The sequence below is a fragment of the Vitis vinifera genome, chromosome 12, assembly GCF_030704535.1.
Source record: "Vitis vinifera cultivar Pinot Noir 40024 chromosome 12, ASM3070453v1".
Classification (NCBI taxonomy): Eukaryota; Viridiplantae; Streptophyta; class Magnoliopsida; order Vitales; family Vitaceae; genus Vitis; species Vitis vinifera.
In genome coordinates this window covers 23,223,261-23,294,372 of record NC_081816.1, presented here as the reverse complement: position 1 = coordinate 23,294,372, position 71,112 = coordinate 23,223,261, and the positions used below count along the sequence as shown (strand labels likewise).

The following is a 71,112-nucleotide window of genomic DNA, read 5'->3' as shown; positions in this document are numbered from 1 at the left end:
GCCTTCTCTGCTGTGGAGAAGAGGTTTTGAAGCTGTTTGGAGTTTGGGCTGTTAAGGAGAGAGGAGCGTATGAGAGAGGAGAGGAGTTGAGAGATGGTGCTTTTGAGAGGAGGTTAGCAGAGAGAGAGAGCAAAAAGAGGAGAGGAAAACAGAGAGAGGGGGAAGCAAGGAAGAAGAAAGGTGTTTTGCTGAGTTCTGGTCGATCTTGTTGGGGGAAATCATTTTCAGCGCGTTGCCGTTTGCTGATAAGGTACGCATCCACTTTCACTTCGGTTATCCTCTATTGCATATTCTAATACTCATATGTGCATGATTGATTCGAGTATTCATTGATTTTCTCATTGATTGCCATGTCAGCTTCATTTCATTAGTAGAGACCCGACTTTAGGGACTTAGAGGGGTGCTACGATCTTTACCGTACCTTCCCGATAAGTAACCTGACCCCCGAACCCGATCCGGTTTTTCGCAGATCACCTTTTCCAAAATAAGGAGTCACACTTAGGGTTTTCTTTCTTATTTTGTTTACCCTTTAAAAATAAAAACCAAAATAAGTGGCGACTCCAAGTCATTTTCAAATAATCAATAAAAATCAACAATTTTTCAAATAAATAAAAAAATAGAGCTCGCCATCGAGTGGGAAACGCATTGAGCCGAAATGCGGGGTCCACAAGCACGTTTGACCATCATTAACCCGTGTTGACCATGTGATATATCTGAAAAAATCGATGATTTATCTCCAAAATCGCCAATATATCGTGAGATATCGTTGATTTTTGGATATTTCTCTCGAAATTTCGCCGAATCGATATTTCTCCATGAAATATCGTATCGATACACGATATGTCAACAATATTTTCTTCCTTGGTATGACAGGTATTTATTAACCTTTTGTTTACCATTGGGAGAGGATTCATATGCATTTTAGGAGATAACATCGTCATTCTTAGTTTCAATGAAGTTTTCCATATTTCTTGTTTTGTTTTTTCTTTTCATCCAAATACGGGTTGTGGAGAGGAATCCTCCATCATATTTGGTTGATTTTCCAAAGATGTAGCAAGGAAGATGGACAACCCATGGACAAAATAGCAGAGAAAAATGGTAACTTTTGTTATGGTTCTTGTGTTAAAAATACAAATTAAAAATAATGATGGGTATATCTTCATTTCTTTTGATGTTTTTCTTCAATAAAATTGATACTTTTCTTATGGTTCATGTCTTAAAAGATATGAAAAAATTATGAAATAAATATCATTATTTTTAGTTTTTTCAATATTTTTACAGGTTTTGATCAATTTTTATTCCATTAAAAGTTTCTCTAGAATTTTTGTCCAATATTTTAGTCCTTAATTTGGAATGTCGGAGAATTCAAATATCAATCAATCCTCTTAGGTGGTGTTATTGATGGGTCTAAGGAACACCCAAATGATAATTTGGAAGGTAATGGAATTTCTTGTTGATGACAGGGTCCAAAAAATAAATTTTGGTTCAAATAGAAAAAAAAAATATATATATATATATATATTTCTATTGATGCACTTGATAATTAGACACTTCATAATTAATGAATTAAAATTATTGTCAAAATATACATTTTCTCCCAAAAAAAAAAAAAAAATAGTTCAAAGCATGATATAATTAACAAAAGTGTACTCTATAATCTTGAAAAAGGGCATTGAGTAACCAAATTGAGAAGATACTAAAGCAAATATTGATTATAATCCCATATTCTATATTTATCAAAAATACTTGTTTTGGGAATCAATAAGATTGATTAAGTTTTGAGGTAAAATGACTACTTTGGTTTTATGTAGTTAATAAATGTAAAATACTTTAAATTAATAAAAATCCCCTTTACTTCATATAAGTTGCAAAGCTTTTGATTTTCTCTCTTTGTATAAGTCGGCATGAAAAGATCTCTAGAAGCAATCGAACAAAAAAAAAATGACCTAGTCATTAGAAAATCATAACCTATAGTTAGAATTCATGTTTTAGGAGAAAAAATATTCAATTATCAAGAAAACCTTTTTTATGTAACAAATTGTGAAAGGGCATATTTATGAATCGGTACCATCTATCTTGTGAATAATTTCTAGCTTTTTTCTTTTAATTTAGTCATTGTTTGGATATACTAGATTTTAAAAAATAAATACTACCTCAAATTTCAAGAATTTTGAAATTAATTTTTAAGAACATAACATTAGTTTATATATTTTACATAAGATATATTACGTTTTATATATATACAAGTTGTTATTTCTTTTATTTTTTTTTTTAAAATAGAAAAAAGATAGTGTTGTAGTATGTGGCTTGTATTAAGGGAAAGACAAATATAGAGAAAAATGGACAAATGTCGAAGTGGAACAACGAAATTTGCCATTGAAGTTTGTATTTGTATTGTTAAGGGCGAATGATAGGTTGGGGGGTGTGAGAGGGCAACGTCCTCCCGTGGTACGGTTCAGTGGTCTTTTTGAAATTTCATTATCTGAGAGTTAGTATAAATACCATTTTATGTAACCTTAATTTTACACATAGTGAAAGTCTTCTTCCCTGTTCTCATGAACGTAGGCAATCCACCAAACCACGTTAAATCTATGTGTTTTTTTTGTTTTTCTCTAATTTCTTCACCAAGAATCGTTGCACGAAGATCAATAGATAGTGTATCCGAATGACACCTTAATAGCTTGTCTTTCTATGCTTATTCTTTTATGGTTGACCTTACTAGTTTAATATGAGTTTTATTTGATGATTATTATAAGTAAACTTTTGTTTATATATTAGGTCGACCTTGTAGGAAATAAGTATTAATTTCCAAGGAAATCAACCTCCAACCTTGCTTATTCCTAAATAATATTTTTGTACAATGTAGATGATTATTCTTCTATAAAGAAAGAAATATAAGAATGTATATGTGAATATTTCATCCTAAGTTGATCATTGCATGGTAAACCTATGGAATAACACATTTGCTTTGAAGTATCTGAAATAACTCGAGAAATGTGAAATTGGGATAGACTATATGTAGAGTGCTCATTTTCATGAAAAATTATAAGGTATTCAACCATATATGTACATGGGATGGTTTGAATTTCAAGTTTGGTGATCTCTTATGACAAGAACAAATGAAGTACTTTCAAGACACTTAGTAGAAGTGAAACCATTTTCCTATTCTACAGTTCCATCACATTATAGAAATGCTTAAGGATAACAATGGGGCAGGTTCTGAACAGGATGCCCCCATCCCAACCCCGCCCTATTTATTCAAAATATTTCTCATCTCTACCCCATTGAAAAAAAATTAAATAGGACGGGGTGGGTATGAGAAATTTTTATAGCCACTTTGATTAATTTTTTTTTTTTTTGAAATTTTTTTAAAAGAAATATTTTAAAATTTATAAATTACATTAAAATAAACGTATCTATAAATAATTAAAATATTATAATTTTATAACTTATTTTAAAAGTATTTTATTATATATATTAAAATAGGAAAATAAAAATGAAATTAATTTAATTTTTGAAATTAAATTTTACATACAATTGAGGTGGGACAAGACAATACCTGAACTTGTCTTGGGTTTTTAAAAAAATTCCAATTTCATCATAAACCCATTTACTTAAATTCAAACCCGTCTCATTAGGGGTGGGACAGGGCGGGTACTTGAAAAAACCCATCTCATTGTCATCCCTAGAAATACTCATTTTATAGTATGCACGACCATCTTGGATAAGGACATTTCTCTTAATCCAAACCTAGAACATCCATGGAAAACACTCCACATTTTCACAACAAAAAGAATTAAATATATTTATATACATCGCACCATGGTACATCATAATATTCTTCCCCGTGTAAATCTTAATTAATCTCATTAATAGCATAAAGCAATAAAAAAAAAGGGTTGCTTAGAGTAGTTTTTTCCATCATAAAAGGACAATTATTACAAGCCACATGATTGTTTGAGATTGTTTGAGAGGTCATCCTCATCTTGAGGCTTAATGAATTGTAGGGCAAGACCCCTATCCTTATTCCCTTATGTGATCATAGCCATATAGAGGAGAAAAAGGCATAGCCCTATCCATTGAACAATTATTTTCAACCCATACATATCACATGCAAAACTATCAAGAGGAAGCTTATGAAAATTTATAGTTTTTAGATTTAAAAAAAAATGAATTTAGGTTAATAAGGTATATCTATAGAGCACTTATTCAACCATGGATAGGCTGCACTCATTTGTATTAAGACAAGGAAGATTTTGATAACTTGGATTACTAGGAAGATTGTGTAGACGACCAAATAACAAGCCCATGATTTGAATGAAAAATTGAACAAGATTTCTTACAAAAGTTGAAAGATTCCTTGCAAAAGCTAAAGATTCCTTGCAAAATCTTAATACCTTGTAAAAAGTTTATTCATTATAAAAGTTGAATAAAAATCCTTGAAAAGGTTTACCAAGATTCCCTAGAAAAACTAAACAAGATTCTTGCTAAAGTTTAACGATTTTGTGCAAAAATAAAATTGTAACTTATAAAATTATTCACTAATTATTAGGAGGTTTGAATTCCATTCTGAGTTCTAGTCTAGGCTTCCCTACAAAAGGAATTATTAAAAGACTAAGAAGGTAGAATTTGTATAATCCATTACCAAAAGTGTTCTAAGGCTAAAAAGGTAGAATTTGCATAATCCATTACCAAAAGTGTTTTGTTTGTTCTTTTTTTAGCTTGTAATCCAATTTATAATTTTGGAAGTGGCTTTAGCAATCTTGGACTCATACTCCATTGGATCAATTTGGTGAAATTGTTCAGATAAATCTATATGAAAAGAAGCCTCACTTTGATCCTAAAGGGCAAGGATGAAAATACCATATATGAAAGAAGCTTTACTTTGATTTTAAAGGATAAAGATGAAAATATTAGTTTTGACGAATGTATCGATAACTTAGTTTTATGAATATATTGGAAAATATTAGTGAATATTTTAACACAAAATATCGATACAATAAAAATTTATCAAAATTTATGAAAATATTGGAAACTTCCTAAAAATAATATAAGAAGTAATAATACACATTATATATTATAATATATGAATGATACAATTTGTAACATTTTATAGTAGTTGGTATTTGAAAATTCATTTAATATTAAAATGATAATTGATCGAATTTGAAAATAAATTTAGGAAAAATGCATTTTCATAAATATAAGTTGCTTTTCTTTTACTTTTTCATAAACAACTAAAAATTTTACTATTTTTCTTTCCTTCTATTTTTTTTCTCTATCTTCCCCTCAATCGTTTGAAAACCAAACATAACATTATCATTAGTAAAATTTGGCAATTCTTCCTTAAACAAGAGATCCAAAGAAAGTGTTTGATGACTTCTATATAGCACATGCAATTCAATGAAATTCATAAGTTATTTGAAACAATTTTCTTGTTTTCTTTCACCAAGAAAAATTGAATTGAATTGTAGGAGACAATGAAATATTATTAGTCATTTATAATATGATGCAACATAATTTTAGTGCACCATGCTTTCGCCAAATTTTATCTTCTAAATTTTGTTTGTCCAAGGCATAACTCTCATCTAACCAAATTCATGTTCATTCCAACCATAATATAAGCCTCATGTAAAGTATATGAGTTAGTTTGCTTCAAGAGAATCTTTTTATCAAAACCCGAATCATATCGTTATTTAAACCATAAGGGCAAACCCCATATGCAAAGTATCCAAATTTTATCTTCTAAATTTTGTTTGTCCGAGGCATAACTCTCCTCTATCCAAATTCATGTTCATTCCAACAATAGTATAAGTCTCATGTAAAATATATGAGTTAGTTTGCTTCAAGAGAATCTTTTTACCAAAACCTGAATCATATCGTTATTTAAACCACAAGGAAAAACCCCGTATACAAAGTATAAGGTCTTTCATTTGAAAAAAAAAAAATCTTTTCTATCATTAACCCCGAATTATGTAGATTCAGTAGAATAAATTATATAACATCAATCATTTATACTTTATCTATTCCATCGTGTTGATTAAATAGATAATATGGAAATCCATTCATTACCTTCGCATCAACTTGATTTATGACACTAAATCAAAGTGAAACAACTAATCTAAAAGCAAGATAAAAAAAATGATTTGATAATAGTGATTAGGGCTTAATCTTGTCTACTAATATATATATATATATATATATATATATATATATATATATATATATATATATTATTCTTACAACAATAATTACAAGAAATATTGCATATAAGCACTATACATAATAATTATATAAAAAAAAATAGTAAGACTTCGAAAAGTAAATAAAGACATACTGAGTAAGACAAATAGGTGGGGGGTTTATTTCAACCTCACCTTTTTCCCTTCCAATTTTACAATTTTGTATTATTTTTAAAATATTTTTTTAATAATATAAACATGTGAAACTATGTTAAATATCTAGGTTATGTTTGGCTCCTAAAAAGTTTGAGGAAAAATACAATAGAAAAAAAATAAAGAGAAAAAGTAAATAAAAAAATAAAATAAATTTAAAATCAATAATTTTTTTTATATGCTACTATAAACTTATTTTACTTATTTTAATTTTTGGATATAAAGATGAAATATTTAAAAATACATAAGTTTGTTATTAATTTTAATTATATTTTATTTTTTGGTATTTTTCAAAATATGATCAAATAAGAGAAAATATTTTTCGTAACAATTTTTTTCTTTTCTTAATATTTTTAAAAACCAAACATAACCCTAATATTTCTCTTTTTCTCACACCGACCCAAAAGTCATAACCTTAGTTTTTTTTTCTTTTTTTTATCACTTTCTTTTCATCTACCTTCTTTTTTTCTTCCCTTTGTCGCTTAATTTTTTTCCCTTTCAATCATCTCATTTTTTTCCCCATCGGAAATTCATTAAATATAAAAAATGAAAACAAAAGGAGGGAGAGAGTTGAAAAGAGTAAAAAAAAAAAAATGGAAGAAAATAAAGTGGGAAGGGAAAAGAATTTTCTTGAAAAACAAAAGAGGTATATTAAATTAAGGTTAGGGTTGTTTGGTGTGTTGGTAAAAAAAGAAAATGAGAATATAGATGACAGTGGGGCAAGTTTAGGACGGGTCAACCTCATCCTAACTTATCTCATTTATTTATATCTATTATCATGATAGCTAAAAAAAATATTAAATAAAAAGGGATGGGGTTGGAGCAAATATGAAAAAATTTCATACCAACCTCACCACACTCCTGTGGACCCTATATTTTGCTCAATGTGTTTCCACTTGATAGCGTGACTCGCTTTTTATTTATTTGGTGAAAAATATGATTTTTAGAAAAGACTTGGAGTCGCCACTTTTTTTTTTTTTTAAAGGAAAAAAAAACCCTAAGTGTGACTCTTTATTTGGAAAAAATGGTCTATGGAAAACCATAGTCGGGTTCGGGGGTCAGATTACTTATCAAGAAGGTACGGTAAAAGACCATAACACCTTTCTAAGCCCCTTAAAAACAGGTCTCTACTAAATAAGGTGAGACAAGTATGACAATTAATAAGGAAATCAATTAATACCAATGAAATGATCGAATAATAAAACAAATCGAGCATGAGAACAAGCAAAGTGAGAGTAAGATCGTACCTGAGCGGCAAGTAATAGTATGTTATCATGGAAATAAGGTTAGCTCAAGTATAAAATTATCACATGCATATCAAAGAGCAAGACAAAGATCAAGCAATATTCATTAAGCATAATAATCAACAATTAGAAGAGAAAACTCATATGTGGGGTCCCCACCAAAGCTCATAAATTCAATTGTTTTGAAATTATGAAAATCAAATTCATGCTTATTTAAAAAATCGAGAAAAATGGAAAATTATTTCAAAATCAAAGAAAATTTGTGAAAGTGTTTACCTAAAAGGAAATGTAGCAAGTTTATTTAAAAACAAGATTTTTAGTGACTCTAAACCCTAATGAAGGAAGAGGAAAAAAAGGACTTAAAATTATTTGAAAACTAAAGTGCAATTAAAAATATTTGAAAAAAAAAACTGGAATTTGAAAATTGCTTGAAAATTGGAGTTTTGAAAATTATTTGACAATTGAAGTTATGAAAATTAAATATGGAAATTGAAGTTTTGAAAATTGAAATTTTGAAAATTAAATTTAGAAATTGAAGTTTTGAAAATTGGAGCTTTGAAGATTATTTGAAGATTGAAGTTTTGAACATTAACTTTGAAAATTGAAGTTTTGAAAATTGGAAATTTGAAAATTATTTGAAAATGAAAGTTTTGAAAATTAAATCTAAAAATTGAAATTTTAGAAAATTAAACTTTGATATCAAAAGATGAAGAATTTTTACAAAATAAATAAATAAATAAAAAACATCACGCCATCGAGTGGAAACTCATCGAGCAAAATGCAGGGTCCATAAATATTCAACTCAATTTTACTAGTAAAAAGGATTTTTAATAGGAAAATTTTTTTTGAAATTATTTATAAAAGAAACTTTATTCATTATTTTTATTTACCAAAAAAAAATTTATTCAATTAGAAAAACTTGGACAATTTTATTAAAAAAAATTGGATTTTTATGAAAAACAATTTTCTAAAATTTCATTAAAATCAATTTTCTTAAACTTTTTTTAAAAAACATTTTTTTTTAACTTTCTAATATGAATTTTCCATAACTTTAAATTTATTTGAAAAATGATTTTTGAACCTTTTAAAATAAAATATCAAAAAAAAAATTGGACTATTTTTATTAATAAAAATATTTTCTAAACTATTTTTTATTCAATAAAAAAAATTCTTGATTGTTTTTATTCAAAAATAAGTTCTAGATTGTTTTTATTGAAAGATAACTTTTTGGTCTTTTATTAAAAATATTCTTTGGGCTTTTATTAAAAATAATTCTAGACTTCCATTAAAATTAATTTTTTAAAAACAAACACAAAACAAAACAATTTTCTGAACTTTAGAAATAAGAACTAAAAGTTAAGGCCCAAATGAAAACTCAAACCAAACCAATTCAATCCAACAAAAAACAGGAGAACCCAAATCATCCAATTTGAAAACTAAACTCCATAAACAAATTCCATAGGAATCAACAAAATGAATGAGTAGTGGGATGACTATGGGATGGTGGAATGAAACTAACAATGGTGGTGCAAGCATAGTGGGCGTGAACTGAAAGTGGTAGAGCTACGACAAATGAATGAGGGAACTCCATGGGTGCCCAAGTATAGTGGGTATGAAAATGGTGCACCCAAAAGTGGTCATGTGTGGTCGCGCACGGCCATGCAAAGGTGGAGCCCGAGAGCATAACTAGGACTGCCTTGTTGGTGTAAGGCATTATTTTCTTATGACAGGCAACATAATTTGCATTTGATAAAATGACATAGGATGAACATCATATGAACCAAAACCATGGAAAACTTATAAACAATTTAGATTCCATCAACCCAAAATGCAACCCAGGCAATCAACATTCAAACAACAAACAAAAGCAAGAAAATATCCAGAAAATGAGACAAAACAAAGCATTAATGAAAAGAAATAAGATTCATAGCAACCACACCTAGAAAGGCTTCAAAACACCCTCTCGCCTCAGTCCAACTCTCTCTGTTTCGGTCTTCACCCCTTCTTGCTACTCACGGTTCACCTCCTGCAACTTCTTTTCTCTACCCTTTGCTCCCGTTCTCTTTCCTCTCAAGCTCTCAAAAATTCCCTAAAACCCTGAATCTCAAGAAACTAACCCCCCTATCCTTGCTCTGTTTTTTCATTTTCTCACTTACTCCTAATCAACCTACTAATGCCCAATTCGACCCTCTCTCCTTCATCTAACGCTCAACTCACCATTTTCACCCACTAAAAAAAAATTTAAAAAAAAAACTATTCATTATTATTTTTATTTTTTTGCCTCTCCCAATCTCAATTCACCCTTCTTCCCTACTGGTTTTCTTTTTTTTCTTTTTTCTATCTCCCTTCCCCTTTAACCCCACGTCTCTCTCTGTCAATCCTTTATATATCACCCCTGCTACTAAAAAAACTTCTTCTTGCCCTTTATTTTTTTCTCACGTCCTCCATGTTTCTTTAGCTTCCAATCTAAGCCTCCACCCACTCCCACTGCTCCCGGTTCAGAGAAGACGTCACCACCAACTCCACTGCTTCAACCACCACCGTGGCAAGGTGGTCACATCCTTGCCACACGTCCCATGCATCTTGGCTCCTCCAAAAATCATCTCCCACTCCAAAAACCCGCTGCCAACTCTTCTTGAGGTGGTAAAAAATAGAAAAAAAAAAATTGGTTCATAAATGGGTCTACAACTCCATTTAAATTTTTATTTAAAATTACATATAATTAAGATAGAACGAGACAAAGTCATCCTTAAACTCACCCAAACCAGTCTTAAGTTTTTAAAAACTTCCCAAACACCTGTCTCCAACAGATTTATCTTTATTCCAAATTCTTCTCGTTTGGGGAAGGATAGAACAGGTACCCCAAAAAAAGTTATTATTATCCTTCTAAATGTCACTTGGGTTAATGCAAGATATGTCATTTAAAGGTGATTTTTTTTTTCTTTTCTTTTATCAAATTGAAAATTTTCCATCCATTTCCATACCCAAAAAACCCACTCTTCCAATAAGAAAAGTAGAATTGTTAAAGAATTTAACATAAAAATGTTCATTTTATTTTAATCCTTAAATTCCTTCCTATCTAAAGTGTTACACAATATTTATACTATTTATTTTAAAAGTACATAAATTCTCTTTTACTTTATATCCTCTAATTTTTAAAAAAATCCACTCTACAACATGAAAACTTACAAAAAGTTTGGATATTATTTAATTTTTTAATTTTGAAAAAAAAAAAAAGATTTACTATCATAAATTTGAAACAAAATTTTTATTTAAAAATACTTATCACTTTATAAAACAATATCTTAAAAAACAATTTTAATTAAAAAATAATAGAAAATTACGAACAATTAAGTAACTTTTTATTTATTTATTTATACTACTTTCTTAAAAATCAAATTTGATATTTTTATTTATTTTTTATTTTCTAAGGGAAAAAAAAATACTTCTAAAGAATAATTAACCCCATGGATCAAATTTATTTATTTATAATTTTTTTTAAAGGCATGAATATATATTTATTATTTATTTTTTTATTCTTTTTTATAGATTTGCTAAAGAAACAAACTCTTAGAATGCTTAATAAAGAGCACTTTATGAGATGGATCACTTCCATAATAATCCGATTCCCTTTCTTATTTATGGAAAATTCCGAGAAATTTTTTCTACCCATCTTCAACATCTGTCCCACTCGCATTCTCACTTTTCTGAGTTTTTTCTCTGAAACCAAACAAAAAAAAAAAAACCTGCTACTTTAATCTTTTCTGTTGCAGTAGTTGAGTTCTTGCTTGTCTAAAGCTTTGAGGGCGTTCTTTTTCCATTTTTCTGAAGTGGGTCTCTTGGGATCGCTGTCAATGCCCTTTGTTTGTTGAATTTCAGAGTTTGGAGGTATGTTTTTGCCTTTTTCTAGAAATGGGTCTTTGATAATTTCTTAAATGAAGCAATGTAGAGGTAGTTTTACAGTGTTTTTCTCGTTTTGGTAGGGTTTTTCTTTGTGGGTTTAAGACCTAGGGTTGCGTTTGGTTGTGACGATTAAAGCTTAAAGGATGAGGAGGAGGAGGAGGAGTAAGATAAAGAAAGAAGAGATTGCAGAAGACTACTGCTTTGTCTGCAAAGATGGAGGTCTGCTTATGGTCTGCGACTACAAGTGAGTTCTTTTTAAAAGGAAATTATGATTTTAAGCTCTAGAGGATTAGGGTTAATAATCTGGGCACCCCATGTTTCTGATGGAGGGGACAATTCTCATAGTGTAGAGACAGGTTTGACCCTCTATTTGTTGTTCATTTTTTTGGTTTCAAGGGTAATTTTGTCTTTCTTCTCATGTCCTGAGTCTGGTTATAGGAATGAAGTGCCCACATCAGTAACTTACTGGCTTTGCTTTAGTTGTATCATGTCCTTTTTTTTCCTCTTTACTAGCACTATCTTCTGTTCTTTAGGTGTCATGCATCTTTTTTTTTTTTCCATGTTTACTAATATTAGTTAGTGTTGGAGGAGCAATGCATGTGAAAAGATGATTGCCAATGTAGTGTTTGTTATTAATAGGAGAGGATGTCCACTGAGTGGAAGGTGAAGGGTTTTTGTTTGAGGTGAGATTGATGTAGTTTGAGAGAGGAGAATGGGGTTGGAGAATATGCCATTCATCAGGAGGCAAAGGTCAAGATTTGAAAAGAATCTTGAACAATCTAGATGGTGAGTAAGATCTATGAAGAGCAATCTTTGGTGATCAATGATCAACCTTTTTGTTAAGTGTGCATTCGTAGAGCAAGGTGTTCATTAATGATGTGTTGGATTCGTTAGTCGGTTCATTAGCACCGACATGTGTCCTTTCTACATTGGTGAATTTTTCTTTCCTTCTAATGGTCAAGATGATTTTGACATGGGTTTATTTTATTCCTGTATTGGCAAGCCTTGAATTCCATGACTGGGTTCTGCATTTCAAGTGCCCCAAAAAGGTGCTTATGTTTTTCTCTAGTTTCTGAGCATGCAAACAGTAAAAATGCAGAATTGGTACTATTGTATTTGGTGTTTTTTTTCTTCACTTTATTCATGAAGTTTCTGATTGTATATTATTACATTGTTTTTGGTTGGATGCTTCCTTTAAATGCTTGAAATCTTCATTTTTTTTATTGCCCGGAATGGAATTTTTGGTCATATTTGATGATACATGAGTGCATAACAAATGTTTGCATGTTCAAATTTACAATATTTTATAAATTTATACCTGCAACTTAGGTTGTGCCTCATTTTTCTTTGGTGCTCCTTGGGTGTTGTCCCTTGCAGTTTAGGCACTAGGAGTCTTCTGCGCCTTGCGCCTTTCATATTTCATTGCAATCCTATTTAGGGAAAATAACACTAACTTGCCTTGAGGTTTGTTGTTAGAATTATAGTGATCTCCCCTCACATTTGAAAAAAGATGCTATTCTCACTCAAGGTTTGATAAAACTAAAGCAGTGATAAACTCAACAGACATGTAATGTGGTCCAGTTCCTTTTTTACAGTTGTAATTCTCGGAGGAGTTCTTCACCAATGAGGGGTTTTTCTTTGATTATGTAGGAGTTTAGCTTTAGGTATTCCTACAGTGGATGAGGCTTTTTAATTGGTCTTGTGGCTGAGATATGCATCTGTTATTTCCTTAGATTACTTTTTCCATTCGGTTGATAGGGAGGAACGTTTCCAAATGTGTCCTAGTGCATTTTTCTTAGACCACTTTCTGATCATTTCTTTTTACTGTGGTGGGGCTAGGATTTGGAGATGGAGATGTTCTTTCAGGTTGGAGAACACAAGGCTTCGAGTGCATACAGTGCATGAGTTTGGAGTTGTTAAAAATTGGTAGTTTAGCTATCAGTTTATGGGTCTCTCCAGTTTTGTCCTTTGCTAGAAAGTTGAAGGCTCTGAAAGACAATCTGAAACATGGACTAGAGAGGTATTTGACACTGTTCCCTTTCATAAAGTTTGTGTCTTGGAGTGAATTAGCTTTTAGGATTGTAAGGGTAGGTATGAGCTTCATTTGGATGATAACCACTTAGCAGTGTGGGAAGAGAGGTCTCAGTGATGGAAGTCAAGAGGTGTTCTGTGCATGCTATTCATTAACATGCACATTTGTCCCAACCACTAAAGCATATCAAACTACATGTTCAATATCCACTTCTGCCCAATGCTGAAACCTGTGTTACACAAGTAGCCCTGTACTCTGTTCACAGTCCATGCCTATGCCTGATCAAGGGACGTTGGTGACTTTTTGTTGCAATTCCATCCCAGGGAGAAAAAAAGAAGGAATGGGAGGGGGTTTGTTGTGATACTGTTGCTTTTGATGAAAGTTTCATCTAGATTTTACTATGCATTGAAGAATAACTCCCAATGAAGGGAATGGGTCTACGGTGCCTTGCTAAATATATCTGCTTTTGAGTTAGTTGCCAGACCCCTCATTTTTTCATATTTTTGTTCTTGAGTTTGTTCAAAACAATGATTTGTTTATGCACCAAATGTATGGTTTACTCTGTTTATTCATCATATTTACTGCTTCAGGGATTGTTTAAAAGCATATCATCCTCAGTGTGTGGGAAAAGAGGACTCATTTTTGGAGAGTGACGAAAGCTGGAGTTGCAGTAAGTCACTCACTTTTGTCTAAACATGATTTCTTCTGCATAAAGTTTTATTGTCTCTAATAGCATCCTTACTTTCAGAGGAAAACATGGTTGTAGATTTGGTACATGTATGCATAAAGGTAGCTGATCCATCATTTGATATGTTACACCTATGAGATCTATTCCAAATATGGATTTTTTAATGATCCTACCATGAAGAATCATAATACATAAAAGTTTAGTTAAGAGAGCAGAAAAGGTAACCAAACATCATTACACCTCAGTTTGCAGTTGACAGAAAAGCATGTTAAACGTGTTTAGAGCACCATGCTTACATTAAATTTTGCTGTTTTAGATATGAGAGCTGGGACTCTTACCCAGCTTACCATTTGTTGAAGCACATGTTGTATCTAGATGCCTTGAATGTGTTATTCATTGATCTTGCTTGCACACTTTGGCGAATAAGTACTTGTTGTACTTGCAAAATGTTTATATTCAGGTTGGCATTCTTGCTTCAATTGTCAAAAAGCCTCAAAATTTCAGTGCTATGTTTGTCCAAAAGCTGTGTGTGGATCCTGCCTCAGTGTTTCTGAGTTTGCACAAGTAAGAGGGAAGAAAGGATTCTGTAGTCACTGTTTAAAGCTCGCATTACTTATTGAAGATGAGATGGATGTTGACTCTGATGGGGTATGAATCATTTCTTGCGGTCCTGTCAAGAATCTTGAAACTCCTTTGACTACATGTTTTTCTTTATTTTGGGGTTTTCTTTCCCAAATATCATTATTCCAGCTTGGAATTATGAAAATTTTGGTTCTGCAATTGCTGTTTATTTTGTACTTGTTGGTTTGCAGGGCAAGGTAGATTTTAAAGACCGAGAGACATATGAATTCCTATTTATGGAGTATTATGAGATAATAAAGGATAAGGAAGGTATAACTGCAGAAAATGTCCATTCTGCAGATGCCCTATTAAAGAAAGGTAAGAATTATGGAAGCAGCTCTGATTCGGATGAGCTTTATAAAGGTCATGAAGAAGATCAGCTAGAACTATCTGATTGTGATGATATGGATGATTCCGAGGGACACAAGCGGGTGGTTAGAAGGAAGAGCTCAGTGAAAGGTAAGGCCACACCATTGAAGAGAGAGTTTATTGGGTGGGGATCAAAAGTTCTTATCGAGTTCCTTGCATCCATCGGTCAAGACACAACCCAAAAATTATCACAGTATGATGTGACATCCATCATTAGTAGGTATGTTAATGACAACAATCTTCTTCATCCGCAAAAGAAGAGGAAGGTTCTTTGTGATGAAAGGTTGCGACCTGTTTTGGGGAGGAAATCAGTCAATAAAAATAAAATATATGACATTGTGGAAGGGCATTTGGCTGAGAACCTGGAGGAGTCAGAGGATGATGAAGCTAGATACAGTTCAGAAGACAAGGATGAGACTGTCTTGATGGCCTGTAAAAGGCAAAGAAAATCTAACTTAGAGACACCTCAGATAAAGGAACTTACTCCACTGATACCTCAGAGCCGTTTTGCAGCTATAGTTCCTAAAAATATTAAACTTATCTACTTGAAGAGGAGTTTAATGCTGGAGTTATTGAAGCAACCAGACACTTTTGAAAGCAAAGTGAAGGGTAGCTTTGTGAAAGTGAAGGCAGACTCATATTGGTATTCTCAAAATCAGACTCATCAGCTCTTCCAAGTAACAGGTAATTGTCTGGATGGATGCTTCATGTTAAATAGTAATATCAAGTTGTATCTTTGCTTTGGTTGAGGTATAATTCTGAATTATTCAAAAATAAAAAAATAAAAATCTGAATTCCACTGACCATTTTATTTGATAACATAAAGAATTAATTTCCCTACTGAAGTTATATAATGGAAAACAATGGGGCAGCTCCAGGTTCCCTAAAAATTCAAACCATGGGTTTATCAACTTTTTGGGGGTTGAGTATTTGATTTTTTTATTCAAATGGAAAAAATGCACCTTCACAGCTGCATTCTAATTATTGGATGAATATGAAGGTGGGACCCTGAGCTGATCCAAGCCCATCGGTTTTCTGATGATAGTTAGATGTGTTGTAGGCTTAGACACATAGTATGCTTTCTATATCAGGAAAGATTTGATTGGCCTCGTCATGGGTCCGACTGGGAGCGGAGAGTTTAACGTTCTTCTTGGAAGGGTTGAATCTCTGTATCAAGGGTGAGAAAGAAACCAGGTGGGGAAGGGAATGGAAGGAGCAGGGGCGAGTGTACTCCATGATTCGAGGGACAAACAGAGCGGGGGGGGTTTATACGGCTGGGGGTCTCCGATGTAGAGGGGGAGAGGTTCTGCATCTTCGTCCCAAGAGGCCGTAGGGATAAGAGGGGGTGGACGATCATGGCGGAGAAGCTCAAACAGGTGTTAGGGTTTTTTGGTAAAAATCCTGAAAAATACAAGGGAAAGGCTGTGGAGAAAGTTGCTATGGGAGGATCGTATGCAACAATGGTGAGAAAATCATCGACGGATATTTTAAATGCTGTTGCAGTAAAGGTGAAAAAAGAGGAGTCAGAAGTTTTAAAAAAGAAATTGAAACATTGTGTTGTGGCGAGCTGGAGAGATGGACCAGGGGGGGAAGATGATATTGAGAAGTGGGGGAAATTCTGGGCAAAGTCTTGGGACCTCAAAGGTAACCTAGGGCTGGCTAAGTTGAACAAGAGGAAAGCGCTGTTGGAATTTGAGGATTTGGAAGAGGCCAGACGAGTCGTTTCCTCTGGGAGCTGCGCGTGGGAAGGAACCCAGGTAAGGTTGGAACACTGGAGCCCTAGGAGCGGATGTTGGGCAGAGGGGGAAGAGAGAAGGGACGTCTGGGTAAGGATTGTTGGGCTCCCAATTTCGTTTTGGAGCCCAGAAATTCTGAGGAGAGTGGGGGATGCATGTGGTGGTTTTATCACCGCCGATGAAAATACGAGATCGATGAGAGATCTACAATGGGCCAGAATCCTAGTGAAATGGGGAGGGGAAGCTAGACCGAACGTGTTGGAAATCGAAGGGGAGGAAGAAAGCTACGTTGTGACCCTATGGTGGGAATGTTGGCCGATGTTGAGGAGGAAGTGCAGGGACGAAGCTGATCGTCATAGCAGGGAGGTTAGGGGTGAGGAGGATTCACGCACGGGGCAGCAAGTGATGAAGGGTTGGGGGAGCGGGAGGCTCGAGATGCTGCACCCGTCAGACGATGGGACGGTGTTGCAGGGGGTCGGGTCGGGTCGGGTCGAGAACAGTCCAGACTTAAGCCCGACAACCTGTAATTGGGTCTCATCTGGTGAAATGAAGTCTTTAAGCCCAATCGCGGGCCCAAAGGAAACAAGGAGGGAGGGCGGGCTTAGCCTAATGTTTGGGTCCATGGACTTGAAGAATAAAGGGGAGGCTGCAAGCGATGTTGGACCAGACGCAGGCCCATCGGAGGTTGTGGGCTGCTATCCTAAAGGCCCAGCTTCGTCTCTAGTCCAGTTGACAAATAAAGGCCTGCTTTGTTCAAAGGCCTGCACCCAGCAGCTCGGTCAAGATGGAACAATAAGGGAGGGCCCTAATTCATTAGCAGTCCAAGAGGTGACGGGCCTTATTTTGAAGTGGTCTGCGCCCAGCTATCCTCCAGAAGCAGAGTTCTTTGTTGCGAGGGAGAATGAAGATACAAGGAAGCTACAAGGAGGGGTGAGGTTGACAGAGACGGATAGGGCGCTGAAAGAGGAATCAATGAGGTATGGAAAGGGGGATGGTTCCTGGGGGAAAAGGGAAATGGGGAACTCTCATCTTAATTCTTTTCTTTTTGATCGGACTCTAGGGGGGGGGGGGAGTTTTTCGATCATTCTGGGGATTTAGATAAGGAGGGCCGGGCCGATAATTCAATGTGGTTAACAGTGTATAAGGCTTGCAATGAAAGGATCAAGGAATGTAAGGAACTGGGAGACATCCACTGCAACAGTGACAAAGGTAGGGAGATGGAAGGGGTAGGCGATATAGATGATGCTCAAGTTGTGAGAAGTGAGCTGGAGGGGAACTGGGAAGAGAGTGGTTTGGCAAGATTCAACAAGTTTCTGGGCTTCCCTACGGAGGGATTGGAAAAGGAAATCCTAAATTTTTTGACGAAGATCAGGAAAAGAAGGGAGAAAATACATAGCAAAGAGTTACTGGAAAAGTCTAAGTTTGAAAGGGAGTTAAAACGATTAGAATGTTTCATAAACTATGAGAGAGGGATGAAACAGAAAGGCTCGGTACAGGGCAAAGGGCGCCAAATTGTAATTGTCCAATGAAGGTGAAAATTTTGAGCTGGAATGTGAGGGGAGCAAATGATAGCTCCAAAAGAAAAGTAATTAAGACGTTTATAAGAAATCAGAGGGTGGACTTAATGTGCATTCAGGAGACAAAAGTGCAGTGTATGACGGATAGCATTGCGAGAAGTATAGGCTCCGGGAGATTCCTAGGCTGGAAAGCAGTGAATGCGGAGGGAGCTTCGGGAGGTATTGTTATATGCTGGGATAGAAGGACTCTGGACATGCTAGATTGGGAGGAGGGTCAGTTCACGTTGTCCTGCAGATTCCGCAATGTAGAAGATGGGAATGTATAGGTTTTTACGGGAGTGTATGACCCTTTTTCTAAGGTAGAGAGGGATGCTTTATGGGAAGAGTTTGGGGCGATTAGAGGGCTGTGGGAGGATCCTTGGTGTATAGGGGGGGATTTTAACATTACTTTGTTTTCAAGGGAAAGGAGTGGTCAGAGGAGGATTAGCTCAGCAATGAGAAATTTTGCTGAAATTGTGGATGATCTTGGGCTGGTGGATCTTCCTCTTCAGGGGGGAGATTTTACTTGGAATGGGGGTCTAAATAATCAGACTTGGGCTCGTTTGGACAGGTTTCTTGTGTCTCCTAGTTGGATAGTTCAGTTCAGTGGGATTAACCAGTGCAGGCTGCCCCGTCCGGTTTCCGATCATTTCCCAATTATGCTAGTGGGGGGTGGGATAAGACGAGGTCCGACCCCATTCAGATTTGAAAATATGTGGCTTAAGGCTAAGGGTTTTAAGGAGCTTGTACGCAGCTGGTGGCAAGGAATTGATGTTAGGGGTAGTGCTAGCTACAAGTTGGCTACTAAGATGAAGGAAATCAAACAGAAGCTGAAAGTGTGGAATAGAGAAGTATTTGGTAAGCTGGAGAGCAACAAATCTGCAGCTTTGCAACAGGTGGAATTCTGGGATAGGGAGGAAAATGAAAGAATTTTGACTATGGAGGAATCAGAACTTCAGAAAGAGGCAAAAGAAAATTACAAAAAATGGGTGATCATGGAGGAAACTCATTGGAGACAACTTTCTAGGGAGATATGGCTGAAAGAGGGGGATAGAAACACGGGTTTCTTTCATCGCATGGCAAGTGCTCATCGTAGAAATAATTGTATGGAGAGAATTAAGATTAATGGAGAGTGGTTTCTAGAGGAGCAGGAAATTAGAGAAGGAATTGCTAATGCGTTTAAAGAGCTACTTTCAGAAGATACGGGGTGGAAGGCGGATATTGGGAGTCTTCAGCTAGATCAGATCAGTCAAGAAGAGGCTGAGATATTGGAGAGGCCCTTCACAGAGGAGGAGATTTATGGGGCTCTGATGGAGATGAATGGGGATAAAGCCCCTGGTCCGGATGGTTTTACTTTGGCTTTTTGGCAAAGCTGTTGGGAGTTTATTAAAGAGGAGATTATAGAAATGTTCAAGGAATTCTATGATCATAGCTCTTTCCTCAAAAGCCTTAACAATACTTTTTTGGTTTTGATCCCCAAGAAATGCGGTGCTGAGGACCTTGGAGACTTTAGACCTATTAGTCTCTTAGGGGGTTTATACAAGTTATTGGCTAAAGTGCTGGCTAACAGATTGAAGAGAGTGGTTGGTAAGGTGGTCTCTAATTCTCAGAATGCCTTTGTGAGGGGAAGACAAATTCTTGACGCTTCTCTAATTGCAAATGAAGTGATAGACTCATGGCAAAAACGAAAAGAAAAGGGTCTTATATGCAAACTGGATATAGAAAAAGCTTATGACAGTATCAATTGGAAGTTTCTATTGAAGGTGTTGCAGAAAATGGGCTTTGGGTCTAAGTGGGTGGGGTGGATGTGGAGTTGCCTATCTTCAACTAAATTCTCAGTGATGGTTAATGGAGTGCCTGCAGGTTTCTTTCCTAGCTACAAAGGTCTTAGACAAGGAGATCCCTTGTCTCCTTATCTCTTTGTTATGGGAATGGAAGTGTTGGATGTTCTTATTAGGAGAGCTGTGGAGGGGGGCTTCTTATCAGGGTGCAACATAAGGGAAGGTAGTGAACCTCCATTATATATCTCTCATTTGTTCTTTGCTGACGATACTATCATATTTTGTGAGGCCAGAAAGGACCAGTTAACTCATTTAAGTTGGATTTTATTTTGGTTTGAAGCGGCTTCAGGGCTAAAGATTAACCTAGCAAAGAGTGAAATCATTCTAGTGGGAGAAGTGGTGGAGATGGAGGAGTTGGCTGTTGAGCTAGGGTGCAGGGTGGGGTCTTTACCTTCTCAGTACTTGGGTTTACCCTTAGGGGTTCTCAATAGAGCGCCTTATATGTGGGATGGGGTGGAAGAGAGAATTAGGAGGAGACTAGCTCTTTGGAAAAGGCAATATATATCTAAAGGGGGAAGAGTCACTTTAATAAAAAGCACTTTGGCTAGCATGCCAATCTACCAAATGTCTATCTTTAGGATGCCCAAGATGGTGGCTAGAAGACTTGAGAAAGTGCAAAGGGACTTTTTGTGGGGAGGAGGAAATATGGAGGGGAAAACTCACTTGGTTAATTGGGAGGTGGTATGTACAGATAAGGCTAAAGGTGGGCTAGGCATTAGAAAGCTAGCCTTGTTGAACAAAGCATTACTTGGTAAATGGATATGGAGGTATGCTTGTGACAAAGATAATCTTTGGAAACAAGTGATCAAGGTGAAGTATGGGCAGGAGGATTTTGGGTGGAGGCCAAAGAAGGCTATGGGGGCGGTGGGAGTAGGGGTTTGGAAGGAGATTTGGAAAGAATCAAAATGGTGCTGGAATAACATGATTTTCAAAGTAGGGAAGGGCAACACAATCAGATTTTGGATAGATGTGTGGTGTTCAGAGACAGCGTTGTCCCATTGTTTTCCTCATCTCTTTGCTATGGCGGTTCAAAGGAACTCAACGGTTGAGGAAATGTGGGATCAAAATTCGAGTCACGGAAATTGGAATCTAAATTTTTTGAGGGATTTCAATGATTGGGAATTGGGGTTGGTTGGGGATTTTCTTCAGATTTTGAGGGGTCACAAACCCTCTGGGGAAGAAGACTCAGTCCTGTGGAGAAAAGGAAGAAGGGGGCAATTCAGGGTAAAGGAAGCGTATAACTTGCTGGCGAGATCTGGTGATACAGGCTTTCCCTCAAGAAGCATTTGGGTGACAAGGGTGCCAACTAAAGTTTGTTTTTTTGCATGGGAGGCGACGTGGGGGAGGGTGCTGACTTTGGATAGACTTCAAAGAAGAGGATTACAACTTCCAAATCGCTGCTTTCTGTGTGGTTGTGAGGAAGAAAGTGTAAATCATATACTCATATACTGTACAGTGGTTAGAGTTCTATGGGATATAGTGTTTGGTTTAGTTGACGTGAAATGGGTTTTCCCAGAAACTGTAAAGGAAGTCTTAGTTAGTTGGAGGGGTTCGTTTGTGGGTAAGAAAAGGAAAAAGATTTGGGATGTCATTCTGTTGTGTATTTTTTGGACGGTGTGGAAGGAAAGGAATAGATTAGCCTTTAGGGGGGGGGGGTGTTGAACGTTCAGAAGTTAAAGAATTTTTTTGTTTGTAATTTGTGGAGTTGGGCCAAACTGTATGTAGGTGAGGAGGCGTTCTCCCTTATAGGATTCCTTGAGTGGATGGCTTCCCCTTAAAGGGAGGTGTTTCTGTTCTTGTTGTTTTTGAGGCTTAGCTGCCTTGTATACCCCCTGTATACTTTGTGGCGTCTTGCCTTTTGATTGAATATACTTTACTTATCAAAAAAAAAAATAATGATGTCTAATGGCTTCTAAGTGAACTTGTCTAGGCACTATATTTTAACTCTCATTTTCCCCCTCAACATGATATCTTGTATCTATTCTGGTGAGAATGATAAATAGTTCTTCCTTGAAATTGCTTTTGAATGCAATTCATGACATTGTGAAGAAACCTAGAAGGGAAAATGCTTTCAAATCTGTTCTTTTATTCCATTTAGATTTCATGGGAAAGCCATTTTTTTTTTCAACTACTCTTCTCCATCTTGGGTGCTTAACCTTTTGCTTTGTGTTGTTATTTTGCATCCTCACAGGCATAAAGAAAACCTCAGAAACTCAAGAAATCAATGCAGAAATTCTCCTGCAGGTCCCCAATGCAAAAGATATTCGTATTAATATGCTGGCCGAACTTGATTTGACTGAGGTAATGGATTCTCGTGTTGGAGATTCTAAACCAAATACTAACTACAAATGCCCCATTCTAAATTTACCAGGATGACTTGTTTCTGGAATCAATTAGACATTAAGTTTTATCTGTTGTCAAAGAATTGAAAATTTGAGAATGGTTTTCCAACTGTTTACTTGATTAAAACATTTTGTTCAAATATGGTTTTCAGAATTTGACAGTTGTTCTTTTGTTATCTCATTTAAATGGGATGTGGTCTGCACAGAAAAGAACAAGGGTGGGCTAGGCTAGGCTTAAGGAAAATAGTCATTCTGAACAGAGCCTTGCTCGGCAAGTGGATTTGGAGGTTTGCTTGTGAAAAAGATAATCTTTGGAAGCAAGTGATCACTACGAAACATGGGCAAGAGGATCATGGATGGAGGTCAAAGAAGGCTAGTGGGGCGGTTGGAGTAGGGGTCTGGAAGGAGATTCTGAAAGAATCTGATTAGTGCTGGGAAAATCTGGTTTTTCTAGTTGGGAAGGGCTCCAAAATCAAATTTTGGAAAGATACTTGGTGCACTGATACACTGTTGTCCCATTGTTTCAATCATCTTTTTGTCCTGGCCGCACATAGGGACGCAACGATTGAGGAGATGTGGGACCAAATTTCTGGTCAAGGAGATTGGAACCTTGTCTTTGTGAGAGACTTCAATGATTGGGAGCTGGATATGGTTGGGGAGTTGCTCCACACCTTCAGGGGTCATAGGCCTTCTTTGGAGGAAGATTCAGTTATGTGGAGGCGAGGAAGAAATGGTCTATTCAGGGTCAAGGAAGCTTATAGGCTGCTGGACAACCCTAATGCCACAGCTTTTCCTTCAAGGAGCATATGGGTGGATAGGGTGCCAACTAAAGTTGCTTTTTTTACTTGGAAGGCGACGTGGGGGAAGGTGCTCACTCTGGACAGGCTCCAGATAAGAGGGGTGCAACTCCCTAATTGTTGCTTTCTGTGTGGTTGTGAAGAAGAGAATGTAAATCATATTCTTTTACACTGTATAGTGACTAGAGCTTTGTGGGATATTATTTTTGGGTTAGTAGATGTGAAATGAGTCTTCCCAGAAACTGTAAAGGAGGTCTTAACTTCCTGGAGGGGCTCATTTGTAGGGAAGAAAAGGAAAAAAGTTTGGAAATCCATACCGTTGTGTGTTTTTTGGACGGTTTGGAAGGAGATGAATAGGTTAGCTTTTGGGGGGGTGTGTTGAATATCCAAATATTAAAGAATTCTTTTGTTTGTAACTTATGGAGCTGGGCCAAAGTGTATTTAGGCGAGGAGTCTCTCTCCCTTATAGGCTTTTTGGAGTGGGTAGCATCCACTTAAGGGGAGGTAGTCTTTTTTTGGTCCTGTTCTTTTTTGAGGCTGTAGCCGCCTTGTATACTCCCTGTTTGCTTTGTGGCTTTTAGCCTTTTCTAATGCATATCTTGTTTACTTATCAAAAAAAAAAAAAAAATTAAAGAGTATATTGATTTCTGTAAGAATTATCATCATTGGTAATTTATTGCAATATGAATCTTTGAGAGACTTGAATTTTTTGCTCCCTTTGTGTTTATAGTGAAACTAGTATCACTCATGCATACGGTAAATAGCCCACTACCTTATATTTGTCAAAAATACATGACTTTCTCACAAGCATTATTCTTGAATAAAAAAAAAAATATGTTCACTTCTATAACATGATCACTTTTTTGCTCATGCATTTCATTCCCTAGTTTCCTGACTTGTTGACCATATTTTGTGAAGAATTAACTACTTCATATTTCCTAGAACAAAATAATCCGTAGTTTGAAATACATTACTGCACCTTTAGTGGTAAGCATATTGGATCAGAAACTAAACCTATTCAAGTGGTTGAAAGATTTGGTAAGTTTACATCTTGTCCTTTTCCAAGCAGATAATTCTTTACTCACAGTAGTACTTTTTTCAGGGAGAATGTGAAGATTATCGACAGAAAGTGAAAGAGGGCTTGTATAAAAGGCTTACTATTGTAAGTTCTCTCATACAGAACAATTTCATATCTTTTCTAGGAGTTTGTAGATTTCTCATACAGAACAATTTAATATCTTTTCTAGGAGTTTGTAGACCTCTCATGCAGAACAATTTAATATCTTTTCTGGGAGTTTGTAGAAATTCAAATATCCTCCTATGTAATATGAACTAGTGCTACAGTCATATTCCTGTTACTCTCTCTGCTATATTTTTTTTGTCTCATTGTTAGAGAAGAGAAGGGTAGGAAGCACATATATTTTTTCTTTTAAACATGCGCAGTCCCCAAACATTTGCATCGACACACATTCATGCACATGGAAAGGCTCCTTTGCAATATACTAAACTCCAATTCAGATTTTCTAAGATTGCAGCTGAAGGGGCATTTAGATCATCACTTCTACTACAACTATATCCAATTTAGTCAACCATGTTTATAGTGGTCTTAATGAATTGTTTGATGCCTAAGAAAATCTCCTTTTACATAACGTAAAATTAGAAATGAAAGCATGGAAGATCCATTAAACTTCTTTCTCTGCCATGACATCAGCAAAACTGGTTTACCAAAGTGACACCCGTTTAAGCATTGCTCTTTTCTCTTAAGACAATGTCCTTGTCCTACTTTAATAGCGCCTTCTTGCTAGCATCACCCCCTAGAACTTGAATCACTGCCTATTTTCTGTTTACACTTATTTCCTCAAACAAGCACAATTACCTAGCAATGTGAAAAAGCATTTAACAGTTCAGAATACATGTACCAGGATGGAAAATATCAACCCATCCAAAAAAAAAATTTGCCTGTAACAAATGAGGAAGACGAATCTCTTAATTTGTATTATCTGTCCTGTGAATAGTTTTCAAGTCTATTTTTAAAAAAAATAAAAAATAAAAAAAATAAAACTAAAAAATAAAAAATTGGTGGCTTGTCTTTTTGTGATTAAATTGCTTTTTTTTGGTTTGCATTAGGTAGAATTTTGCCTACCTTTTTTATTGAAAAAATTGGATCATTTCTTAGGTTAGTATGACTTTTAGTTGAATGTTGCTACAAGTACATATTTGTTTATAGAAAATGGTTTTATTTAACATTTTTTATTGAAAAAATTGGAATCTCTTGTTTGACAGGTGGAGCTTGAAGAGAAGGCCAGAAGTCTGCATGAAGATATAACCAAGCATGTAAATATGTTATCCTGATATAATGATTCCTTAACACCTCAAGGGACACTACTTTCTATTTTATTTTTGTTCTTTTATAGTTTTACCTATTTCTCGAAGAACATAATGGTTCTAAGTGTCAAAATCATTACTCAGGAGTCTAGTAAATGAACCACCAAGTGCCCATGCGAAATTAACTCAAAAAGGGAAAAAAAAAAATCATGAATATGTCATATGAGTTGACGAAGCAATCCCAATGGGGCTACTGATGTGCTCATTGGTCTATTCTCTATTGTCCTACAGTTGGACTTGAGAACATGGATAGGAAACTTGCATGCCTGGAGTGCCTACTGGATTACTGAGATAGAGTAACCTTCTATATCTTATATTGTTTTTGGATGACATATTAAATTGTTAAAGGAGTGTCTGAAATCCTAAAAGGTCACATATATTCATAGTTCTCTGTTTTTGGGTGCTATTGTTAAATGGCAGTAATCTTGTCTCTCACTGTCGATACTCCATACTATCATTTACACAATTGTGGAGAGAATTGAACCGTTGAGTTGGGAAGCATTTGAATGTTCCATGGACATAAAATGTTCCTATCTCACTATACATAGTATTTAAAATAAGTCCATTTTGTTTCCTAGCATTTAAATCTTAGTTCTTTCAAAATTTTCTCTTAGGTCTTTTAGAATTTCAATGAATGATCTTATTTCTATACTGTATATGATTTTTGTTGATTATGAAGACTTTCAAAGCCGATATATGTTCAAATGCTAGCTGAAACATTAAGCAATCGTTTCGTTTCCATTTCATACCTAAATGTATCCTTATATGCAGTAGCAATTCCATTTATTTGGATATCTGTTTCTTACTTGTTTTTTTTTTTTTCTCTGTTTTTCTTTGCATTGTATGGAAATATTAATGACAGTGGATTGAGAAAGAGATTTCTCTATTACAAAACCTAATTGATCGAGCCAATGAGAAGGGATGGAGGAGAGAATATCCTTTGATGTTGTACTGTAAGTTGTAACTCAAGAATTGGAACTAGCAATATACAATTAATGTGTATCTTGGATTTTAATATATGCTGAATGCTTATACAGGATTTTATTCTGTAAATGCACCCACAAACACCTCTAAATTAAGTGGAACATTCTTGAACAAGCTCTGATCAATTATATTCAGTTAATTGTATGCACCAGGTGAAGACAAGCTTCTGACAACAAAAGCCAAATTTGTTTTTGCTCTACAAAATCCAGTTAGTTCCTATTTCTACACTATCTTTTCTCAGTTGGACAGAGAAGTGACCAGTGCAAACTGTCCATCTAGTCAAACTTAATGAATTTCGAGTCTCAATATCTGTTTGTATCGTTTTCTTTTCTTGGGTTACTTCCCTGTTGTGTGCACCCACTCATAGGTATTTACATCTGTATGTCCCTATGCATTCATGTACTGGTCTTTAGCACTCATCAAATGTATTTACCTCAACAAAAAGGCAATGTACCCCTTAACCTGTGTGGTGCTATACGCTGTTTGAGTACTTAGATAGAAAGCAGCTGTTAATGTCATCAACAGAACAGTCCCGACTCTTAAATGAGGTTCCAAAAGCAATTCCAGATATAGAAGAGCTTGAACCTGCTTCTGGGGATTCTTCTGCAGATGATAAACAAGTAGATAATGGCTCACCCAGAACGATCCTCATTGAGACTACTAAAACACCCAGTGATAAATTGAAAGGAAAAGGTACTTCGATGAGTGTTACAGATGTTGCAGGTTGGCTACACAATTCTAATTCTATTCATTAGTTCCTTTAATTATTCAAAACAAAAAGGGTTCTTATTTTTTATTGCTTTTTTCTCTAAAACTTATTTTGCTTGGAATTTAATAGAGCCATTGTGTTCCATGATCAAATAGGAGATGAAGATCTATCAGGTATTAGCTAGGTTTCTAAATTATAACAGAACTTAAAGATTTCTACTCGACTTGAGCCCCTTTAGATTCTGTCCTTTCAATCATTTACAATCCTTTTACAACATTCTCAGTATTCAAAACTATGAAACTAAATTCTGATTGCATTCATGTCCATGCCGATGTTGAACATTGAGGTTGTCCCAAACTGAATATTTATCCAAAACTGTATTCCTGCAGGGCCTTTCTCTTTACACCAATTTCATGTTCTATTGGCTACATTGTTACCTTCTCTTTGAACCCATATTCATTCCCATCATTAAATGCCTTTTTTTCTTAGCATAAAATAGATTGTTGCATTTGATATAAAATCTTATGACAAAGAGTTTTCCTAAAATGCATGCTGGACATCTCAAGGGAATGGATTGTTTCTATTTTGATCCCCAGAATAGATCCATTACACAAAATGGAGCCATCACTGAAAAAAAATTTAAAAATCTAGAGAAAAATTATTTTACAGAATAAAAAAAAACACTCTTGAGTGCAACAATATAAATGCTGTTGTAAAAAATATGATCTGATATTAAATACATCAAAATGTTTTACTTAAATGGAAAGTCCAAAGTCACTCTTGGAAAAGTAAAATCATTTGGCTCTGTTTCTTTGATTGCAATTCATAAAAATATTTTCCTTGGTCTTTGTTTGGAGGAGCCCATCATAATTTCAGAACAGCAAAAGGCTTGTAACTTTCTTTTCATGTTTTCTTTTTCGGCAAAAGAAAGAGGAAAAAACTTCATTATATTATTACAGGATATGGAGATATAAGCAATAAAAGTTCTGCTTCTGGGATTATTGGATCTGGTTCAGGCAGTGATGAGGATGGGAACAAAGAAGCCACTGATGGAAATGCTTCTCAAAAAGATAACGAAGGTTTAGATATTCTTTTTATTCCTTTATTTTTGCTAAGGGAACGCCATGTTTCAGTTCCTAGAGACAAAAGCTTCCATTTGTAATACCTTTGTAAGAGAAAGGCTAGTAATTTTTTGCAAGATTTCTTTGCGACAAAGCTTATCATGTACATGCTTTTACAGGAGATGGAAATAACAAGGAACATTCTGCTGATGAGATTGTTGGATCTGATTCAGCCAGTGATATAAATGGGAAGGGAAAGACCACAATTGGGAATACTGATACAAAAGGTACAGAGGATTTAAATATCCCTAATATTGCTTTGTCTTGGCCTAGGGAATGTTGTGTTTGAGTTCTCTGAGGCAAAAGCTTCCATTTGGAAGTGCAAAGTTGGATATTTTATGCATGCATATGTGTGGAAATCCCTCCAATGTCAATTGAGAGTACAAACTCATATTGTGTACAAAAAAATTGATATTGGTTCGAATCTGAAAAAATCAAATGATTATTGATGTATTATAGTAACTAAATGATTCATAATTCAAGTGATTTATTGTTGTAACCTGCATTTTCCAATAGTCTGTTTAAGTGCATAAATAGACTCCTGAAAGATAAGTAGACACAGGAAGTTGTCATCGAGATCTATCCAGTTCTAAATATCTTTGAACTCCTTCCATTTAACATGTGTATGTATATGTATACATGTAACATTTGTGTGTGTCAAAATCTGCACGATACGACTTCATTGATTGAATGTTAGTTGAACTTGAGAACTTTGTGATAGAAATGCCTTGAACTCAATTTCTTTCTGATGAAAATGCCTCAAATTCAACAACTTTGTGGTAAATGGAGCTGTTTCAAGAACATCATTAGGTTATGTGTGGTTCCTGAAAAGTAATAAGAAAATGCTGAGGAAAATTATTTCTTTTATGTTTGGATGTCATGAAAAAGGGCAAGGAAAAAAATACCAAGGAAAAGATGTGAAAAATATTAAAATATTTTCCTTAGAAAAAAGGTGGAGAAAGTTTGGGAAAAGTGTATTTTTCAATAATTAAATTTTCTTTCCATCAAATTTTCCATGGACAATCCACCAAGAGAAAAATTTTATAATTTTTTCTTATCTTTTCCTTTCTCTACATATATATTTATTTTTTTCTATCTTTTCCTAATTTCGTTTTGTCTTTTTTCTAGTCATTAGATTCTTTCAATAACATAAATGGAAGTTTAATCTAGCATCTTGTTTGTTCTTTTCTGCATCTCATCAGTTGATGAAGAAAAGCAGCAATTGTCTGAAGCATCTGAAGCAGCTGGGTCAGAAGAGCTGTTTCAGCAATGTCAGCAATCTCAAATTATTACTCCTGTGGGTCGATCAGACCTCATTCTTCAAAAAATGTCAAGGCAGATGACTTCATGTTTTGCTGGTGAAAAACAAATGGCACCAGTAGCCGAGTTCATTGAATTGAGTGATGATGATGATGATGATGATGAAGATGATAATGATGGAAGAAAGACCCCTGAGGCTGCAAAGCAGAAGCAGACACAGAGTGCCCCTGAATGTGAAGCATGGCACTGTGTGGGTCCTCTGGGTGAAAGAAAGGGCCCATTCTCATTGCCATTGCTGAAACGATGGAGCGACTCCAGTCCTTATGCCTCAAAGTACAAGGTCTGGAAGACAGGCCAGTGTGAAGACAAAGCAATCCTTTTGGGCGATGCCATTCGCCAGCTTTTCCCCGAGAACCCAAAGAAAAACTGAGGGTCCATGCCAGTGTCTGCCAAATGTATATGTCTATAGGCTCGAAACTGAAGGTTTGGATGATGGGTCAGAACCAAGTAATCGTTTCATTTTTGACTATATGCACCAGAACAATCCTTATGAATAATTTACCTTTTTGAAGTTATGCACCAGAACTTCCTCATGGAAGAAGCCATGGATTTCTGTCTTCTTAGCCAATAAATCGTGGGAAACTTTATCAGAAATTGAGTTGACTCTGATTGTGAAACATTCTGCAGTCATCCTTTTCTCTGAGCATAGCTTGTTATTCTTCCTTATCTACAAGTACTCATGCAATTGCCTTTTGGTCTAAGCAGTAGTTTTTTTTTTTTTTTTTTTTTTTCTGAAAGAGTGATGAAAGATTTGGATTATGGGGTTTGTTTCATGGAGGGCTTTGTCTTCTCAAATGACAGTTGAAGGAGCATTGCAGATAAATCTTGATTTTACCCAATCCTACTTTCCTGATGGGGCATGTGAGGAAAAGGTATTAGGAAGTTGGATGACTACAGGGCATTTGTGAAAATGCATTTGAACTACAATTAGGGATGATAATGGACGGGTATTTTAAACCTCCCCTGTCGGGTACTAAGTTTGGGAAAGATCGCCCTGCGATTGATAGGATGAGTTTTGTCATGCTCTTGCTCCTAATAAGATGAGTTTGGGACTAGTGAAGGAGGCTACATAGAAGATTTCATAATTAGATGTTGAACTCGTTTCATATGATGGGAGTTGTCAATGTGTTGAAAAGCATCATGGAAAATTATTTATTTGAAGATGTTGATGATGCAAATATATTTGAAGGTTTTAATGTGAATTTACATTGAATATTTGATGATCTTGCAACCATATTGTTCTCTTTTCATCTAATTGAACTCTTAATTAAATAGCTTGCTTGTTTCATTTGATGAATTTATCTTGAAAAATAAACATAACAAATCTAAGGGTTTGTTTGGTTCCTATTTTCAAAAACTATTTTCTGTTCTTGAAAACAAAAAACTTGTTTGGGGAAAGGTATGTGTTTTTGTTTTTTGTGTTTTCTGTGTCCTCAAAAACCATTTTTTTTAGAACAATAAAAATATGTTTTCATTGTTTTTTCACTATTCATATAATATATTGTATTTCGTGTTTTCTCTTTCTTCTTTTTGTATTTTCCTAGTTATTTTTTGTGTTTTCATAAAGGTGAACTCCACCTAACCACCACACCCCATCCCCACCTACAAATCCTTTCTTTTTCCTTAAATTATTGAAATTAATATACTTACCCATACTTATAATGTCATCATTTGTTTAAGAAAATTATAATTGGTGCAAAAATTTCAAAATGAAATAATTTTTTTTAATTTAAATGAATTGTGCATATGAAAATTATTTATATATTTATATATTTATAATATCAAGTTAATAGAAAAAAATACTTTATTAATTAAAAAATAATTTTCAAACATGTTTTTTGTTTTACTTATTCTAAAAAACTTTTTTATTAACTCAATAAAACATGTTTTTTTTAAAACAAAAACTGTTTTCCAGAATTCATTTTTCAAATGTAATTTTTTTTTTTCTAAAAACACAAAAAATTGTTCTTAAAAACCGTTTTTTAGAACAATTTTCAAAAACAACAACCAAACATACCATAAGGTTGTGTTTGCAATTATTTTTGTAAACAATTTTATGTTTTTTAAAAACAAAAATATAAGAAAACACGTTTAATAACTAAAATACTGTGTTTTTGTTTTATGTTCTTAAAATCAAAAAATAAAGTATTTTTAAATAATATTTTTTAATTATTCTCAGTTGTTTGTATTTATTTTTTTAAAGTTATTTTAAAAAATAATTATATAAATATGAAAAATTATTCTTGAAAACCGTTTTAAAAAATATTTACCAAATAAACCATATTTCATCCCAGCCGCTACAATTTTTATTTTTTATTATTTATTTTTTAATATATTTAAAATAAAAAAATATAAATTAATTTCTCTTTAAAAAATTAAAATACAAACTTTTATAAAAAAAAATCAATTTATTTATTTGTGTATCATAAATGATAAATTAGAATCTTGCCTTTTTTTGGCATTCTAATAAAAACTATGTGAACTTTTTAAAGTTTACTAATTTATTAGAAATAAAAAAATATTAAAAATAAATAAAAACATAAAAATAAAAACAAAAATAAATCTAATTCAACTAAGTGTCAAGAAATCAAAACCCCCATCATCCAACAAACCCGATAAACCCACAATCTTATTGCTATTATTGATGAAGAGAATCAGCAAAAATGAAGAAATTGTAGAAAAACCCCACAAAAGGTGGTTTATGGTTGGTGGTGGAGAGGAGAGCTCAACGTCAGAGCTTAAAAAGCAGCAATACAGCCAAAGAACTTCAAGTCTTGTCAAGGATTTGTAGTCAGAAATGTTTTTCCCTTTTTGGTTGGGTTGTTGGAGAGGTATAAGGAGATATTATGGTTCAGATAGTGGATATTGAGCAAGGTTCTAGAGATTTGGGCAAGCTGTCCTGCTCTCAGTGGTTTAGTTTTGATGGAAAGGAAGAGGTGGGAATGGGAGCAGACGGGGTTGATAGTTGGTCTATTGGGGAAGGCTGATCAATGAATCTCAGGGTTATTTCTTGGAATGATGGGGCAAAAGAGAAGTTAAATCTCTATTCGTTTGTTTGCTAGAATCCAAAATGGACTTAATGTTTCTTGATCTGGTCAGGAGTCTGGGAGTGGATCCTTTTAAGAACGGGCTGCCATTTTTTGATCTTCTTGTAGACCCTTGGCAAACCAAAGCGAATGATGACCTTGGGTTGTACCAAGTCTGAAACCCAGTGGATTTATTTTTTGTCCCATACTCCCCCACTACTATACATATTAAGACACGTAACATCTGTGGACTTCTTTTTATATATCCATCCGGTTTTTTTTAAACACCAGATAGAGTTTGATGCCAGGGGTGTTGCTGGCGTATTTGTTGTTCCTGGAAAGATGGATTTTTGAAGTTGTTAGTGAGGAGATGGGTGCTTTTTCCCCAATCTTGCTGGTTAAAAAGTTTTGAGGATGGATTTTTGTGGATGTTCTTATGCTTATGGTCAAATTTATGGGGTGTGGAAAGGGGGTTTTGCGGGAGGAGTTTCTTAAGCATTGAGGAGAGTTTTCTGAGTTTATTGAGGTGTTTCGCCTCTTGAGTATGTCTCTAGTGGATGGGGCTATTGCTTGTCTGGTTGCCAAGATAGACATCTGTTTTCAGGGTGGAGTGCTTCATTTTTTTTCTGGGGTAATTAGGAGGAAAATTTTCTAAATTTTTCTTGTGCCGTTCTCCTAAACCAGTTTCTGCCATTTTCCTATTCTTCTTGACAGTGGTGGAGTTAGGAGAGGGGGATGACCATTCAAGTTTTAAAACAAATGGCTTAAATTGGATGGATTTGGGGCTCTCTTAACAAATTAGCTAGTTGCTCAAGATTTGTGCTCGCTAAAAAGTTGAAGGCTCTAATAGAAGAGGCTGGAACCAAGAGGTGCTTGATAATGTTGCCACTCGTAAAGCTTGTACCTTGAAGCAAATTAGGTTCTTTTGGTTTATAGCAATTAAAAACTTTTGTTTGATGAAGTTTAATCGCTCAGCAGTGTTGGATGAGACGTGTTGGAGACAGAAGTCAAGTGCAGGGGCTCAAAGAGGAGGGATAGAAATACTAAATGTTTCCATAAAATGGTCTATGTTCATAGGATAAGTATTTTCATCAATGGTTTAAAGGTAAATAGTGTGTGGCTCTCTCTAGTTTCAGATATCAATTCAGGGGTATCTACATTTTTTCAGTGGTTAGAATTTGGATGCTGGTGTTAGGAAGCAGAGCATTCAGGGGGCGAGTTTTAGATCTTCTGATGGGGTTGATAGAATAGGATTAGTGAAAAGGAGGTGGTAGTGGCTTTGTTTAATCTATGATGGGATAAAGCCCCTGGTTTAGATGGGTTTACTAGGACTTTTTGGCAGTGGTCTTGGGCCACGGTTCAGGGAGAGGTGTTGAGGAGTCCTTGGTGATTTCTGCAAGTTTGGGACTTTTTGAGAGGAGTTTGAATGACATTTTTACTGTTTTTGTTCCTAAAACAAAGGGGTGGAGGTCATGAAGGACTTAAGGTCTGTTAGGTTTTTAAGGGTTTATACAAAGCTATTGGCAAAGACTGGTTAATATATTGAAGAAAGTCATTGTTGAACTGGCATGTGAATTACAGAACTGTTAGTGGAAGGGAGGTGGATCTTGGACATTGTTCTTATTCCCAATGAGGGTATTGATTCTAGGCTGAAACATAGTTGGGGTTGCTCGCAAGTTGGACAGCGAGTAGGCCCAAAGCATGTGATTAGGATTTCTTGTTTCAATTATGGGTAGAAATGGGCTCTGGTGAGAAATGGATTGGGTGGATTATGCTCTGTATCTCCAGAGTGAGGTTCTTCATGTTGGTTAGCAGAACTCCTTCAAGTTCTTTCAAAGCTTGCATGGAATGAAGCAAGGGGATCCTCTTTCTTCCTATCTGTTTGTTTTATTTATGGCAGCTCTTAGTTGTTTCATCTTGAGGATCATAGAGGGTGGCTTCATTAGAGATCTCAAATTGTGGGGTTGAGTTGGAAGTGGAGATATCACATTTGCTCTTTGCGGACTCCATAGCCAACAGCCCCAGATTCCAAAGCGGATACATTGTAAAGTGTTTCTCCATTAAAATGGCAAGCAGCAATACCCAAATCTTAAAATGCCTCTTTCAATGCTAGTTTCCTCTAAATCTTACAATGTTGAGGCCCCTTGTTTTGCTAGAAAATCTGCTTGTGAGTTAGAAGACTCGACATCCAAAAGTGAGCAACTCTGAATCTCCAATGATTGATCTACAATTCTTTTCTGAAGAATCTACTTTTCAGTTTCCAGGCCCCTCATGTTTCATATTTCTTTTGTTGAGTTTATTTAAAATGATGATTTGTTTATGCTAAAGTATGAGGCATAGTTTACTTTGTTATTCATCATATTAACCGCTTTCAGGGATTGCTTAAAAGCTTACCACCCTCAGTGTGTGGGAAAAGAGGACTCATTTTCAGAGACTGAAGAAAGCTGGACTTTCAGTATGCCACTCCTTTTTATTTCTTCTATAAGTTTTAATGATATCTCTACTTTCTGAGGAAAGCATTGTTATAAAATCGGCACATATATTATGCATGGAAGCAGCTAATCCATATTTTGATCAATGATGTCTATGAGATGTATGCAATACCTTTTGCAATATTATGAACAGAAAACACAGTTAAAGAATTCAGAGGTCTTTTCTTCCTCTAGCAATACAGAATTTTGTATATATTACCATTCTTTATTTTCCTTGAAAGGTTGCCAAATATCATTACACCCCAGTTTGCAGAAAAGGCATGTTAAAAATACTTTAAAGCACCATGTTTACAATAGGTTTTTATGTTCTAAATTTTGATTGTGGTAGGTATGATATCTGTTGGAATATATGTTGGACGCTTGAGAAAGATGCTCTTTAAGCTGAACAGTTTCAGTTGTACAGCTAGGTGATGAAGCAAACACATCTTGAATTTATAAATATCATAGTACCTTTCTAAATAATCTATATACTAATAGCCTCTAGTATGATGTCTTTTCTCAAGTACCAACTTAGCTCCACCACAAATAACTAATGTTGTTTGATATCAAATTGTCAGTGCTAACATTTTCAAGATGGTTTTATAAATCATTAAATTACAAGTATGCATTTATATTTATTACTCATTTGATGGGCATATAAATTCAAAACGTTTTTTAATTTTTATGCTAATACCTGCTTATAACATAAACAGAAAAAGCTCTGGAAAATAATATTTAACAAAGTGATTTTTTTTTTGTTAGAATCTATCAATGAAAATGGCTAGGTTCTTAGTTTTTTTATGCTACAAATTAGTAATGATATGCCATGTTTTAGGTTTCATATTGGCTGTGATCCTGCCATGGTTAATTTGTAGAGGCCTATTTTATTTCCAATAGCAACTTAGCATCTTTGTTTTACCAATAACTGAAATATGCAATGCACACTAAGATGAAGATTTTTTTGAATTTAAAAGTTATGATTTTATTCACTTATTTTATTATTAAACTCTGAAATCCGGTGAGAGAAGAAACCTTGCCCTTCAGGAGTATATAGGCTGGTTGTGATGGAAGAAACCTCTTGAGGCCAAAATCCCATGCTTTGCAGCTTAAGTATGAAGACAAAATACCAGATTTTTTTATAGAGTAGGTCATGCCTATAGGAGATTCTATTTGATGAGAATTTTTTAATTGAAGTGTCATGTTTCAGAAGAGGGTGGAGCTAAGGTGAGGCACTTGTAGCTTTTCTCAGCAGCTTTTATCTGAACAAGGAGTTGCCATCTAGGCATTAGAAGAGAGATCCTTAATCAGTTGGGTGCAGAAAAGAGAGGTGGTTTAAAGAGAGGTTTTAGTGAAGAGAAGGTTTTGGCAAAACTTGGTACATTGGCAGGGGATAGGGTCCCAGATCCAGATGGCTTTCATTAATAGCCTTTTAGCAAAACTTTTGGGAGGTGGTACACCACGAGGCTATGGAGTTTATCTATGATTTTCACTTGTAAGAACCCTTTAGAAGGAGTTCCAATGCAACTTTTTCACTATTAATTCCTACAAATGGGGACCAAAAGTTAGTGATCAGGTGGTCTCCATGTTTTAGAATGCTTTTGCGGAAGGAATATAAATATTGTATGCAGCTACCAATGAGCTTATAGACTTGAGACCAAAAGGGGGCAGCTTGGGTGGCATGAAAGTTGGATGCTTAGAAGGCTTAGGACCATATTAACTGAGATTTTTTTTGCTTTTAGTTTTAAGTTTGATGGCATTGGGGCAAAAATGGACAGGGTGGACAAATTTTTGTATCTCAATGACTCACTTTTTTGTATTAATCAATGAAACTCTCTTAGGTTTCTTTCAAAGTTCAAAGGGTTTGGGGCAAGGGAATCTGGTTTCTTCCCATCTATTCATCCCTATGATGGAGGTATTTAGTTGTTTTACTGAAAGGATGGTGGAGGGAGGCTTCATCTCGGGTTTCAATATAGATGAAGTAGGAGTTTTGGGGGTGGGGATATCTCATTTTTATTTACAAATGATACCTTGCTGTTTTATGGTGCAAATAGTGAGAGGCTATTATTATATGTTAGATGAATCCTTCTATACTTTAAGTGTACGGGTTGAAGACCAATTTGGAAAAAAGTGATCTCATTCTTGTTGGAAAGGTGGACGGTATAGAGAGATTGATCAGTCAATTGGGTTGTAGGCCTGGAGATCTTCCTTCTAACGATTTCAGATCACCTTTAGGTGCTTCATTCAAGCAAGCTTCCTCATTGCTTCTACACAAGCAACACCAGTTACTTAGAGGCCTTTCTCTTCTCAATTGATCTAGTATCAAGATCTTTCCTCAATATGCTAAAAGGCTATTAAGGCTTGAGGCTTACCCCTAGGAAAGGCTCTGTAAATTAGCTATGAGGCTGTAACTTCAATATTCCATAATTGATGCTTAAGCCTCATACCATTGAGATTTTGGTATAGATTTTAGTGGACTAAGCCTCACAATAAGAAGCTTAAACCTCAATGTTCAAGAGGTTTTAATGGACTTTATGCTTTTGTGAGATTTTAGTATAGATTTTATAAATTTTGTCTTTGGTTCCGGGCTTGGTTAAACATTTTATAAAATAAAGGCTTAGTTGGTTTCCATTTATCCCTTCCCTTTAGACAGAAGGGGGAAAAGGAACAAAAAAAGAAAAAAAAGAAAAAAAAAAAGGATCAAGTAGATGAGTTAAAGGAGTTATTAATTGTTATGATGGTTGGACTCATATATTATCATTATCTTATTATTGATAAATAAAAGAAAACAAAACTACTACAATTGATGGATGAAGAAAAAAAATGAATGAAAATTAACATTGATGGGGAGGATAATAGAGTAACATGATGTCATTATTATTCCTTAAAGAAACTTAGGAGTGATAGTGATAGTGGTACTAATGTCTGTTTAATTAATTCATGAGAGAGAAGTTGAACTTTGGAAGAGAGAAAGAGGGACTAAATTAGAAACTAATGACAATGATATATAATTAATATTCTTATTCTGAATTATATGGTTTCATTTAATTTTATTAGTATTTTTCTCTTTTTTTTAAAAAAAAAAAAAATTCTTTTCTTTATTGTCATTAAGAGACTTCTGGCTCACCTTGTCTGGTAAAATGCCTCAAAAGATTTTTAGCCTTTTAAAACATTTCTTTTCTCAAGTCACCTCTTCTTCTCTTTGAATTCTTATTGTTCCCCCCTTATTCTTCCCAATCAATTGTCAGAAAACTACTACAATTGATGGATGAAGAAGAAAAATGAATGAAAATTAGCACTAATAGGGAGGATGATAGAGTAACAGGATATCATTATGATTCCTTAAAGAAACTTAGGAGTGATAATGATAGTGGTACTGATGTCTATTTAATTGAGTCATAAGAGAAAGTTGGACTCTGGAAGAGAGAAAGAGGAACTAAATAAGAACTTAAAGAAACTTAGGAGTGGTAGTGATAGTGGTACTGCAGTCTATTTAATTGAGTCATAAGAGAAGTTGGACTTTGGAAGAGAGAAAGAGGAACTAAATAAGAAACTAATGACAATGACATATAATTAATCTTCTTATTATGAATTTTGAGGCTTCATTTAATTTTATTAGTATTTTTCTCTTCTTTTTTTTTTTTTTTCAATTTTCTTTTCTTTATTATCATTATGGTTATTTTCAGTTGAGATTTACACCTTGAGACTTCCGCCTCACCTCATTTGGTAAAATGCCTCAAAGATTTTTAACCTTTTAAAACATTGCTTTTCCCAAGTCACCTCCTCTTCTCTTTGAATTCCTATTGTTCCTCCCCTTATTCTTTCCAATCAACTGCTCGAGGGTGTGCTCCACTACCACACTTGGAGCCCTATCTCACAGGCAATTTCGCTCTTCTTCTGTTGCAGTGACTTTGGTTCAATGCTAGGGTTTCCAAGTCAAACACCCTGTTAAAGAAAGAGAATTACTGAAGTGACTCTGATTCAACACAAATCTAAAAAGATCAAGAGAAGATCAGTTGGTAATCTCTAATTTTGAGGACAATGGATAGTGCTCAGGAGCATAAGCAGGTGAGTAAAGGGAAGGGGGTGATGGAAAGTAATCTGACCTCAACTAAAAGAGAATTTATTGGATGGGGTTCCAAAGTCCTTATGGAGTTCCTTGCATCCATTGGTGAAGACACAACCAAAAAATTGTCGAAGGATGAGGTGACTTCCATTATTAATAGGTACATTCATGAAAATAATCTCTTTGACCAAAAAAACAAGATGAAGGTTCTTATAGATGAAAGATTGCTCCCTGTTTTAGGGAGGAAATCAGTGAATAGATATAGAATAAATAACATTGTTGACATCCATTTGGCTGAAAACCTGGACCAATCAGAGCAAGATGAGTCTGGATTTGGTTCAAAAGACAAGAGTGAGAATGTTATAGTGACCTATAGAAGGCAAAGAAAGTTGTCCTCCAATAAACCTCTGATAAAGGAACTGGTACGGGGCATCCTGCAAAGCCAGTTTGCGGCCATAGTTCCTAAGAATCTCAAACTTGTCTTTTTGAAGAGGAGTTTAGTGCTGGAATTGTTGAAGCAGCCTGACTCTTTTCAAAGAAAGATAAGGGGAAGCTTTGTGAAAGTGAAGTCAGGTGCCCATTTGTACTCACACCATCTGAGTTATCAACTCTTCCAAGTTATAGGTAATGTCTTGATGGATGCTTTATTTTAAATTGTTAAATCAAATTTTGCCTTTGATTATGTTGAGGTCTAATGGTCCCAATGAATCTTAAATAGGTTGTACAAACTGCAGGATAAATCAATATTTGCATTCTTCTAAGCAAGCATTTGTTTACATTTTCTATTGTATTGTTCACCTGTATGTCTCTATCTTGGATGACTAACCTTTTGCTTTTATCTGGTGTCTGCTCAGGCGTAAAGAAAGCATCAAAAACTGGGGAGATTGATTCAGAAATTCTCCTCCAAGCCCCTCTGGCTAAAGATATTCATATTGACATGCTGGTTGAACATGACTTGACCAAGGTAATGAGTAACCAAATTGAAAACAATTCTCATTTTGGAGACAAGCAAATATTGAGTATAATCCTTTTCTCTAAATTAGCCAAGATGACTTGATTCTGAAATCAAGAGTACTTGTTAATATACATCTTGTGTACTTTGGTGCAGTTTTGATAGGCGTTGTTAATACATTCATTATATTTGCCTATTAAAAAAAAAGCGTTAATCTATTGTTAAAATTTGAAAAATTGAGAACGAGTTTCTAAAGGGAGCACTCTTTTTTTTTTATCTTTTTCTTTTTATAAGGTAAATTGATGTAAAATACTTTTTTTAGACGTGGTTTTCAGTGCTTGATGGTTAATTTTGTTATTTGTTTAAAGCTCCTTGGTAATTTCAGTAACAAGTATCTTCTTAAGTGATTAACTGCCATATAGATCTCTGAGAGACATAAATTTTTTGTTTCCTTTTTTACTGGCACATATTTTTAACTGCACACAACTTTCTGGTGTTTATTGGCAGTATTCTTTATTTTGCAAGTCATTCCAGAATTTTTCTTGGATGAAATAATATGTTTACTTTTTGTAACACAATTGCTGTGCCCCTCAGACATTTCATTCTCAAGTTTTTTTCCTGTGGACCATATGTTCTGTTTAAGTAAGTTCTTAGTTTTTTTCACAGAGAAAACATTCTTTAGTTTTGAATGCATTGCTGTGCTTTTAGTGACAAGCCTATTATTCAGGAACCAAACCCATTTTAATTGTTGAAAATCAATATATATCTTGTCCTTCCCAAGCAGAATATTTTTACTTCTGTGATATTGTTTTCAGGAAGAATGTGAAGAATATCGTCAGAAAGTAAAATATGGCTTCTATAAGAGGCCTACAATTGTAAGTTTTCTTACACACCATAATTTAGTATTTTTTTCTAGTGGTGTATGAACTCATAAATTCGTCTATGCGATAGTAACTAGTTATGCCCTCATATTCCTGTGACGTAGCTCTGATGCATTTTGACCAATTATTAGAAACTGAGGAATTGGAAGTAAATATCCTTTTTCTTTGAACGTTTGTGCTCACATATGCGCGCACACACACACACCCCTAGAACTCCTTGGCAAGATAGTTCAATACAATTCAAAGTTTCTAAGTGTGTAGCTGAAGGATTCAGTCTATATCTCCAACTTGGTAGGCACTGTTAACTAAGGTATTGGCCATTTGTTGCTTGCTAATGATACTCTTATCTGTTGTGAGGCCAGTCAGGATCCATTAGAGCACTTAAGCTAGCCTTTCATATGGTTTGAGGCAATATTGGGTTTAAAAATCAATTTAGAGAAAAGTGAATTTATCCCTATTGTGGGGGTAGAGAATGTGGAGGAGCTAGCTGGTATTTTAGGCTATCGAGTGGGTTCCCTCCCCTCTATTTGTTTGGGGCTTCAGTTAGCAGAAAGTTTAGATTGCCTTAGGGTTAAGATGCGGTGGAAGAAAATTTTCAAAAACTGCTTGCTATGTGGAAGAAATAATACTTGTCAAAAGGAGGAATGCAAACTTTGTTAAAAAACACTTTTTCGAGCATGAAATATACTTTAAGTCTTTACTTTATGTCAAGAGGGGAGGTGCCCTTGAGAATAAGTTGCATTTGGTGAATCAATCAATAATCTATAAGGACAAGAGAATGGAGGCCTAGACATCATAAGTCTTTCCATTCTAAATAAGGCCCTATTCTACAAATGGTGTTGGAGATCTATCACTAAGAGCGACTCGTTGTGGAAGTGGGTGATTATAGGGAATTATGTGGAGGAAGTTGGAGGAAGTTGGAGGATAGTGCCCAAGAGGAGTAAGGGAAGCTTATGGGGTGGATTTGTGGAAGGCAATCCAAAATGGATGGGAGGTTGTTAACAATAGAATGGGTTTTAAGGTGGGCAATGGTCAAAGAGTAAAGTTTTGGAATGATAGGTGATGTGACAACTCTTCATTGGGAGTCTTTCCCTAAGTTGTTTTTTATAGTCACTACTAAAGGTGCATGAGTGGTTGAGATGTGGGAGTAGGAAAGGGAGGGTGATTGCTCTCAAGACAGATCCCTGATTGGGTGTTTGAGGAGGTGGAGGCTTTCTTTAGGAGACTACAAGGTCAAGATATTAGTAGGGAAGTAATGAATAATATTTTTATGGATGAGTTCAAGAAGTGGCAATTTCTCTCCTCTAATAGAGATTTTTCCCTTGGAGCATGGTTTGGAATTCTTGAGTTCCATTGAGAATGGGTTTTTTTGTTTTGGAAGCAGCATCGGGAAGGATCTTAATGCTGGACCAACTCAAAAAGAGGGGATGGAAATTGCCAAATAGACGTTAGATTTGCAAAGAAGAAGAAGAAATAAGTGATCACATCATTCTCCACTGCACAATGGTGGCCATCTTGTAACAACTCATTTTTGCCCTATCCAAAATAAAGCAGGTGATGCGATCCTTGATTTGAACCATGCTTTTAGGTTGGCATGGATCCTTCGTTTAGAAAAAGAGGAAGAAAGCTTGGAGAATGGCTCCTTTATGTTTATTTTGGACAATTTGGAAGGAGAGGAATATGAGAGCTTTTGAAAACATTGAAATTGCAAATCAAACAATCTGTTATGCATAACTTTTGGGGTGGTTAGAGTGTATATAGTTGATTACTTTATGTCCATATTGGACTTCATTGATTGCTTGAGCTCTTAGTAGGGAGGGAGTATCATTTTTTGGCGTCCTTGTATACACCATGTATACTTTTTCATGCTCATTTGTTAAGTGCTTTTAGTAGATTTGATCTTTGCCTATTAAAAAACTGTTGATGAAGATATTGGATTGCACTTGGATGCTTAAGAAAAATCTTCTTCACTGCTAGAAAATTAGGGATGAAAACTTGGAAGATACAGAGACTCTTAACTTTCTCTCCCTTTACATCAGTTACCATGAAAAAACGGTACTTCACTACTGGTAGTAAAACTGGTTTTCTGAAGGAACACCTGTTTAAGCAGTGCTCCATTCTCCTAGGCAATGCCCTTGTCCTACTTGGATATGCTAGTCCCTTTTCTTCCAAGTCTCTAGCATCATCTCTAGAACTTGAATCACTAGGTTTTTGTTCACCCTTCTGTCTTAAAAATGTACGACAGGTGCTTGAGAAGCACACGTTTTCCATAGCAAAAGAGCAACAGATTGATGGTTTTCCTTCAGCTACCAATAACCAGATCTACCATGTCATGAACAAGCCAGTCAAGTTATCTTGCACCTGTTGAACAAGAAAAGACTATCTAGCTATTGGAAAATTCATAAGCCTACAGTTTAAAATTCATGTCCTAGAATGGAAGATGTTCAATCATCCAGAAAATATTTTACCTGTAAATAAAATTTGTTAAGTGCAATTCTCAATTGATGATTGCTATAAGTAAACATTTGTTTACATTTAAGAATCTCAGAGCAAACAACAGGGAAAACCTCACTTGTTCCTCAATAATCCTTAAAATGTAAAGGATTATTCTTATACGATAAAGAGTATAACAATGTATATGCGAAGAACTTATCTTTAGCTCATTCCATGATAAATGTGACAGCATTTTTTAATTAAATTATCAAGGATAACTCAAGGAACATGAGATGGAATACATTGTAAGTAGTGCATTCATTTTTAACATTTTTTTACTGTTAGAAATTGTAAGGTGGTATACCAAGTATATCATGTTGAAGGTGTTACTTAAAACTTCAATGTATATGGTGCACAATAGGCGTCTTTCCACACTATTGTTCACTATGGCCCTTTGTGGGCCACATTGGAAGTAATTTTGTCTTTTTGTTTTTCCTTCTAAATGAAAGTCATTGCTTTATCCTACAACTTTAGTGTTTTCTATGAAGTGTTTTCTATGAAGCGGCAGGATGAAAATGCAGTTTCTGATTAAAATACAAGCTCAGTATTTTAACAGGAAGTTGTATCTTCATCCCGCACTTTCATATAAAACACTAAAGCTACAAGATAGAGTGCTTTAATTTAAGTTTAAAAGAAATATATATTTTGCCAATATGGGCCAAAAAGGCCCATATTTAACAATATTTTGGAAAAAGGCCTGTCATATATTCTTTTCTATCAAAGAACCCATTTTGACTTTGAACTCAAGTATATCTGTATCTGGTATAGTTTGAATTTCATTTTGGTGTTGTAATGTGCTATGCATTATGCAGATAAATTCAAACTGAAAACTAAAGTTATCACACCTCTTAACAAAATGTTTTGTTTGACAGGTGGAGTTTGAAGAGAAGGCTAGAAGCTTGCATGAGGATATAACAAAACATGTGAGCGCATACATCTGAATAGAAACCGTGCTACCAATTTTGTTCCTATTTTTCTATATTGTGCTCCAAATGCTAATCTAAACACCATGCAATAATTCATCTTGAGTTCACACCCCCTCACGATTTGTTTCTTACTCACTCTTGATTTTCCTGGTTTTCTTTGCATTATATGGAAATATTAATGATAGTGGATCAAGAAGGAACTATCACGACTGCAAAACCTAATTGATCGAGCAAATGAGAAAGGATGCAGAAGCGAATATCCTTTGTTGATATATTGTAACATAACAATCTATGCTGAATGCTATTATAGGATGTTTATGCTCTAAAACACCTCCATACACACCACTAGATTAAAAGAAACATTCTTGAACCAGCTTCAACTTGTCTCTCTAATATATCATGGTCATGACGTATATTCAGTTAATCCATTTAGTTCATATCATTACATTATTTTTCTCATTAGGGACGATGTCATGAAGTCTGCAAACTATCCACCTAGTCAAACAAGTGCTATTTGGCAGTCTCATTTAGAATTATTTTATATCGGTTTTATTACCTCAGTTGGACATAAATACCCTTTACATTTTCTTCCAAAGTGCTTAGAGGGTATTTTTGTACAAAAAGGGTCATATGCCATGTTTGTAAAAAATGAGGATTATTTTATCCCATTTAATCAAATATCCCTTTCTTTTTATCAATCACTTACCCATCATGTGCATCCACTTATTAGTATTTGTGTCTCTATGCATTCATGTCTTTGGTCTTTAGCACTCGTCAAAGTATATTAACTTAATAAAAGGACGACATGACCCTTACCCTCTTTAACACACATCTTTGACTGCATAAAATAACTGCACATTTTGAAAATTGTAGATGTAATATTGTTTGGACATAAATACCCTTTACTTTTCCTTTTTTTCTTTTTCAATAGTGCTTTGATATGAAATAGGTATAAAAAAAATGATGGAGGGTTTTTTTATCCAAAAAGTGTCATATTCCAGGTTTGTAAAAAAGGAGGATTATTTTATCCCGTTTAATCAAATATCCGTTTCTTTTATCAGTGTCTCTTACCCATCATCTGCACCCACACATTAGTATTTGTGTCTGTGTCTATATGCATTCATGTCTACGGTCTTTAGCTCTTGCAAAAATATATTACCTCAATAAAAGGATAGTGTGACCCTTAACCTCTATGGCATTGTACTTTCATTGGCTACATGGAGAGAAAACAACTGCTCCTGTCACCAGCTGAACAGTTGAGGCTTTTGAACGAGGTTCCTGAAGTCATTCCCGATTTAGAAGAGTTTGACCCTGCTGCTGAGGACTCTTACAATGATGAAAAACATGGAGATAAAGGCTCACTGGGTACAATCCCTACTTATAAGACTCTGGACGAGAATATGGATGCAAAAGGATATTTAATGTGTGTTGCAGATGCCGCAGGTTTGCAAAGCTTCTACCTTCTATTCATATGTTTTCATTAACTATTCATAACAAAAAAGTCTTTGCCCTATGCTTGTTGGTTCTTGAAAAAATTTGTGGAAAAATGCAAGGGAAAAAAAAATAAAATGAAAGAAAAAATAAAGGAAAATAAAAAATAGATTTAAAGTTAAGAAACTATTTTTTTATACGTCTCTTCCAACTCATTTCACCTATTTTTCCTCTTCTATAAAAAGATTAAATCATTTGAAATAATAGAGGTTTGTAATATTTATTTTTCTTTCCTATTTTTCATGATAAACCAAACATGAAAAATATATTTGTCTTAATATTTTTTTCTTCTCCTTAGTACTTTCTTAGAACTAAACATAGCATTAATTTTCAATGATTTTCCTGTAGTTCTTTTGAGATTTAAGAAAGTCATTTTGTTCAATGATCAAGTAGGAGATAAAAATGTCACAATTTTAAGGTTATGTTTGGTTCCAGGAAAATTTGAGTGAGAATGCAAGGAAAGGAAACGTAGAAGGTAAGAAAAAGTAAAGGAAAATAATAAATAGTTTAAAGTCGACAAATTATTTTTACATGCTACTTCAAATTCATTTATTTTATATAAAAGTTAAATAATTTAAACATGTATAAATTTATAATTAATTTTAATTATATTTTATTTTCTTTAATATTTCCTATTGTAAAACTAAATATGAAAAAATCATTTTCCTTAATATTTTTTTTCTTTCCTAAATATTTTTTAGAAATCAAACATAAGATTTCTTTTGAATTAAGGCAATTTCAGATTTTATCATTTCTATGATGTATGATGTTTCTTGTACAAAAATTTCAGTATTCAAAATTATGAAACTTTGTTCTGATTTTGATAGGGTCTGAGGTCAATTATTAATATTGAATTTAAGATTTTACTTCCAAACTAAATATTTCTTGAAACCATCTTCCATGGAGCCTTTTTCTTCACACCCATTTTCTTCATATCCTGTTTGCTATTTTCTCCGATGATTTTTTCTCTTTAAACCCATTTTCGTACTTGTGTTACATGCCCTCGTGTTCTTGCATATCTAGGAAGTCATTTTTCCAAGATCTATCTAATTTTAAATATCTTTGAACTCCTTTCATATGCTTGGCGCCAACACATTCTCTTCATTCCAAATTTTCATCTTTTTTTAATTTCATTTTGGCTTATGTTTTATGTGGATAGATTCAATGAGTATAGAAGTTTAATCCAGCATCTTATCTCATTTGCAGAAATTATGGAGTTGATGGATAAAGGTGAAATTGAACAGATTCCAGAGGATACAAATGAGAAGAAAACATCGTCTGAACCTGAATGCGAAGCATGGCACTGTCTGGGACCTCTTGGTGAAAGACCTGGGCCTTTTTCACCAGCATTGCTCAAAATATGGAGCGAGCTTAATCTGGGTGCTTCAAGATACAAGGTCTGGAAGGTCGGACACAGCCCAGAAGAAGCAATCCCCTTGGGTGATGCTCTTTGCCAGCTTTTCCCAGAAAAGTCGAAGAAAAACTTGAATTCTATATGACTACCTGATGTTCGTATTGTCATAGACTTGGGTGTTTCATGTTCCATCCAGCTATTTAAGTGCTGATTGGATGCTCACACATTGTCACAAACTTAGGTGTTCTTCTGTTTCACCGAACTATAAGTCTATAAGTCAGCAGTTATTTAAGCAGGGCGTGACCCTAAACCTTCAAATCATTCACAATAACTTTCCCATAGAGTAGACATTGTTGCTGCTGCAATTCCCCGTTTGTATCTTAACACTCATTATCAGGAAGTACATCTTTGTTGTAAAGTAGCCATCAATTTTTTGGTATGCCAATGGAAACCATTTGGCGGTTATCTTCTTCCATGAGCATGGTTTGCAGAAATTCCTCTCTTTGCTCTTATAAGTGGTTTACAAAAGCTGGTCAATTGGCTAAATCACAGATATGGTCCATGTTGCTTATGCTGTTGAAACATACAACATATAAAAGAATCAAAAGATTTTGCCGGTTTAAGCTTAACTTAATGATGTTTGTTTCTCTGGTATTCTAGGGGTGAATGGGTTTTGGGAATCATGATTTCCTTTTCTCTACCAGCAATGAAGATACTGAAAGTCTGAAACCATGTTTGTTTACTGAGAATCTGTACAATAAAAGTGCTGGGAAGAACCTTTTTTCCTGCATTTAAACAATATGCTATAGAGGCTACAGAGAAATTTGGCTAACTGATAAACATGAGGGTCTGCATCCAAACTTCCTAGTTGAAGAGGAAACTGAGAGAATCCTTCAGAAAACCTGAATCGGTTTCCCAAGAAAATGACAATCTAATTGAGGATGATCAAAGATGGGATGCTTGAGGCAGCCAAAACCCCGAAAATTAAATACATAAGAGCAGTAAATTTGACTTGAAGCATGCAATGGTTAGTTGAAGGGAATACTGCAATATCAAAATATAACTTTGTTTCCTTTCAAAGCATCATTCTATATGGATCTGTTTGGTTAACAAATTATTACTACAGCGAACTTAATGAAAATGGATCAACACAATTAAGAGATGGCAGTATGAAATGTTGGAGATTTTGACATATCCCCTCGTCTATGAATGTGCCATGTAATATTTTACGGGCAAGGCTGGAAACAAATCTTTGAATCACAAAAAGGGGGGTTTAGGGTTTTCAACTCCAACTTCATAGTTAAGCTTGCATGAAGTTCTCTTAATTGCCTCCCTCAGCGGTTTCCTTCCTGTAAGCTTGTAGTGTTTCCCTCAGTTTCCTGCTCTTCTCTAAGTTTTTCTTCCGCTTCACAACTTTCTGCGGCAGAATAGAAAAAGAAAAAGAAAAATTAAAAAATAAAACTTACAGCAAAATCCTATATAAGATGCTCATCAGAAAGAGGCATGAAAGAAATATACTGAGCTCACTTCTTGCCTGAAACAGCGGTCAAGTTTTATCTTGAGTTCTGTACATTCACCAAAGAATTTTCCAACAGGATGGTCTGAATGACATTTTTGGAACGCCTTAATAATCTGCACCCACCAAAAAAAAAGGAAAAAGAAAAATCAATTATAAAATAATTATTCTGTTTCTATTTTCGGTTACTTGATTTGGAGAAAAGAACACTTCCAGAGAGGAAGAAATTATCATTGAGACAGTTAAATGAAAGGAAAGAAACATCGTGTTTGAAGCACCAAAAAAAAAAAAGTTCCATATGGAAATCATGTCGCCACTGCAAACCCTATATTCAGCTCTGAATCCAACTAGTTGGGGTTGGCTTGGGCCCTATTTCACTAGTTTGCCACATTCATGCCAAATATATTTTTAATAAAAACAGGTCTTCAGAAGTTGAGTTCACAAGGTTTTACAATAGCTATCAGCATAGCTTAATCCCCCTTCCACTAGGCTTCTGACTGGCTGTATAAAGAGATAAAAACTCTTTAATTCATTTAAAGATTTTATTTGGGCTATTTTTGGTTATCGGAAAGTATTAAGGAAAGAGAAAAAAAAAAAAAAAAATCTCATGCATGGATTAACATGGAAAATACAACAAAAATAAAATATAATTAAAATCAATTAAAAACTTATACATTTTCAAATTATTTTATTTTTGTATAGAGAGGAAAAATAAATGAAATGAGTTTGAAAAAATATGTAAAAATAATTTAACTTTAAATCCTTTTTTTTTCCTTCATTTTTTTCTTTCTTCTATTTTCTTTCCCTTACATTTTCCTTCAAATTCTCCAAGAACCCAACATAAGGTTAACAAATTTGTAGAATGGTTTTCCCAATGTCATGAGCAGGAATGGTAAGACAAGCATTTTGTGCACTCAGGAGAAAAATAGGGGAGATATACTCACTTCTGCACACATTGGGTGCTTGTATATGGTTAAAGGCGGATGCATTTTCCCCCAGAACAATTCAAGCGGTGCTACACTGCAACACATAATAGAAATCACATTTTTCACGCTCAACTGATAACATCAAATGGTTAAAAAAATAACTAGAAAAGGAACAATAAGCACATGAAATCTGATATATAAAATATTGTATGGAAGCTCCAACTATTCGGTCTTAAAAGGCCATAAGATGAAAAAAAAGGATCCATGAGAAAAAGGAAAAACTAAAGTAGTTCAAAGTTCAAAGGTCAAGTTGATTGCCGAGATGAACCAAAGCACCATATTTTGTCATTTCAACCTTTCCTAAAGTGCGAAAAATTTCAACTTTACACATGGCTAAAGTTGTTTCCAATGATCTATGAACATGAATTTCTAATAGTAAATGGTAAGAAAACACAAATAAAAAATGCAGTCAAGTAATCTAAATTATAGGTATCAACTGAGAATTCCACATGGCATTCCTATTATCATACATGTGAAAACACACATGCACCTAATATGGAGCAAAGAATTACAATTCAAAATCCTTTTCTTCTATTAGTAAGAAGAATATACTAAATGCATTAGAAGCAAACCTTAGTTCACAGCGTGTGTATGAGAACAACCTATAGAAATAAAGGAAGGAAAACAATGGCTATAAACAATGCCTTCAGCTAATAACAACCTCCCAGTGAAATCTGAAAGGGCAAGTTTCCTTTCCCTAAGTAATCCCAAAATCACAAGAGTAAAGACTGTAAAAAATGGGCTTCTGATCTCAACCCTCAAAAGCTCCAAAAGCCCTTCATAGAGATGGTTCCATCTCGTTGAGTATTCATTTTAGTATCTGAAATATAAAACACATGAACTAGGATCCATACTTAATATTCAGACTTCACTATCCTAACTCCAAAAAAAATTCAAATTTCAAAAGATTTTTCTCATTTTCATCTTCTTTGTGACAACTAGAATTCCATGCCAGCAAGTCAGAGAGCTCATCCGGGAAAAATGCTGCACCTGAGAAAGCCCACAAAAACTGGGCCACTTGAGAAGAATGTGGTTGCCATCTCCTCAATCCGAGAGCAGCAACAACACCAATTAACCACAATCTACTCCAATCCTAAATCATCAAATCCATGTGTGTTTAAATATTCAACCTTTTCCAATCAAGTCACCTTCCATATTCCAGAACAATTCCTACCTTTTCACTAGCATTCGACTTTTTTTATTGATAATTAGTAGGTTCAATTAACAGGAAACCAATGCCCACAAAATCAAAATTCAATAATTTAGCTTAAAAAGGTTGAACTTTAATTTCATTGTGGAAAAAAATGAAGAAAAAGAAGCAGCAGCTGCCAAGAAATCAAAGATAACTTGATTATACCAAATACTGCAAGAAATCAAAATACCCACAATCCAACAACGCCTGCTCCCCGCCCGCGCGCCACACACACCCCCCCTCCCCCCCACTGATTTGAATGTAGCATACATGTATGATGATGATGAGGACATTGTGTTTTACAGTAACTACAGGACAAACAATAAGCCTAAGAAAATAATTTAGCTTAACTGGGTTGAATTTTTCAGTAATTGGAAACAAAAACAACAGGAAAAAGCCCATTAAATAAAAAAAAAAATCCAATCATACATAGCAAGAAATCCCAAAGAAAAAAAAAAATCGTTCAAAACCCATAACCCACATATCATATTACCAAAAAAAAAAACATAAATATGAAAAATTGGAGAAGCCCCACAAAACCCAGGATGAAAATGAAACCAAAAAAACAAATAGAATATTAAAGAATCAAAATTGTGAATGCAGCACAGATGTACTGTAATGACGATGGCCTTGTGTTTTACAGCTACTACAGTATCATGACACTCTTAATTCGCCAAAAAATAAAAATTAAAAAATTAAAAAACAATTTGAGGGAAGAGAAGAGAGGAGACGACAGAAACCTTAAGGTGGCTGGAAGCGGGGAGAGGAGAGGAAGCTCAGAGTCGGAGAGGATGGAGCTACGATACAACGAATCATTCAATATCATGATGGAGTCGGGTTGGGTTGGTCTGGGCTGGGCTGGCTGTTTGGGCTTGATGAGGCCCGGTCCATGGGTGGATAACACTGAATGGGTTCTGATTGCCTACGGTCAACTCCAGTTCATTAATGTATAGTGTCATTCGTGATTTTGCCACGTCAGTGTGAGTGCCAAAACAAAATTTTTAATTCAAAAAAAATAATATTTTTTACAAGATATTTTAAATTATTTATTTTTAAGAGTGTTTTAAGTAATAATTGAAATTATGAAAAATATATTTTATAAAATTTTCCCTTTTTGCATTGTAAATAAGTGTCTTTACATGATATCCATCGTGAAAATAAGTCAAAAAATTAATTTTTTATATTTGAATTCTAAAACAAAATTTTGTTTGTTTTTAAAAACATGCACTAAATTTAATTATGATCATTGAAAATTCAAATCCAAATTTGATAAAATACCAAGGGAGAATTATCTTTTGGGGGTAGATAGGCCCCCAAATTAACAAAAGGTTCATATAACTCTTCAAATTGAGTTGAAGGATATGAAATAGTAACGGACAAATATACCCTTTAAGAACACATATAAAATATTTTATAAAATTAAGTTAAATAATTTTTTTCAATAATTTTTTTTTTCAAAAATATTAAATTAAATAAAAGTAGTTTTCAAAAATATTAAATTAAATTAAAGTATTTAAAAAAATATTAAATTAAATATTAAATTAAATAAAATTATTTTTAAAAAATATTAAATTAAATAAATTTATTTTTTAAAAATATTAAATTAAATAAAAGTATTTTAAAAAATATTAAATTACATAAAAGTATTTTTAAAAAATATTAAATTAAATAAAAACTATTAAATTAAATAAAAGTATTTTTCAAAAATATTAATTTTTTTTCTCAAAATTAACAAAGAGCATTTTTGGAAATACTAAACGATGATATCCTTCAACTCAATTTTCATATTTTCATTGAGTCTTGGGCTCAATTTGAAGAGTTACATGAACCTTTTGTTAATTTGGGGATCCATCTACCCCAAAAAAATAATTCTCTCAAATACCAATCCAATGCCCTAAAATTTTTCCCCCTTTTTTGAATTAAGTAATTTAGTACATTAAAAGTCAAAAACAAGAAACCATAACATTGTTTGAAATGTAGCCCAACTTTTCATATTCCATTGTAGAATATACTAATATCATATGATTGAAGTTTATGTTTGAAAATTCTATTTAAAAAAAAAATTATTAAAAAAATAAAGATGATCATAATTTTTTAGATGATTTAATTAGGTAAAAATGTGTTTTCCTCCTTACATTTGATAAAAAATGGGTATCTTTATTCCTCCGATGTGTAAATAAGTCATCTCAATTCACGTTGATGGGTTATGTTTGTATCATGTCAATACCTAGATATTCTATTCAACAGATCAACATAAACCGGACATAACTTGACATAAATAATATAAACTCAAATACTACATAATTATAAAAAAAAAGTAACACATCATGTAACTCGTTTAAAACTTAGATCCACCGTTTAATAATCAAAATGACTTATATCTTATATAATTTTATAGGATTTATATTTCAACCAAATATATTTATGACTTAATTTTCTATTTATTTATAAGCAAATTTAAAATGAATCAAATATGAGTTAAATAGTTTAAAATTATAATTAGATTAATCAACATAATTCTTAAATGGGTCAATTTCAATCAAATTTGTGTTATACAAATTGACCAGAAAACTATATATTTACTAAACAGGTTATCCACGTCCACCTGAATTTGACATAAACCTAATTATATTCAATTCAAACCCAAGAAAAATATGTTGGTTTTGAGTCGTATTAAACTTTGTTACCCCTAATTGAAAGCTCTGTATAAAACATTTCTCAAAATTCTTATCACAAACAAGGTCTTAGAAAAGAGCTTTTGCCTTTGAAAAAGTGACTTCAAACAAGCCCTAAACTACCTCAATTGAAGGATGTGGTCTTCTCTCATGAACCTAGCTTATCTTGGAAACCTGAAAAATTGGACTGGGAAACTTGTTTCAGAGTTGGAACAAATGAGGAACAAGTAGAATGAGATTGAATCTGCAAATGACTCCAAGGTAAAGTAACTTCTCATGACCAGTACAGTTGGGCATACACAATGCAAAAAATTTCTCTTCTTTTTTCTCTTTCAACAAACAGATATTTGTACATATCAGACACATGGGAGTCTCTGGGAAGAGCAGGGATATAAAACCATGTCTGAGAAAGACAACACCTTGTATTGGTTTGATTGCATGTGAGCCTACAAAAAAAGTGTCATACAAAGAACTTCAGGCCCCAGGGCAGCTTCCCAACCCTGTAAAAGCAGACATTCTCCCAAATCTTGCTATACAGAATCGACCCAAGTTCCTTCCATGACCGGTTGTTCATGGGTTTCTCTCTGCTTCCCATGAGTTTTTTACTATGTTAAAGTGTTTAAGGTATCGACTCAAATCAAAGATTCCTATGGATGGGAATGTCTCTTGTACCTTGTATTGAAACTGGCTGCTCTCTTATCCGGGACAGAAGGATGGAAACTTGCTCGGTTGCAGTGTCCAGTCTCTCCTTGGACTTGGCTGATTCGGTTACAAGAGTTGATACCATGCTCTGCAATAACTGGACTTTTTCTGCATGGTCACTTGGGATAGTCTGAAAGAGCTTTGTGGATGATGTACTAATGCGCCGCCAGCGGACAGGAAGATACCTCTCTGGTATTTGGAAGCAATTTCCTGTTGAGAGAACTCGAAGGGCATGCCTGCATAGGATTCCAGAGAAGTCAAACTGATGGCAGCTGCAACTTATGATGCCTTCCCTTGGAACCCAATACACTTTCCGACCTCCCTCTAGTTTGGTATGGTGTCTCACAAGAAAACCATCTTCCATGGGAAACGAAGCATAGTGGGTAGCATAAACAATTTGATCTTGGAGCTTAGTAAAGGCGTAAGGTGTGAGGATTGTGGCAGCATGGGATTCCATTGGCGCCCCTGTCTTCAGGCAAAGGTTTTGGAGATTCTGTTGCATTGTTTGTTGCTCTCCAGCCTGATCTTTGAAATCTACAGCAACAGCTACCTGTTTACCCACAGCTATTTCAGTAACAAGGAAAGATTTCCAACCAAACAATCCAAAGACAATAGACCAACTATTAAGCAAAATGACACAAATTGGATACCATCAACCAATCCAGAACTCCATGAAGGAAGGAGATTGCTCCCGTTTCAGACACCAAAAAAGGGAAGAAAAAAAAAAAAACCGAGTTTCAAACATAAACTAGACAACAGACAACATGCTTGCTTCTGTAATTCCAATCTTCCAGTTTTTTTCTATTCACTTTTCTACTTTTTGAGGACTTGTTTGAATCTCAACAAATAGAAAGGAACTGAAAAGTGACAGGAAAATTGAAGGGAGGAACATGTTAAGAAGAAAAGAACACGATGTTTTATTTTGTTGGTTGTCCAAGGAAAAAAGCAATGAAAGAAAAATAAATTACTAGGGTATCATTTGGATACACTCCTTATTTTTCATTTTGAAAAATAGAAAATAGTAGTAATATAAAATTAAGGAGCACTAACACAATTTTAAAATTTGACTTAGTAAAAAAAAAATTTGATAGGAAACAACAATGAATTATATTGAAAAAGGATTTAAGAAGTACAAAAGAAGGATGAGGAATCCTCCCACAAAAGAGATCTAAACATAATGAATACCAAAAGCAAAAAGCTATTTGGTAATTACACAAAGCTAACTTTCCTTACTAGTCCACACCCTTGGAGCTACACACCGCTAGCCAATCTAGTTAAACCACATTAAGGAGAATGCCCTTAAAAAATGTGGTGCAAGAAGCCAAAAAAGAAGCAAGGAAGTGAATGGTATCCCATAGAACCTCTGAATTCCTTGCCTTATCCTCAAATATTCTAACATTTCTTTCTCACCACACAACCCAAATCAAAGCAACACATATAGTTTACCACAATACTAGGTCTCTCTTGGATTTTCCAAAACCCTTATAATTGATGGTCATCATGTCAAAAATGCTCCTCAAGGGGACCCAATTCATCTTGGCTATTCGGAATAATCTATGCCACAACCCTATTATCAAGGGACAATGTAAGAAGAGATGATCTGCCGATTCTCCATGCTTCATACACAACTTACAGATGTTAGGATTGAGAGCTTTGTAGGGCCTTCTCAAATGTAGCAAGCCATTAGTATTTACCCTCTTGTATGTCACTAACCAAACAAAGGACTTAACCTTAAAAGGGACTTGAGATTTCCAAACAAAATTAGTAAGGAAAGTTGGAGATGAATAAAAAAGGTGGGACAAGGTTAGAAAGAAAGATTTGATTGTAAATAACCTTGAAGAAGATAAACACCAAGATCTCGCATTTGAAACTGATGGGGTTAAGTGCAAACAGGCAAGAGAAGACATGAGTCTTTCTAATTCTTCTATCTCAAAATTTTTAATGGCTTAATTTTTTTATATAGTTTTTAAAAATCATTATCGGTTAAAGATAAGCCTCTAAGAGTTTCTATATTTTAAATAAGATTTACTAATATTTTTTGTTTTTAAAAATAGAAAACAAAAATATGTATCCAAATGAGACCTAACAGAACTTGGTCCCCTTATTTAGTTGTTGGAAGAAAAATAAAAGAAAAAGAAAATAGACAAAAAAAAAAGGTGGACTCAAACATTGTAGGAATAGGGATGTGGGAGGTTCATTTGCCATCGTCAACTACCTTTTAATTTTTAAAGATAGTAAGTTAATATTAATTATCACAAACAATAGGAATTTAGCACATCAAAGATCAATAATACTAGCTCGTCAATACGATAATAAAAAAAATTAAATTACCATATTACTCTTTTATGGTCTGGTACCGGCCATGGCCGAGGCGGATACTAATTGATTTCTCTGTTTGCACAACTCCATACTTTACCTAAAAGAAAATATTGAAGTCTCTAGCATATTCCTCTTTTATAATTATGTACTAATTGATTTCTCTATTTGCATAAGGTCATATTTTTCCTTTACCTAAAATAAAATATTGAAACCTACATAATCGGTTTAGACCAGGGTTCAAAATCTCGGTCGAGAACGGTATGACTCAGCCGAGTTGTATCCACCTCGGCCATGGTAGACCGATACCCAAGTCAAAATTGGTGGGGAAAATAAAAAATAAGGAAAGTTCAAAGCCGATTTTCATTTTCATCCTTCAAACCTAAGCTTTTGCATCCTCGTAGGGGTATTTTTCATCGAAGTTATGCCTTCAAACTTCAAAATGATGTGAGAAGTTGTCATTGAGTTGAGAGTAGTTTTTAGAGTAATGGAGACATGAACAGAGAAATAGGTATTGTGAAGAAATATTGTAAACAGTTGTTTGAGAGTTGAATGGGTACTGTGGATAGAAGATGAATAGGGTATTTTGTAAAAATAGGTATGTAGGTTGTTGTAGAGAAATGATAGATGAAATAGGTATTTTGGATTTGTTGCAAAGAAACAAGAGAGAGAGAGAGAGAGAAGAGGGGGGAGGGGTTTGATGGAGAACTTCTATTTTAAAATTTTGGGATTATCTAAAATTTGGGGATTTGGGATTATCTAAAATCATTATAAATATTTAAATTTATATAAAATATAAATATTAATACAAAAATTCTATTAATTTATTTATTTTTAACTTATTTATTTAAATGAAAATAAAATTAATAAAAAAATCTTTTTTTTTTATAATGGTTTTATTTAGAATATATTGGATAGGAAAATTGATATTTATATTTTGAAAGGTGTTTCATGATTATTTTTTAAAATTTTCAAAATATTGAATTTAAACAATATATTTTATATATATAAAAATTACTAGTTTTATCTAATATTTAGTATGGGTGATAAATAAAAAAGTTTTAAATTTATTTTAATATGCTTCTATCCCTATATGAATAATGTTCTCTTTGTATATTTATTAATTTTTTTTAGTCTATGTGATTGTATTTATTTTTGTAATATATTTAACAATTCTATTAAAAATTTTGGAGTTCCTAATGTAACATATTTTGTGTATCGTCCAATGCCGATCCGAGATATTGAGACCAATATGCCTCGAGACCCTCCGAATCAATGAGTAATACCGCGACTTTGAACCATGGTCTAGACCAATTGATAAATGAAGGTTGGAATGCTGGGGATGGAAAAGATAGAGAAGAGAGGGATTGTTGGAAATCACCTAAGTGATGGTAGTGGCCAGACCAAAACATTTGGAGGTTGGCAGAATGATGGTGATAACCTGTTGGAAGCTACAGATGATCACATTTTGAAGTGTTGCAAGACAGGGGAGAGGAAGGTCTCTTTAGTCCAGAGACCCCAACAAATCTTCCCCCTCTCTTAACCTTCCCCACCCTTTTTAAGAATAAGGAAAGAGAATTAGAACTTTCCTCCCCTCCTTTGTATTTCCTTTACCTACACTTTTCTGTACCAAACAAAGAAAAGAGGTTCTCCTTACAATTTTTTCCTCTTGGTAAGGGGATTCCAAGATCCTATTGGTAACCTAATGAACCTGAAGATGTAGGTATTAGAGAAAACCTAAATCTTTCTATACTTGGAGATCTATGGCAGTGATTGACCTAGGAAATAGAAATCCGAACCTACTCAAAACCATAATCCAATTTGGAATCCATGTATGCATTAAGGCTGTTGAGAGAGAGAGAAAGAAGAAAAACCTTAATTCTCATTCATGTAATCTCAACTTACAATTGAGAGATATATATATACAAGGCTAGGAGTCCTAACTACCATACATGTGACCTATATTAACAAGGAAAGATAATATACTATAAATACATTATATTCAACACTCCCCCTCAAGCCGGAGCATATACGTCATATGCACCAAGCTTGTTACAAATATATTTAATCCTAGGACCTCTGAGAGATTTAGTGAAGATGTCTGCTAGTTGATCATTTGAATTAACAAAACTTGTAGCAACACATCCTGATGCGATCTTCTCTCTAATGAAATGACAGTCAACTTCAATATGTTTGGTCCTTTCATGAAAGACTGGATTGGATGCAATATGTAATGCGGCCTGGTTATCACAGATGAGTTTCATCTGTTCATCCTTTCCAAATCTCAACTCCCGAAGGAGATGTCTCAACCATATGAGTTCACATGTTGCCAAAGCCATAGCTCGATACTCGGCTTCAGCGCTAGATCTGGCCACTACATCTTGTTTCTTACTCTTCCAAGATATTAGATTACCTCCAATAAAAACACAGTACCCTGAAGTGGAACGTCTATCTGTGGGTGAGCCAGCCCAATCTGCATCTGTGTAACCAACAACCTGAGTATGACCTCTGTTCTCGTACAATACACCTTGGCCTGGTGTACTTTTGATATATCGAAGAATGCGGATTACGGCATCCTAATGGCTATCACATGGTGACTGTAGGAATTGACTAACAACACTCACAGGAAAAGAAATGTCTGGACGAGTAATGGTGAGATAGTTCAATTTACCTACGAGCCGTCGATATCTCCCGGGGTCTCCTAAAGGCTCCCCCTGTCCTGGTACAAGTTTGACATTCGGATCCATAGGTGTGTCTACCGGTTTACAGTCTAACATACCGGTTTCTTCCAGGATGTCTAAAGCATACTTCCTTTGGGAAAGGACCACACCAGAACTGGATTGAGCTATCTCAATTCCCAAGAAATACTTGAGTTTCCCCAAGTCTTTGGTCTGAAAGTGGGTAAAAAGATGTTGCTTTAGTTTCTGAATACCATCCTGATCACTGCCTGTAATGACGATGTCGTCCACATAAACAACCAGATAAATACACTGCCCCAAGGAGTTATGATGATAGAAAACTGAATGGTCTGCTGTACTGCGAAGCATGCCAAACTCTTGAACAACAGAACTAAAACGGCTAAACCATGCTCGAGGAGATTGTTTCAAGCCATATAGAGAACGGCGTAACCTGCACACTAAACCAGACTCCCCCTGAGCAACAAAACCAGGAGGTTGCTCCATATAAACTTCCTCGGCAAGATCACCATGAAGGAAGACATTTTTAATATCCAACTGATAAAGAGGCCAAGAACACATAGCAGCCATGGAGAGAAGCAAGCGGACAGAAGCAATCTTGGCAACAGGGGAGAATGTGTCACCATAATCAGAACCATAAACCTGAGTATAGCCTTTAGCAACTAAGCGGGCCTTAAGGCGATCAACCTGACCATCAGGACCAACCTTAACTGCATAAACCCAACGACAACCAACTGTAGATTTACCAGAGGGTAAAACAACAAGATCCCAAGTGCCATTAGAGTGCAGAGCAGCCATTTCATCCACCATTGCCTGTCGCCAGCCTGGATGGGAAAGAGCTTCATGGGTGCTCTTTGGAAGAGAAACAGAGGATATAACAGAAACAAAAGCAGAATAGGGTGAAGATAATCGATGATAACTCAAAAAATTGTAAATAGGATGAGGATTACGAGTAGAGCGAGTACCTTTCCGAACAGCAATGGGTAAGTCATTAGGAGAAGGCAGAGCCGGGGCAGGTGAAGCCGAAGGGATAGGAAGTGAGTCAGCAGGTGCCTCAGCAAAAGGGAGAGGAGCAACGACAGGAGGGCGACGATGATAAACCTGAAGTGGTCGAGGAGGCATAGCATCAGGTGGGGAGACAATGGGAATGGGCAAGACTTCAGAAACAGGAAGAGACTCGGAAGTGGTGGAAAAGAATGGTGAGTCCTCAAAGAAGGTGACATCAGCGGAGATAAAGTATCGATGAGTCTCAAAGGAATAACAACGATAACCCTTCTGAAGTCTGGAATATCCCAAGAAGAGGCACTTCATGGCTTTGGCGGAAAGCTTGTCCTGTCCAGGAGTGAGAATATGAACAAAGCAAGTACAACCAAAGACACGAGGAGGAAGGAAATAAAGTAGTTGGTCAGGGAAGAGAAGGGAGTGAGGAATCTGATCGTGTAAGACAGAGGAGGGCATGCGATTAATCAAATAACAAGCGGTAAGAACAGCGTCCCCCCAAAAACGAAAAGGAACATTACTATGGAGGAGGATAGTACGAGTTGTCTCAACAAGATGTCGATTCTTGCGTTCAGCTACCCCATTTTGTTGAGGAGTATGAGCACAAGAAGACTGATGAAGAATCCCATGATGAGACATAAACGAAGTAAATGGGGCTGAAAAATATTCCCTGGCATTGTCACTGCGTAACACACGAATAGAAATATTGAACTGGGTTTGGATTTCAGCATAAAATTTCTAGAAAATAGAGAATAACTCAGCTCGATTTTTCATTAAAAATAACCAAGTACATCGAGAATAGTCATCAATGAAAGTGACAAAATACTGAAATCCTAAAGTAGATGCAGTCCGACAAGGACCCCAAACATCAGTGTGGACAAGCTCAAAAGGAGACTTTGCCCGATTATTCAAACGCTTTGGGAACGAGACACGAGTATGTTTCCCAAGCTGACATGACTCACACGGAAGCGACGACAAAGTGGAAAAACGAGGGACCATCTTTTGGAACTTGGAGAGACTAGGATGACCCAGACGATTGTGAATGAGGAGAGGGGCATCAGTGGAAATGCAAACTGCAGCAGATGAATCCGAGGTGAGGTGATAGAGGCCTTGAGACTCACGTCCTATGCCAATCGTCTTCCCCGTACTCCGGTCCTGCAAGGTCACAAATTTATCAGAAAAGGTAATAGAGCAATTAAGAGTACGAGTGAGTTTGCTGATGGAAATAAGATTAAAAGGACATTCAGGAGTATAAAGAACAGAAGTGAGAGGTAGAGAAGGCAGAGGAAGGGTCAAACCAATACCTTTAGCCACAGTTTGAGAACCATTAGCTAAGGTAACAGTAGGTAAAGCAGAGGTAGTAGTAATAGAGGAGAAAAGATCCTTATTACCAGATAGGTGATCAGAAGCTCCAGAATCTAGAATCCAGGGTCCAAGAGAAGATGTGTGGGTAAGGCAGGCAGAGGCATTACCAGGCTGGGCAACAGAGGCAATAGAAGCCTGAGATGCAGAGGAGCTCGGAGGCTGAGGCAGCGGAGAATCAGAGGACTGGGCCATATCCACTTATCTGGAGAATGAAGTATGTTTGGATCGAAGAGAGCCCTAATACGGCTTCAGATTGCGGCGTGGCACCACCAACAAAGGGAGACGGCCTCAGATCGCAGCGTGGTACCACCAGAAAGGTAGAAGAACACTTCCCAAGGCCCGTGCAGGGATTGGGGTGGAGAAAAAGTAGCCGGAGCTTCGCCGGAAAGACTGTTTCGAGGGCCGACGGAGACAAAAATCCCCAAAAGAGGTACGTGCAGGGCTCGGATGGGAAAACCAAGGAGGTAGGGAGGCTGGTCGGCGTCAGGCGAAGCTGGAGGAGGAGGCGCGTCGCCGGAAAATACCTCACGCGCCCTCACGCGCCGGCGCGTGAGATGCAGCCGCCGACCGGAAAATGGCGCGTGGCCGGCGCGTGGATGCTCTTTTGGTGCCGGTGCCTTCACAAAAGTTGGAGATCTCCTCCAGGCGCTCCTTCTGGTATGGTCGGTGTCGGAAAAATAGGTCGCGCGGGAAAGTTCGCCGGAAAGTTCGCCGGAAAATTTCGCCGGCGGTGAGTGGTTTCTAACGACGTTCCGACTGACCGGAAAGTATTGGGAGATGGGGAAGGTGACCGGAATGAAACACGGTCACCGGAAGGTTTCCCGGAGTTGATGACACGGGAAACAGGAAAGAATTAGGTTTTCTTCCCTGGCTCTGATACCATGTTGAGAGAGAGAGAAAGAAGAAAAACCTTAATTCTCATTCATGTAATCTCAACTTACAATTGAGAGATATATATATACAAGGCTAGGAGTCCTAACTACCATACATGTGACCTATATTAACAAGGAAAGATAATATACTATAAATACATTATATTCAACAAAGGCCAATACTACAATGATCACATCCCAAAATCTTCAATTCAATTAAACCAAAATGAAAGAATTAAGTCTTGTTTGCAAAATTCTGTGTACAATTATGACATTTATATATATAACACAAACAAATGACAGCAACAATTAATTTAATTGAACATAGTAGCAATAGCAAGAGAGAACATACTTGTTCTACAAAGTGTGCAAGCCGGGTTTGTGCACTCAAAAACCGTTGAATGAAAGCATTAATTGACTTTGATTGGCCAGTTGTGGTCATTCCCGCAAAGAAATGGGTTCTCAAGTATGGCAACGCCCAAAGTGACCGTAAGGCAAACAAATTGGCCACATGCCGGTTAGTGTGTAATCCAAACAAATTGACCATGTCCCTCCATCCTAGTTCAAAATCTTCAACAGACTCCAGATTATACAGTCGATAGAACTCAGCCTTCCACTCATTGTATCGTTCACCCAAAACAGCATTAAACCAGGATGGAAATTTTGCCACAATCAGCCAAATGCAAAGTGCATGTTTAGTAGTAGGCATTTCCATGGCTATGGCATCTTTGAGACACATATTTTGGTCAGTTAATATCGTTTGTGGAGCCTTCCCATTCATGAACCCCAAGAATGCCTTTCATATTTGTAATACAGAACACAGATGATATAAAATTAGTATTAGTAAAGCTCTTTGAGAGGAAATATATGTGCATTTGTATGGGCAGAGGGTTCATTATCAAGAATAAAGCAATTCCTCTACAGTCCAACAAGAATGACAAGAAAGAACAAACCAAAAGAACGTAACACATAACTGAAAGTGCTCATCTGCAACAAGAAAATGCAATCTACATCATTCATGGGAAATTTAATTTCATATGAAGTGGATAGAACAACCTATCAAAAAAAATATGAAGTGGATAAAACAAACATGGTGGATAGTTGTTCTGTGCCAACATGGCCAATTTTATACGGTTCTTCAATTTGGAACTCAGAGGATATAAACTTCCCAGCAGATCATGAGGCTCCCAGCTTTAATATCAACTAACTAGTGGACATGGCCTAACACATGACTAATCCAATCATTTCTAACCATCAACTGCATGAACTGTCTCGTGACTGCTAGCCTATTAATCATAGCTATCAAAATTGAAACTTACATTTCCTTCCCAACCCCACCCTACTTCTTTAGTTTTTGGCCAGCCCAAAAGTGGTATTAAGTGGATCAGGAAAAAAGGAAGGTGACCAGATGTGAAATATTAAGTGATAAGCTGATTCAGGAAAATATTTTATCTTCACTCCATTACCTTCAATGCCCATGAGAAAGATCTCAAATTTTCCTCTCGTAGAAGCACACAGCCAAAAAAGCAAGGCATACCATAGTTGTTTATTCCAACCCATATCCCAAGCGGCATGTCAAAAGCAGTCAAGCGATGTGTTGTATCAAACACCACTGCATCACCAAAGACATCATATGACTGGATTGATGAAGCATATGACCAAGTAATATTCTCTAACCTGTTGCTTGGATCTAGTGTGAACTCGAATTTGAAGTTTGGATCCTTATCCTTGATGTTTCTGCACATTCTTAACAAGTCGATGCTCTCATCCTCCGGATCCAGTTTCCTGAATGACTGAAGCAGATTCCTCACATCCTTCTCAGTAAATGGCAAATATCCAGGCTCCACACACTTCTCAAGCTCCATGAGCCTCATCATTTGCTGTACTGAAATTCCCGTTTTGGCAAACATTAAAATCCGACTCTTATCTGCATCTGATATGGTGCGATACGCAGGAAGGAAACGAACTTGGTTTGGTTCTAGGAGTTCATGATTGTGATGGTTTGCAAAGCCTGTGACACGCCATTCTGGTGCTCCTAATTCTGTTGTCTTGCTTATCCTCAAGTAAGCTTGACATCCACACCGTGAGGATTTCCTATTTCTTTGAGGTTTACTTTCATTTGAGGTCTTGATAGGTGTGTTGCCTGCACGATGACAGACAAAGTAGCGTCTCGTGAGTCCTTTGCCAACACCATCTTTTCCTTCTGTGCGGTGACGCCGGATTGAGAAGCCGCATCTTTTGGCAAATTCACTATAAAATTCGTAAGCTGCATCATGAGTAACAAATCTTTGGCCAATATATGGGATTGCATCAGTTGTGGTTTCTAGCGAAAGCCTCGTTTCATCAGGTGATTCCTCTGTGCTGCTCGTATCATCCAAAGACAAAGATCTTTGATCTGAAGGGTCATCGTAAACAACTAGCATCGGCCCAGCCTCTTCAGACATTCTATTATTCTCAGTAACCCTCACAAGGGCAAACTAAGATCCTGCACATGATAGTTTATCCAAAAAAAAAAAAAAAAACCCACTTAAGTGGCTCAAGTCCAACAGAGACAATCAAATTCAAATGATAACAAACCAATAAGAATACACATCGTCTAACGTTTTTTAGTCAGCTGACAAGAATATGTTATAATAATTCAAAACAACGGTGATGCTATAGTTATTAAGGTGCAAAATAGACCGACAAACTACTTGTTAAAAAATAATATTGCAACTCTGGAACATACACTGATGCAATTAACAGAAGTTAACAGCTAGCATCTGTCGTATGTCACCCCAAAAATATTTAAATTCAAGCACAGAATCATAACAAAAATTTACTTTTAGATAGATTAAAAGACAAACTCCAAAATTTTTTACCAGCAATTAGATATTATGATTCTATTTTTATTTTATTTTTGATAAGATAGATATTATGATTCTATGATCTAAGTTATCTAAAACACACCTTCAGTGTTGACCAGTGAAAGCTTGAATTGTCTGGTCAATTGAGAAGAGAAAAGGGTGAAAGGCCTTGCTACAAAGTATTGCATCTGACCATGGATATCACACACATCTGCATATAAATGAGAGAAATCGATCAAAATTGAGCTCAGTTTCATCACACAATTCCATTTTACTGAATCCCAAACAACAATATTCACATTTTCAAAACCATTTCCCACATTTTCCCCCTAACCAAACGTACCATTCCCTACCCTCCCCCAAAATCAAAATGGAACCCTCCCCTGATTTTAAAACCGAAAACCCAAATAAAAAATTCTTAATTCACACCAAAATTCAACCCAATTCAAGCTCCACCAACTCCCACCTTCATCACTAATGCATTGAACATCAAATTCACCATAAATTATAGAAAAGTCAGCTAAAATTACATTAAATTTCTAACACATTTCCAAAAAAGGTTAAAATCTAAAATTACTCACAGAAAATTATACAAATAGCTGAATTGAATCATATAATTTCTTCATATCTACCAAAAAAAAAACAAACAAACAAAAAAATATAAAACTACAAATGAATAAATATTTACAAATTTATATATGTATGTCTATATGAAATTTTAGAGAGAGAAAGATTTAGAGAGAGAGAGAGAGAGAGAGAGGGATACCATTGATGGAGCAGTGGAGAGGGATGAAAGGAGCAAAAGGTGGTGAGCAGAAAAATTTTGTCTGGTGATGAACCCTAATTTGCGCTGGGAGGTGATAGGACCATTTTATATCCTGCGCACGCTCTTATCCGGCGCCGTTTCTGTTTCCAAACAGGTCCTTGCCCCACTTCAGGGTTTTCTTATTTGTGTGTCCAAACATGCTCTTTCTTCCTACAATGACTTCGTCCGTCGTACGGTTTTATTTTTAAAAATAAAATTTTCTTCTTTTTTTTTTCCAAGAAAAAATGATTCTGTTTCCGGTGATGATCATCGATGAAATGGGTATTGATGAATTTAAAATTCAAGGTTTTTTTTTTTTTTTTATGTACGTATGTAATTGAAAAATCTTTTTGGAAGTGTGTATCTGAAAAGTAGAAGAAATTCTTTTTCAAAACTATTTTTAAAAATAATTTTTATTTTTTAAATAAACAAAACCCATAAAGTTTTATTTAAAAACATCTTTTGAAATTTTATTAATTTTAAAAATAAATTTATGATGTTTTTAAATGTTTTTTTATAGTGTTTTGGAATATAATAAGAAACAAAACAAAAAAAAAACAAAAATTTGCGGGGCTACGTGAATAAAGAATGTTTTTTCCATAATAGAGTAAGAAAATTATTTTTTATATTTAAATTTTTAAATAAATTTTTTTCTTAAAACCAATTTAGAATTGTTTTAAAAATTAAGAGTTTGTTTAATCATGTGATTTAAAAATAATTTTTTGTTTTTAAAAACAAAAAGCTATTTTAATTTTTTTTTAATATTGTTTGATCATTATTTTTTTCAAACAATTTTTAGAAAATAAGTAAAAATTATTTTCACCAATTTTGAAAAATAAAAAAATTTTGAAAATTATTTTTAAAAACTGATTTTAAGTTAATGAATAAAAAACGGTTTTAAAAACTAAGTTTTAGAAAAATATGGTCAACCCAAATTTTTGAAAATATTATCACATAGATTTGAAAATTTGTCATCCATTGGAAATGAATATTGTTACTAAGTAAAATGTTAAAAAATTATTTCTAATTTCGGCCTTCATTTAACCTTATTATGAAGCCACAAAGATGACCATTGAGCTCTCAAGATTGTGATGAGAAATTTTGAGCCATAAATGGGATTGTCAATGGACCAATTGTCATAATTCCCTTAGATAACCAGTCTAATGACCATATTTTTATGACAAAAGCCCCCATGAATTTGGTAGGTTGAGCATTCAATTTTCATTAATCATGGAAATCCATAAGATTATGTGGTCCATGTCACTATTTTTTTTTTCCTTTTTCAAAAGTGTAATTAGGGTTTCTAAAATGGTACCCCACATGGATAGTTTGTTTGAAATTTTAGAATTAGCATCAATCAATGACAATTTTTTTTCTTAGATATTGTTAATCAATAATTTATCCTCAAACATTGTTGCACATTGTTCTCAATTTTCTAAGATTATGTTTGGTTCCATAAAGTATTAAGAAAAGAAAAAAAAAATACTAAGAAAAATAGTTTTCTTATATTTGATTTCACCACAAGATTTTTTAAAGAAAATTCAATATGATTAAAATTAATTAGGAATTTATACATTTTAAAATTTTTAATATTTATATAACAAATGAAACTAAGTGAAATGAGTTCAAGAAATATATATAAAAATAATTTATTAATTTTGAATGTATTTTTTTTATTTTCCTTTTTTTTCTTTTACTCTTCCTTGCTATTTTCTTTCCCTCACATTTTTCCTCAAATTTTATGGGAACCCAACATATATTTCACACAAAAATCAAATTTAGAAAAATTATGAAAATTATGCTAGTCTTTTTATAGTTTGAAATAGGGGTGGTAATTAGTGTTTGTGGATTGTATTTGTATCATGTAAAAATTTGGATATTCTACTACATAGATCAACCCAAACCCGATATAAATAATAATCAAGTTAAAAATATAAACTCAAATACTATCTAATTATTAAACAAGTAACAAATTTTATAATTCATTTAAGTTATTTAATAATTAGATTAAATTAAGTCTTATATAAGTCTATGTGATTAATGTTTCAATCAAATATGTTTATGACTCAATTGACCTATTTATTTAAAAACAAATTTAAATTGAGTTAAATATGACCAAATAGTTTTAAGTTATAATTAAATTAATTCAAGTTGAATTCATGTTATGTAGTTTGACTTAAAAACCACTTATTTATTAAATGAGTTATGTAAATCGATATAGATTTGATTCAAATATAATTATATTTAACTTAAACTTGTAAAAAAAACATGTTGGGTTTGAGTTGTGCTAGCAAATCGTATCAAACTTTGACACTCTTAATTTAAACTTATATTTGATGTAGTTAAAAATAAAATTTTATGTTTTGATTATCGTTGTTATATTATAATTTCATATTTTTACACTAAGACCATATTTGGTTGACTCTTTTTTTTTCATCATTTCTACATGAGTATGTTAATCTCATGTTAAAAAATAGGATATGCATATCTCCTGTATCATAAATTTATTTATTTTGTTTTATCAATTTTTCATTTTTTTAATATTCATTTTACAAAATAAATTTTTATTATAAATTAAATATATGCTTAAAAAATAAAAACTAAAAAAATATTTATAAATTATTTTTATATATTGAATAACATAATGTAATTTTTTTTTTATATAGTTCAAATATTTTTATCATGAATATTGTTAAATATAGGAGAACTGTCTTTTTTTTTTAATAGAAAATATTGGAATATGATATAATTTTTATTTTAAACATTGAAAATAATATATATTCTATATTATTTTTTTATTCATTCCAAAAATTCAATATAAACATAATCTAATATAACATATCTCATCGGATATACTACCTTAAAATATCATGTCCATAAGATATATATATTTAAAAATATCATATCCTATCAAAAATCATATCTTATGGTATGTATTTTCTATCTAATGATATACATATTCTATCCCATCCTACCGCCAACTAAATGTAGCTCAAGAGTAAAAGTTGTTATACAAATATTGTAGTTAACTACTAAAAATAAATTATAACTATATTATAATTAATTCTATAATACATAAGTTGTTACACACGAAAGTCAAATGATAAATCAAGATTATAGTAAATGAAAAAAATGGGAAAAAAATGGCGTGTGTTGGCAAGGCATGTAGGTGCACATTGCTTTAAAGCCGCTATTCTCTCTGTGTGTGGGTACCAACAATTGATAACGACTCTAAGATACAACCACAATCGACTCACAATAGTGGAAGACTTTTTAAGTCATCCTCGATCAAGTTGTCTTATATATATATATATACTCTTAGAAGAAATTATTATCTTAGCAAAGTTACTTATTTAGATAAAGAATTATATTTTCACTGCATAGTACTTATACAAGCATACTTGTAAATTCAAAAATAATGGATACAATTAAAAATAAATATATAAAAGACTCTGAAAAAGAAAAATTGATTACTAAGTGTAAAAGACAAAAAGGTTGATGTGATACTAAATCTTAATATCATAAAAAATAAAAAGGTTCCAAGTATACCATGAATTCAAGAAAGAGTGAAACTAAAAATTTTTGAATGTATAAAAAGCCACTTGATACTATATTATGAATTTTAGTTTGCTATTTTTTTCATGGACATCATCGATTATTAATTTATATTTCCTTTGACACTTAAGGATTATATATGTTCTATTTAATAAAATTTAAATTTGAAAGAAATTGGAATTTTTAAAATCATTTGAGAATTAGAGTTTTGAAAATTAAATTGAGGAATTGGAACTTTAGAAATTAAATTTGAAAGAAATTAGCAAATTATTTGAGAATTGAAGTTTTGAAAATTAAATTATGAAAATTGAAAACTTGGAAATTATTTAAAAATGGAAGTTTTGAAAATTGGAATTTTGAAGAATTATTTGAAGATGAGAATTTTTTAAAAAAAATAAATAAAATAATAGTAATAACGAAAATAATAATGATTAAATAAATAAATGTGAAAAATGGAATTTTGGAGTTTGGAAACTAAAATTTTGAGGAATTATTTTAAGATGGAGTTTTCAAAAATAAATAAATAAAATAATCATAACGAAAATAATAATGATTAAATAAACAAATGTGAAAATTGGAATTTTGGAAATTAGAAATTAAATTTGGAAATCGAATTTCGGAGGATTATTTGAATGAAATTTTAAATAAAATAATAATAATAATAATAATAATAATAATAATAATAATAATAATAATAATAATAATAATAATTAAATAAATGTGAAAAAAGGAATTTTGGAAATTGGAAATTAAATTTGGAAATCGGAATTTTAAGGAATTATTTAAAAATGGAACTTTAAAAATGAATGAATGAATAAATAAATAAATAAATAAGATAGTAATAACAATAATGAAAGTAATAATGATTAAATAAATAAACGTGAAAA

The 71,112-nt window shown here is 34.4% G+C and overlaps 4 protein-coding genes across 9 annotated transcripts; 2 read left to right on the top strand and 2 right to left on the bottom strand.

The window, feature by feature from the left end:
• Positions 1-11,221: 11,221 nt before the first annotated feature.
• Positions 11,222-30,637, top strand: LOC100262546 (uncharacterized protein At5g08430). Of its 4 annotated transcripts, none has more exons than XM_010659630.3 (14): positions 11,222-11,527; positions 11,623-11,786; positions 13,382-13,562; positions 14,165-14,244; positions 14,723-14,910; positions 15,075-15,936; positions 22,577-22,686; positions 24,627-24,686; positions 25,808-25,858; positions 26,772-26,842; positions 27,372-27,586; positions 28,562-28,681; positions 28,843-28,950; positions 29,926-30,637. In XM_010659630.3, the coding sequence occupies exons 2-14, from the start codon at positions 11,756-11,758 to the stop codon at positions 30,411-30,413; spliced, it is 2,565 nt and encodes an 854-aa protein (XP_010657932.1). In that variant the 5' UTR covers positions 11,222-11,527; positions 11,623-11,755; the 3' UTR covers positions 30,414-30,637. The 4 variants fall into 4 exon arrangements, with proteins under 4 accessions (XP_010657932.1, XP_059597109.1, XP_010657934.1 ...); XM_059741126.1 differs by having other exon boundaries at positions 27,372-27,616; XM_010659632.3 differs by lacking the exon at positions 13,382-13,562 and having other exon boundaries at positions 11,224-11,527; positions 27,372-27,616.
• A 1,992-nt stretch (positions 30,638-32,629) lies between these two features.
• Positions 32,630-48,175, top strand: LOC100267706 (uncharacterized protein At5g08430). Of its 2 annotated transcripts, XM_019223617.1 has the most exons (10): positions 32,630-35,263; positions 35,445-35,524; positions 35,890-35,968; positions 39,444-40,227; positions 40,458-40,567; positions 41,371-41,430; positions 44,802-44,852; positions 45,041-45,111; positions 46,060-46,298; positions 47,553-48,175. In XM_019223617.1, exons 4-10 carry the CDS (start codon positions 39,579-39,581, stop codon positions 47,843-47,845), a joined length of 1,473 nt encoding a protein of 490 aa, XP_019079162.1. In that variant the 5' UTR covers positions 32,630-35,263; positions 35,445-35,524; positions 35,890-35,968; positions 39,444-39,578; the 3' UTR covers positions 47,846-48,175. The 2 variants fall into 2 exon arrangements, with proteins under 2 accessions (XP_019079162.1, XP_010657936.1); XM_010659634.2 differs by lacking the exon at positions 35,890-35,968.
• A 577-nt stretch (positions 48,176-48,752) lies between these two features.
• LOC100245392 (uncharacterized) lies at positions 48,753-52,256 on the bottom strand. Of its 2 annotated transcripts, none has more exons than XM_010659638.3 (4): positions 52,135-52,256; positions 50,161-50,236; positions 49,219-49,332; positions 48,753-49,117 (listed from the first exon to the last, which is right to left on the bottom strand). In XM_010659638.3, exons 1-4 carry the CDS (start codon positions 52,218-52,220, stop codon positions 49,022-49,024), a joined length of 372 nt encoding a protein of 123 aa, XP_010657940.1. In that variant the 5' UTR covers positions 52,221-52,256; the 3' UTR covers positions 48,753-49,021. The 2 variants fall into 2 exon arrangements, with proteins under 2 accessions (XP_010657940.1, XP_002265456.3); XM_002265420.5 differs by having other exon boundaries at positions 49,228-49,332.
• A 2,030-nt stretch (positions 52,257-54,286) lies between these two features.
• Positions 54,287-66,887, bottom strand: LOC100250520 (protein FAR1-RELATED SEQUENCE 11). Its single transcript, XM_010659641.3, has 5 exons — positions 66,632-66,887; positions 65,969-66,076; positions 64,486-65,504; positions 63,372-63,815; positions 54,287-55,321 (listed from the first exon to the last, which is right to left on the bottom strand). Exons 3-5 carry the CDS (start codon positions 65,461-65,463, stop codon positions 54,707-54,709), a joined length of 2,037 nt encoding a protein of 678 aa, XP_010657943.1. The 5' UTR covers positions 65,464-65,504; positions 65,969-66,076; positions 66,632-66,887; the 3' UTR covers positions 54,287-54,706.
• Positions 66,888-71,112: the final 4,225 nt, after the last annotated feature.

What these genes read in the sequence shown, in the direction of transcription:
- LOC100262546 (XM_059741126.1), top strand. Translation starts at nt 11,756, where the DNA reads ATGGAGGTCTGCTTATGGTCTGCGACTACAA. An exon ending in TGACGAAAGCTGGAGTTGCA is followed by an intron (nt 14,245 to 14,722) that starts GTAAGTCACTCA and finishes GTTTATATTCAG; the next exon opens with GTTGGCATTCTTGCTTCAAT. An exon ending in TGTATAAAAGGCTTACTATT is followed by an intron (nt 24,687 to 25,807) that starts GTAAGTTCTCTC and finishes CTTGTTTGACAG; the next exon opens with GTGGAGCTTGAAGAGAAGGC.
- LOC100245392 (XM_010659638.3), bottom strand. Translation starts at nt 52,220, where the DNA reads ATGATATTGAATGATTCGTTGTATCGTAGCTCCATCCTCTCCGACTCT. An exon ending in AGCACCCAATGTGTGCAGAA is followed by an intron (nt 49,333 to 50,160) that starts GTGAGTATATCT and finishes TGGTGGGTGCAG; the next exon opens with ATTATTAAGGCGTTCCAAAA. An exon ending in TCAGGCAAGAAGTGAGCTCA is followed by an intron (nt 49,118 to 49,218) that starts GTATATTTCTTT and finishes ATTCTGCCGCAG; the next exon opens with AAAGTTGTGAAGCGGAAGAA.
- LOC100267706 (XM_010659634.2), top strand. Translation starts at nt 39,579, where the DNA reads ATGGATAGTGCTCAGGAGCATAAGCAGGTGAGTAAAGGGAAGGGGGTG. An exon ending in TCAACTCTTCCAAGTTATAG is followed by an intron (nt 40,228 to 40,457) that starts GTAATGTCTTGA and finishes GTGTCTGCTCAG; the next exon opens with GCGTAAAGAAAGCATCAAAA. An exon ending in GTGTGTTGCAGATGCCGCAG is followed by an intron (nt 46,299 to 47,552) that starts GTTTGCAAAGCT and finishes TCTCATTTGCAG; the next exon opens with AAATTATGGAGTTGATGGAT.
- LOC100250520 (XM_010659641.3), bottom strand. Translation starts at nt 65,463, where the DNA reads ATGTCTGAAGAGGCTGGGCCGATGCTAGTTGTTTACGATGACCCTTCA. An exon ending in CTTTCTCATGGGCATTGAAG is followed by an intron (nt 63,816 to 64,485) that starts GTAATGGAGTGA and finishes CAAATATGAAAG; the next exon opens with GCATTCTTGGGGTTCATGAA. An exon ending in TTGCACACTTTGTAGAACAA is followed by an intron (nt 55,322 to 63,371) that starts GTATGTTCTCTC and finishes GTGGGTAAACAG; the next exon opens with GTAGCTGTTGCTGTAGATTT.